The 72,089-nt window shown below is 36.4% G+C and overlaps 3 protein-coding genes and 1 pseudogene across 5 annotated transcripts; 1 reads left to right on the top strand and 3 right to left on the bottom strand.

Annotated features, from left to right (window-relative positions):
• The first annotated feature begins 25,100 nt into the window (after nucleotides 1-25,100).
• LOC126709658 (WD40 repeat-containing protein HOS15-like) lies at nucleotides 25,101-37,732 on the top strand. 2 transcript variants are annotated; one of them, XM_050409972.1, is made up of 14 exons: nucleotides 25,101-25,267; nucleotides 28,235-28,380; nucleotides 28,484-28,844; nucleotides 29,676-29,770; nucleotides 29,860-29,906; nucleotides 31,868-32,018; nucleotides 33,030-33,093; nucleotides 33,237-33,395; nucleotides 33,528-33,649; nucleotides 34,598-34,672; nucleotides 35,008-35,061; nucleotides 35,162-35,235; nucleotides 36,825-36,899; nucleotides 37,360-37,732. In XM_050409972.1, the coding sequence occupies exons 1-14, from the start codon at nucleotides 25,207-25,209 to the stop codon at nucleotides 37,577-37,579; spliced, it is 1,704 nt and encodes a 567-aa protein (XP_050265929.1). In that variant the 5' UTR covers nucleotides 25,101-25,206; the 3' UTR covers nucleotides 37,580-37,732. The 2 variants fall into 2 exon arrangements, with proteins under 2 accessions (XP_050265929.1, XP_050265937.1); XM_050409980.1 differs by lacking the exon at nucleotides 25,101-25,267 and having other exon boundaries at nucleotides 28,476-28,844.
• A 3,300-nt stretch (nucleotides 37,733-41,032) lies between these two features.
• On the bottom strand, nucleotides 41,033-43,817 carry LOC126709648 (putative cyclin-A3-1). The gene is made up of 8 exons (XM_050409960.1): nucleotides 43,328-43,817; nucleotides 42,696-42,928; nucleotides 42,499-42,574; nucleotides 42,304-42,380; nucleotides 42,159-42,192; nucleotides 41,915-42,064; nucleotides 41,695-41,829; nucleotides 41,033-41,542 (listed from the first exon to the last, which is right to left on the bottom strand). Exons 1-8 carry the CDS (start codon nucleotides 43,652-43,654, stop codon nucleotides 41,471-41,473), a joined length of 1,104 nt encoding a protein of 367 aa, XP_050265917.1. The 5' UTR covers nucleotides 43,655-43,817; the 3' UTR covers nucleotides 41,033-41,470.
• Nucleotides 43,818-48,414: 4,597 nt separating this feature from the next.
• On the bottom strand, nucleotides 48,415-51,993 carry LOC126709631 (putative cyclin-A3-1). Of its 2 annotated transcripts, none has more exons than XM_050409948.1 (9): nucleotides 51,539-51,993; nucleotides 51,064-51,296; nucleotides 50,404-50,479; nucleotides 50,218-50,294; nucleotides 50,044-50,074; nucleotides 49,805-49,954; nucleotides 49,590-49,724; nucleotides 49,144-49,489; nucleotides 48,415-48,992 (listed from the first exon to the last, which is right to left on the bottom strand). In XM_050409948.1, the coding sequence occupies exons 1-8, from the start codon at nucleotides 51,848-51,850 to the stop codon at nucleotides 49,418-49,420; spliced, it is 1,086 nt and encodes a 361-aa protein (XP_050265905.1). In that variant the 5' UTR covers nucleotides 51,851-51,993; the 3' UTR covers nucleotides 48,415-48,992; nucleotides 49,144-49,417. The 2 variants fall into 2 exon arrangements, with proteins under 2 accessions (XP_050265905.1, XP_050265899.1); XM_050409942.1 differs by having other exon boundaries at nucleotides 50,044-50,077; nucleotides 51,539-51,990.
• A 14,181-nt stretch (nucleotides 51,994-66,174) lies between these two features.
• Nucleotides 66,175-67,199, bottom strand: LOC126716186 (putative receptor protein kinase ZmPK1; annotated as a pseudogene).
• Between the last annotated feature and the right edge of the window lie 4,890 nt (nucleotides 67,200-72,089).

Genomic DNA, 72,089 nt, shown 5'->3' with positions numbered 1-72,089 from the left:
TCCACCGAAGGTTCCAATCCTCCTCGCGGTGGCATGTTGATATTGTTGGAGAACGTCGATCATACACTCCCAACCGGAGGTCTCTAATCACTGGTTCCATCGATCACAAGTCTACATTCTTCAGCCACACGTTTTTCACCATTCAAGGGTATGATTCACTCCAGGGCCGGCACCATATATTTTGGAGCTTAAAGCCCTAAATTTAAGTTGACATTTCTGTATTTAACTATCAATATAAATAAATAATTTAATAAATTAATATTAACCAAAATAATGTTAATTTTATATAGAGAATCAGAAATAATGTTAAGTAACTAAAATAAATGAAATTTTTCATTTTTATTTTAGAAATTGAAGTTTACTTTCCTTTTCTTAAATAATCAAATTGAAGTTTACTTTATCGTGGATAAGAAAATGCCTCTTTAAGTAAATCTGTAATCTAGTTTTCAATTTTAATTTTAGTGTTAACAAAGTGATAGAGATTGTTTTGTATGTGTGTTTGTGTGGAAGATTAGGTATATAATGTTGAGGATATATGTTATAAGGTATTGGAAAGTCTCAAAACATTTTTTTTTTCCTTCGACAGTTTAGATTTTGTTAGATTGAGTTTCTATTGGTCTAATATGTTTTAAACCCTTTTGGAGGTGAAACAAAAAGTAGTGCACAACCCTTTTATATTGTATATGGAACTTGTGATGTAGGAATGGGAAGTTGTTTAATTCCCTTGTGATGTTTATGGAACTTGTGATCTTGGGATGTAATGACGTTTATGGAACTTGTTTATTTTCTTTTTGATCTATATGGAACTTGTGATGTAGGAATGTGAAGTTGTTTAATTCCCTTGTGATGTTTATGGAACTTGTGATCTTGGGATGTAATGACGTTTATGGAACTTGTTTATTTTCTTTTTGATGTTTATGGAACTTGTGATGTAGGAATGGGAAGTTGTTTAATTCCCTTGTGATGTTTATGGAACTTGTGATTCTTGGGATGTAATAAGTTGTGAAAAAAGGGAGTTGTGTGAATAGCAGGAAGTTGTATGTATAGCAAGAAGTTGAGAAAGCAGGGAAAAAAAATTTAAAAAAAAACCTATAGCCGCGTTTTTAAAACGCGGCTATAGCTTGATCAATGTCGCTGGGAAAATATCTATAGCCGCGTTTGAAACGTAGCTCAAACTGGGTCTATCGCCGCATTTCTTAAAACGCAGCTATAGGTTCAGAACTATAGCCACGTTTCTTAGAAACGCCGCTATAGGTTAGGTTTTAGCTACGTTCAAAACGCAACTACAGACTCTTATTCAGCTTGTTTGAACAACCTATAGCCGCGTTTTTAAAAACGCGGCTATAGGTCCAAAGCCTTAGCCGCGTTTTTAGTAAACGCGGCTATAGGTTGGGGGTCTACTACTGTGTTTTCAAAAACGCAGCTATAGGGCCGAATCCTATAGCCGCGGTTAGAAAACGCGGCTATAGGTCAGGTTTTAGCTGCGGTTTCGAAAATCGCGGCTATAGGCTTTGAGCTGCGGACTTTAGGCCGCGTTTATAAACACGGCCATAGAAAACGCGGCTAAAAGCCTATAGCCGCGTTTTTGGGGTCTTAAGCTGCATTTGAAAAACGCAGCTTTAGACCGGTATTTTTGTAGTGTCCAGCGCATTCCTTTTGTTTTTAATTAATTTGTCTAATACCTATCTAGAACAAGGTAGAACTTGGATATAGCTCCATGTGTAGACTTTTTTTTTTCTATAAGAAAGATTTAAGTTGACTCACCCACAAATACATATATAATATATTCCTCATGTTTAGAATAGCGTGAGGGAATGCATATCTATGACTTAATGCTACTTGACAAAAGATTGTTTGTAGCCATTCCAATTGTATTTGGGGATATGCAGCAAGCAATTTCTCATATCTTTACCCGGAGAGAATATTGTAACATACATGAGAAAATTGCTTTACTGATTTTCTTATTGGGAAAAAGAAAAAAGAAAAATGCTACTTGTCACTAATCAAGTGTTATTGTTTGGGGGATATTTTGGGAATTTTTGGCATTTTAGAGGGGGGGGGGTGTTGGTTGTTTTGGACATTTAAGGAGTATTTTGGTAAACTTGGATATTTCATAGGGTATTTTGGTAATTTTTGAGGTCAAGAGAGTATTTAGGTCATTTTGGGTTAAATGGGCAAGTCACTAGCGTAAATGGATTGGATGAATAATGGATATTTAATTTATATTCAAATGAGTAGTAAAAGAATAATTATGTCCATTTATTACTTAGCTCAAAATCCGCCCAATTGCCACCCTATTATACAATATTAAATTACATAACTTCATTCAATGTTTTGATGAGGAAAAGGTTAGGAAGAAGATAGCGGAAATAAGCTCAAGTTTGGGATTTATTATGTCAAACTGTCCAAGGTTAAGAGACTTCGACATAAGCAATACATAGAATGTTTCTGTAGAAAAATCAACATCCATCATGATTTATATTATTGAGACTCAATCGTGGTGTTTGTTACAAGAACAAAACACACAACATCCACAATCTAAATATTTTGATGAAATTGATGAGAAATAAGAAGAGAGATATTATCTTTGAATTGTTCTTTACAACACCACACATAAGTAAAAAATTCTATTATTTTTCACCACCTTGTGAAAAATTCTTCACAAGGTCATTTGGAGCCCAAACCGGAGATGTTGAATTGATTGTCAGTAAAATACTCACCAACCATTGTGGCGGACAATTTGCAAATACTATGTCATTCTTAATTAAGCATTCTTCAACAGCGGAAGGAGAAGATAGAACAAGGATAGACCATGAACCAAATTTAAGATAAAGGATTGGACCGTATTGTAATGATAAGGTCTGTTCTATTTTATAGAGTGTCTGTTTAGGGAGGTGGAGGTGGCCGATTATTGGTAGGGAAAATGGACTTGGTGGTAAATTTTTGTTATGGTGGTTTAGAAGTTTGATATTAATGAAAATGGTAAGGAAGAACAAAGCAAGGTAGCAATATGATAATTTTTCCATGGCGAATCTGCAAATTGTAGTTCACAAATGAGGCTGAGGGACAGAGGGAAAGCGAGATTTAGCTAGCGTGGACTAGTCAAATGATTCATTGATGTTCATGCGATAAGTCATATCAAGCATCCGTTTGGAATGAACTGAAAAATTCAACTTATATATACTTTTAGGCTTTAACTTATTTTTTCTACCATTCATAAATCTCACTACACTTTTTGATACTGTTTATGGATCTCACTATATTATTAAACTTATATTTTAACCTATTTTTTATCAGTAAAAAGTTTTCAGTTTCAACTAAATAAACTGTTCCCAAACAAACACCAAATATCAACTATTTTTATCTAGATGTTGTGTGCTGTTAATAGTATTGCCTAATGTTCCATGCAATGAAAGGACACCACCAAAATAACTGGGGAAAAATTAACTGATGAGATTGATTTAGGAAATTATTTTAAAAAGCTTTTATAGGAAAAGAATAAATAATTGATTATTTTTATAATTAATTTATTAATAAATACCATAATTGCCCATTAACATGACCCAATCCTTATCATTACAAGAGTTAGAGAATGTTTGGTACACTGAATGAGAGTTATGATAGGAATTGTAATCTTTATTACTAGAAATAAAATGTGTTGTAATGTAATAACTAAACATATTCATAAGTTTGGTTGTGAGTTATAAAATTAAAATAAAACTGAAGATTTATTTTAGGAAATATCTCACTCATACAATTATATCTTCTTAAAAATTGTTATTTTTTAAACTTAAGAGATATATGTATTGTAAAGGTAAAATTCACAAGTCAAACAATGGGCCTTGGGCCCTATATAGAGTCCAACTACGACCAAAGGGAGAAATGGGCCGCCAAAACAAATGCTAGCCCAACCCTAATAAGTCCAAACTTATTTAAAGGAGACGTCCGAGGAGGAGTGTCTCCTCGGACGTGCCAAATACAAGCCCAACGTGCACCCTATCCATAATAAGGAGTCATTCCAAACAAATATTGGTAATAAGGATAAGTCCCAAAAAGCAGGAAGGAGGAAGAAAAGATAAGACGTCCAAGGGGCAGCCACAACTGCCGCATTAAATGCAAGAAAGCTACTTTCCTAGCCGCATTAATGTGGAGAAGACAGGCGAACAGTGTTACATTGGCCAATGCAACTCACAGAAAGATAAGGTGGATGTTCGATGGGACAGGCACTTAAGTAAGGGTCCAGATGGTTAACAAGTGTAAGGTTCTTATCAATCTAAGGAGGCTATATAAGAGAAGGAAATCCCCATGAAAAAGGGATCGGAAAATTTAGAGGGAAAAAAGAGAGAGAAAGATTAAAGAATTCTGTAGTCTTTAATCAGAGCAAGAGGTGCACTCATACGTCTCCTCGGACCAGTATCCTGTGGACATAAATGAAATATTCTTACGTTCATACTGTTGCATGGCATACAACTAATTAACATTCACTTCGTCCAGCCCTAGTTCTGTAACCTGCTCTCTACAAATTCATTGTCTAGGGTCTTTTGGGCCAGAACCACTTACTTGCTGGGTCTGGGCCCCAAAAACCGCCCCTACAATTAGCGCCATCTGTGGGAAGAACTTGTGTCACGACAAGTGAAACTGTAAGAAATGGAAGGATCAGGTTCGCGCCAAACCGGACGTGCAGATTCCCAACGGCAGGACAATTTTTTGAATCTCGAACGAGAGAAAGACCAAGATAAGCAACGAGAAGGCAGTGTGAACACCTCTCACACGAGTAGAAGTCGTTCGAAAGGGAAAGGTCATGCATCCCATAAGTAAAACGATCGAAAGGCTCTACAGCAAGAGATTGATGATTTGGAGAAGAAGCTGCGCCGAGCGCAGCGAAAACGTCCTTCACCCGACTCGGACACTAGCAGTGATGAGGATAATGAATACAGGCGGAGATCAAGAACCCTTCCAAGCGAGACTTTTTCCTACGAGGAAGAGCGGCCTCGCAAACGCGGCCACAAAAGCCCATCTTACCAAGGCCTGGCCAACGATGCCATGAGCAAGGCCCTGGATCGCATCTCCCAGTCGCCTTTCACGCGTAGCGGCGGTTCCATCAACCAACGTTTGCCATATACAATGGTCGAACTGACCCAGTAGAGCATGTAAGCCAATTTAATCAGAGGATGGCCGTCCATTCCAGGGATGAGGCATTAATGTGTAAGGTGTTTCTGTCCAGCTTGGGACCTATGGCAATGAGATGGTTTGATGCCCTCAAGCCGAATTCCATAGATTCCTTTAAACAGCTGACACAGGCTTTTGGTTCCCGCTTCATTACCAGCAGTAGAGTCCCTCGGCCCCTAGATTCCCTCCTATCCTTGTCCATGCGGGAAGGGGAGACACTGAAGGCCTACTCAGACAGGTACTGGGAAATGTATAATGAGATAGAAGAAAATTACGATGACGTCACCATTAGTACGTTCAAAAGGGGCCTGCCGACAGAGCATGGCTTAAGAAAGTCCCTCACTGGGAAGCCAGTCACCAGCGTGCGCCAACTCATGGACAGAATTGACAAGTACAAAAGGGTCGAGGAGGACCAGCAGATGGGGAAGGGTAAAGCGAAGGTTGTCCCTCAGGAGAGTAGGGACTTCAGGTCGGACCGCTTTAACAGCAGTAACAGGCCGAGAAGAGACTACGCGGAACAGTCTAGATCCACTGGGGCTCAGGCAATCCATGCTGTGTTCCGAGAACCATTACACAAGATCCTAGAGAAGGTGAAGTGCGAACCTTTCTTTCAATGGCCGAACAGGATGGCAGGTGACCCCTTGAAACGTAATCAAAATATGTATTGCGTGTACCACCAAGAGCCAGGTCACACCACCGATGATTGCAAGAATCTGAAAAACCATTTGGACCGGCTTGTCCGAGAAGGGAAGTTGAGGCATCTGTTGCATCGCCCTGAAGGATGGCAGGAACAGTCAAATATCAAAAGCATACAAAGTACATTGAGGCCACCTATTGGCACAATAAATGTCATTCTTGCCGCACCTAGAAGAACCGGTTCCAGCCCTTTCAGAGTAATGTCAGTGGGCAAGTTCCCGACTAAGCCGGACGACAGGGAATCCAAGAGAGCCAGAGTGATTTCCACGCCCTTAATCGGGTTCTCGGAGGAGGATAAACAAGGAACCCTTCAACCCCACGATGATGCCCTAGTCGTCACGCTCAGAATTTGAGGTTATGACGTGAAAAGGGTGTTAGTTGATCAATGCAGCGCCATGGAAGTAATGTACCCTGACTTGTATAAAGGGTTAAACTTGAAGCCAGAAGACCTGTCGCCATACGATTCCCCTCTGGTCAACTTTGAAGGAAAACCGTCACCCCGAAAGGCATGATTAGGCTGCCTGTGCAAACAGACTCAGACGTGGTGGAGGTGAACTTCATTGTGGTAGATGCATACTCCCCCTACACAACTATCGTGGCTCGACCGTGGCTTCATGCACTAGGGGTTGTGCCATTAACATTGCACAAAAAAGTGAAGTATCCGTCAGGAGGTCAAGTCAAAGAAATAATAGGGAACCAAGGAATGGCTAGGCAATGCATGGTGTCGGCAATCTCACTACGACCAAATAGTGAACCTTCCACCTCATCCGAGAACGGCTTATAGCAATTAATGACCCCGGTCCCAACTGCGGGTGGTGGAGGACCAGCCATGGAGGTGAGCTGTGAGGATTTGGAGAAAGTACTCGTCGGATCAAATCCTGAGAGGTTTTTTCAGATCGGCTTAGAATTACCACCCTAGGAGAAGTCAACACTAATTGATTTTCTCCGACGGAATGTGGACGTATTCGCCTGGGATCCCTATGAGGCCCCCGGGGTTGACTCAGACCTTATCTGCCATCACCTTAATGTTAACCCGACTATAACGCCTAAGAAGCAACCTCCTCGGCGACCGTCAAAAGAACATGCAGACGCTGTGAGAGAAGAGGTCGCAAAATTGAAGAAAGTAGGGGCTATCAAAGAAGTATTCTACCCCGAATGGTTAGCCAACACAGTCGTGGTAAAAAAGAAAAGCGGGAAATGGCAGGTCTGTGTAGACTTCACGGACCTAAACAAGGCTTGCCCGAAGGATCATTTCCCCATGCCACGGATAGACCGATTGGTAGATTCGACTGTCGGACACCCCCGAATGAGTTTTTTGGACGCCTTCCAGGGCTAGCATCAGATATCCCTGGCTACCGAAGACCAATAAAAAACTGCTTTTGTCACCCCAGTCGAAAACTATCATTATAAGGTGATGCCCTTCGGCTTGAAGAATGCCGGGTCGACCTATCAAAGGATGATGACTAGGATGTTTGAACAGCAGATGGGTAAGAGCGTTGAAGTGTATATAGATGACATGGTGGTAAAAAGCAAATTGGTGGCCGACCACATCAGAGACCTCGGCGACGTCTTTCAAATTCTAAGAAAGTACAAGCTACGACTGAACGCATCCAAATGTTCATTTGGGGTGGGATCAGGAAAATTCTTAGGCTATATGGTGACCGACAGAGGTATAGAAGTAAACCTTGACCAAATAAGAGCCATTCATAGCCTGCAGCCTCCTCGGAATCCCAAAGAGGTCTAGAAGCTCACCGGCATGATAGCTGCTTTAAACCGTTTCATCTCCAGCTCAGCGGACAGATGCAGGCCTTTCTTCCTCCTATTGCACAAGTAGTAGGGCTTCAAGTGGACTGAGGAGTGTGCTTTAGCTTTCCAACAGCTCAAGGAATATCTCGCCCGACCACCAATTATGTCCAGTCCCGATGCCGACGAGGTGTTGTTCGCCTACATCGCAGTAGCCTCTCATGTAGTGAGCTTAGTGCTAATCCGAGAAGACAACGGCATGCAGCGACCCGTCTATTATGTGAGCAAATCACTGCAGGAGGCAGAGACCCGGTATCTCCCCCTCGAAAAAGCTATCTTGGCCATTGTACAAGCCACGCGAAAACTCCCCCACTATTTTCAGGCACATACTGTAGTTGTACTAACTCAACTTCCGTTGAAGTCCGTCCTCCGCAGCGCCGACTACACAGGCAGAATTGCAAAATGGGGAACGATTCTGGGCGCCTTTGACATTAGATACATGCCTCGCACCGCTGTAAAAGGTCAGGTCCTCGCCGATCTAGTAGCTGAATTTGCGGAGCCCACACTAGAAGGAAAGGAAGTGTCGGGATCACTAAGTGCTGATGAGAAACTAATCAGCACAGTCTCTCAGCATGAACACAATTGGTGGAAAGCACACATCGACGGTGCAGCGAACCAAAGGGGCTCAGGGGTGGGACTCGTTCTGGTCTCTCCCGAAGGGATAACCTTAGAAAAGTCGTTAAGGCTCGGATTCTCAGCCACGAATAACGAAGCCGAGTATGAGGCGCTATTGGAGGGAATGTCAATGATCCGGAAATTGGGTGGAAAATTCGTAAACATGTTCTCGGATTCGAGACTCATCGTGAGACAAGTAAACGAGGAGTTGGAGGCAATGGATGAAAGAATGCAAGAGTATCTGGTCCGGGCTAAGCACCTGCAAACCCATTTCTATCACTTCCGTTTAATGCATGTACCCAGGAGCGGGAACACCCATGCTGATTCTCTCGCAACGCTGGCCACCTCCTCGGCTCAGCCACTTCCTCGGGTTATTTTAGTAGAAGATCTCTACCGCCCAACAACAGAGAAGGCCAACGAAATTCGGGTACACAACGTCAGGGCAGGACCTAGCTAGATGGATCCTCTGGTGCTGTTCTTAAAGCACGACACCTTGCCAGGCAATAAGGTTGAGGTCGACAAAATTAGGAGGAAAGCTTCTCGATTCTGGTTGTCCGAGGACTCCAAACTTTACAGACGCTCGTTCTTAGGGCCATACCTGCTGTGTGTGCACCCAGAGGCTACTGAACTCATCCTGGAGGAGTTACACGAAGGAATTTGCGGAAGTCATACGGGGGGTAGGTCCCTGTCCCACAGGGCCATAACGTTGGGTTACTGGTGGCCGAGCATGCATAAAGAGGCTTTGGAATATGTGAAGAAGTGCGACCAGTGCCAAAGGTTCGCCCCGAACATACACCAGCCAGGCAGAGAACTTAACCCGCTGTCCAGCCCTTGGCCATTTACACAATGGGGCTTAGACATACTAGGACCATTCCCCAAAGCGGCAGGGAACAAGAAATTTCTTCTCGTCGGCACCGATTACTTCACCAAGTGGGTCGAAGCTGAGGCACTGGCAAACATTAGGGACGTCGATGTCAAGAAGTTTGTTTGGAAAAATATTATCACTAGGTTTGGGACCCCACACACCCTGATCTCGGACAACGGCCTCCAGTTTTATAGCAAAGCCTTCAGAAGATACTGTAATGAGCTGGGAATTATCAATAGATACTCCACACCGGCTTACCCACAGGGTAATGGACAGGCGGAAGCCATCAATAAAACCATAGTGAATGGGCTGAAAAAAAGGTTGGACGACGCGAAAGGGAGGTGGGTTGAAGAGTTAGCCCATGTCTTGTGGACATACCGCACCACACCTCGCAGGTCCACGGGAGAAACCCCATTTTCAATGACCTACGGAGCCGAGGCTGTCATTCCACTAGAGATAAACTTCCCAACACAAAGGACTACTGCCTTCTGCCCCATTGCTAATAACAAACTTCTAGAAAAAATCTTGGACCTCATCAAAGAAAGAAGGGAAAGTGCAATGGTCCACCTAGCATACTATCAGCAAAAGCTCAAGCAGGGTTACGACGTCATGGTGAAGTCAAGGCCATTGGCGCCCGGGGATCTAGTACTGAGGAAGGTCCTGGGCACCGTGAGAAACCTTGCATGGGGAAAACTCGGATCAAACTGGGAAGGCCCATACCGTATCACTTCCATAGCCAGCATTGGAGCCTACTTTTTGGAAGATTTGGATGAACATGTAGTGCCACGCCCTTGGAATGTAAATAACCTGAAAAGGTACTGTTATTAATGAAAGACATAATTCTTGACGCCACATTACTGTACAGCTACTTGGGCTAAGTGTTAAACAAAACCCAAGTACTGGGGGAAATTAACCTCGAAACTATTTTCACTAAGTGTTAAACAGAACCCAAGTCCTGCCTGGCCCCTCGGACCACAGACTTGGGGGAAATTAACCTCGCAGTTATTTTCACTAAGTGTTAAACAGAACCCAAGTCCTGCCTGGCTCCTCGGACCACAGACTTGGGGGAAATTAACCTCGAAACTATTCTCACTAAGTGTTAAACAGAACCCAAGTCCTGCCTGGCCCCTCGGACCACAGACTTGGGGGAAATTAACCTCGCAATCATTTTCACTAAGTGTTAAACAGAACCCAAGTCCTGCCTAGCTCCTCAGACCACAAACTTGGGGGAAATTAACCTCGAAACTACTCTCACTAAGTGTTAAACAGAACCCAAGTCCTGCCTGGCTCCTCGGACCACAGACTTGGGGGAAATTAATCTCGCAGTCATTTTCACTAAGTGTTAAACAGAACCCAAGTCCTGTCTGGCTCCTCAGACCACAGACTTAGGGGAAATTAACCTCGAAGCTATTTTCACTAAGTGTTAAACAGAACCCAAGTCCTGTCTGGCTCCTCAGACCACAGACTTGGGGGAAATTAACCTCGAAGCTATTCTCATTAAGTGTTAAACAGAACCCAAGTCCTGCCTGGCTCCTCGGACCACAGACTTGGGGTAAATTAACCTCGCAGTCATTTTCACTAAGTGTTAAACAGAACCCAAGTCCTGCCTGGCTCCTCGGACCACAGACTTGGGGGAAATTAACCTCGAAACTATTTTCACTAAGTGTTAAACAGAACCCAAGTCCTGCCTGGCTCCTTGGACCACAGACTTGGGGGAAATTAACCTCGCAGTCATTTTCACTAAGTGTTAAACAGAACCCAAATCCTGCCTGGCTCCTCGGACCACAGACTTGGGGGAAATTAACCTCGAAACTATTTTCACTAAGTGTTAAACAGAACCCAAGTCCTGCCTAACTCCTCGGACCACAGACTTGGGGGAAATTAACCTCGCAGTCATTTTCACTAAGAGTTAAACAGAACCCAAGTCCTGCCTGACTCCTCGGACCACAGACTTGGGGGAAATTAATCTCGAAACTATTTTCACTAAGTGTTAAACAGAACCCAAGTCCTGTCTGGCCCCTCGGACCACAAACTTGGGGGAAATTAACCTCGCAGTCATTTTCACTAAGTGTTAAACAGAACCCAAGTCCTGCCTGGCTCCTCGGACCACAGACTTGGGGGAAATTAACCTCGAAGCTATTCTCACTAAGTGTTAAACAGAACCCAAGTCCTGCCTGGCTCCTCAGACCATAGACTTGGGGGAAATTAACCTCGAAACTATTCTTACTAAGTGTTAAACAGAACCCAAGTACTGTCTGGCTCCTCGGACCACAGACTTGGGGGAAATTAACCTCGTAGTCATTTTCACTAAGTGTTAAACAGAACCCAAGTCTTGCCTGGCTCCTCGGACCACAAACTTGGGGGAAATTAACCTCGCAGTCATTTTCACTAAGTGTTAAACAGAACCCAAGTCCTGTCTGGCTCCTCGGACCACAGACTTGGGGAAAATTAACCTCGAAGCTATTTTCACTAAGTGTTAAACAGAACCCAAGTCCTGCCTGACTCCTCGGACCACAGACTTGGGGGAAATTAATCTCGAAACTATTTTCACTAAGTGTTAAACAGAACCCAGGTCCTGCCTGGCTTCTCGGACCACAGACTTGGGGGAAATTAACCTCGCAGTCATTTTCACTAAGTGTTAAACAGAACGCAAGTCCTGCCTGGCTCCTCGGACCACAGACTAGGGGGAAATTAACCTCAAAGCCATCTTGTCTAATTATCGACTATCATTTTCTACATATTCATTCACTCATGCTTGGTTTTCAGCAGTTAATGGCAGAATAGACATTCATTCATGATGAAAACAGAAGAGAAAGTAAAACAACAAGATTTAAAGGAAAACGACACCTTTCATTAAAATCCAAAAGCGATCCTTTTACAAACATTAACAGAACAAAATATGAAGGGTAAAACAAATAAAATCCTACACTACTTTCCTAAGTCTGAACCCTGAGTAGGCCCGGGTTGATCATCTGTTGCCTAGGGTCCCGAAACAGCCTCCTTAGCCTGTGCAACAACCTCCCTGATTGAAAGACTGTCCTCGGGCAACTTGTCCTTCACAGTCGGCTGCGCATCCTCAGCTTCAGGCATAGGGGAGTCCGAGGCTAAGGCCTTCGTTGGGAGAGGCTCTTCAGGGGCAACCACGTCGGGAATCTCACAAATATCCTCCGGAAAAAAGATATTCTCAACTTTCTGGAGATCGAAGTCCGCTGGGACACTTGCCCGATCCAAAGCTACACCTCAAGACATGGTGATGTAATCTCTGCATACAGCGGCCACCTCCTCGGTCAGCCTGATCTCAGTGTCCCTGACTCCGCGATCATATGAGGTTGCCATTGCTTTCTCGGTCGCCTCCCTGGCCAGGCGTGCCTCCTCCTTGACCTTCGCAAGCTCGGCCTTGAGATTTGAAACCGCCTGCTTCTTTGTCACGAGTTTTTCCTCGGATTGGCGGAGCTGTTGGCGCAGATCCTCAGCCTGCTTAGTGGCGTTTTTAAGGCCGACCTCTGCGCTCGCACGACCCTTTTTTGCCTCCTTTACTTCACTGCTCAGGCGATCATTTTTCTGCCTGAGATCGCCAGCAGTCTTCTCAGCAGCACAGCAGGACTGAGCCTCACTGTGAAGGTCCTCACGAGCCTTCTTGGCCCATTCCTCAGCAACAAAAATTTGTTGAGTGACCTACGTCAGAAAAGTAAAGGCCTAATTAAAATAGGATGACGAATAAATAGATACGTAATAAGAAAACTAGATAAGAGAAGTCTTCACTTACCATAGCCATGTCCCTCTTCAGCGACATGAAAAGGTTTGGTTGCCGAGTAGCCCGGAGACCCTCCATATCGCAAGGCAAAAGAAAAGGCTGCTACAGGGCCTCAGCCAAGAATGACGCCTGACCTTGTTAGGATTCCCACAGGGTCGCATCCCAGGAAATTGAGGCGCCGTCCAATTCGAGCCGTGGCGACCATGTCCGCTGTTCCCTCCAAATAGCCGCCTTGTCTCAGCTATCAACGAACCTAGTCCTCTTCTCCTTAGGCTCTTTAGTCTCTTTGCCTTTCTTCTGGGGTTTGGCCTTTTCGCGGCCAACCTCACCCTCCTCTAATTCTTTCACAGGCCTTTTTCACCTCAAATTGGGCATAGGCTGTAGTGCCGCATCCGATGTGGGAGGAAGAGGAAGAGGAGGAGCCTTGGAGGTAGGCTGTTCCTTTGGGACATCCTTGGAGGTCTGCCCCTTGTTCCTGTTGGAAAGGAGGCCCCTGAGACCAGACCTTGGTTTCAGATCCATTCCTTCTTCCTCAATCTCTTGGCTGGTATTAACTTGTGCAATTACCAAACCAAGATCAAGGGCTGCCGAGGCGCGGTCTAAATCTGAATCAGAGTCCGAAAGCTCTACTGGCCTGGCCGACACCTCTCCCTCCTCGGCAAAATGGAACTGGTCTATCTGATCTTTCAAAGACGAGTGCGAAGAACCAGCTTCTTCCCCTGGGACAACTGCTGCGGGAAGAGCACGCTGAGCAGGCAGCTGGACGGGAGGCAAATCTCTCGAAGCGAGAAATCCTGGTATGGAGACGTCGATTCGTGCTAATCGTGGACTGCCAGCCCTGATTGCTTGACCGGCGTCCACTAGAGCACGTGAAAGGGGCTCGTAGTCCAAGATCAGAGGTGCAGCCCGCAGTTGCCCGTCTGCACTCACGTAAATTTCAAACCTTAGAAGGAAATTGATTGCTGGGACGTTGACCAAACTTAGCCGAGGAGTCGTATGCGCCTTGTCTACAAAGCCCAAAGAAAGGGTTACGTTAGTCCGAGGAGGCAAACAAGCAAAATCAAAATTGAAATGAAGAAAAAGAAAGATCAAAACTAAGATCCCTTCCAAGGGATCTAACTCTATGGTGCCCTATCTGGTTTTCCTGCCCTGACCGAGTAGTGAATACCGTCGTGCTATGGTCCGGAGACGATCAAAAGGTCGTCCTTCAAGCCTTTGTTGGACTTGGGAAGGCAGGATATCAACCTCACCTCATCGGACTTCAAGTAATATGAGTTGCCGAGGCTATGGCATTCATATAGATGAACCACGTCATGCCATGAAAGGCCAAGGTTCATCTAATCGTTCAAGACGTCTATGCACCCTAGAATCCGGAACATATTCGCGACGCATTAGTGAGGGGCCAACCAATGACCACGCAAATAATCCCTAGTTATCCTCCCCATAGGGATGGTCATTCCTCCTTCCACAAAGGCTAACACTGGAATGGCAACTTGCCCCGTCCTTCTCTTGATTAAGACTTCCTCCAAAGAACAATACTCTAGACCTACTTCCGGCAGAATATGGTACTTAGCCCTGAAGCCTTCCATACCGACCGGGGAATCTACCATTTTCTCAAGCTTACCCATCCCCCTAATCCTAGGTGACGCGAAGACGATTTACTTAAGGAAAAACGCCGGGAAAGACAACGGAAAGGAAATGGGCACTTACGGGTGAGGAAATCGCTGGGAATCTTCAAGGGAATGTCTGCGAAGGTTTGAACGCTTTGAAAGGGAAGGTGCTGAAGTGCTCTGAGTGCTCTGAGTGCTCGAGTGCTTTTCCAAAAAATGGGAGGAAGTTCCTTTGAAAATCTTATATATCCGGGAGAAACTGAACGGACTTACTCCCGCCCAGAGAAATGGAGAGGATATCAGCTGTTGATCTGGCGCCCCACCGTTGGATCGAAAGGACACGAAGCCGCTAAATGCAATAATTAGCGCCTCATGGATTGCAAAATGCCTTTAGCAGTAATGAGGCACGTGGGGAACATGCCTCCGCACGGGTGAAGCGGGAACCCACAATAAATGACCCTGTGAGTGTCAAAATCCCGCCTTTTCTCCTCGGCTAAGAGGGAAAGAACCAGAATTTTGAGGGGCTATTGTAAGGGTAAAATTCTCAAGTCAAACAATGGGCCTTAGGTCCTATACAGAGTCCAACTACGACCAAAGGGAGAAATGGGCCGCCAAAACAAATGCTAGCCCAACCCTAATAAGTCCAAACTTATTTAAAGGAGACGTCCGAGGAGGAGTGTCTCCTCGAACGCACCAAATACAAGTCCAACGTGCACCCTATCCATAATAAGGAGTCATTCCAAACAAATATTGGTAATAAGGATAAGTCCCAAAAAGCAGGAAGGAGGAAGAAAAGATAAGACGTCCAGGGGGCAGCCACAATTGCCGCATTAAATGCAAGGAAGCTACTTTTCCAGCCGCATTAATGTAGAGAAGACAGGCGAACAGTGTTACATTGGCCAATGCAACTCACAGAAAGATAAGGTGGATGTCCGATGGGACAGGCTCTCAAGTAAGGGTTCAGATGGTTAACAAGTGTAAGGTTCTTATCAATCTAAGGAGGCTATATAAGAGAAGGAAATCCCCATGAAAAAGGGATCGGAAAATTTAGAGGGAAAAAAGAGAGAGAAAGATTAAAGAATTCTGTAGTCTTTAATCAGAGCAAGAGGTGCACTCATACGTCTCCTCGGACCGGTATCCTGTGGACATAAATGAAATATTCTTACGTTCAGACTGTTGCATGGCATACAACTAATTAACGTTCATTTTGTCCAGCCCTAGTTCTGTAACCCGCTCTCTACAAATTCATTGTCTAGGGTCTTTTGGGCCAGAACCACTTACTTGCTGGGCCTGGGCCCTAAAAACCGCCCCTACATGTATTATTTTTACGATTTTTTATTTTTATAATTTTTAAATGTATATGGAAAGTTTGTTTATTTGGTAATATATTAAGTTTTGAAATTATTGCACTTACTAAAAAATAGTTAATAAAACCATTTTAAAGAGGAATAGTTATTCCTCATTTTAAAGAATAACTATTTATAAGGAATGACTATTTCTCATAATAAAAATATAACCAAACTAAAGAATAATTAAACCATAGTAATAACTAGGCAAAAATACAAAACCGATCCTCTAACTTTCACTCTTTTTCATTTCAGTCCTCTAACTTTCAATTTTGTCAATTCAGACCTCTAACTTTTAGTTTTTGTTAAAACAGGATTATGTTAAACCCCGGTTATGGCTACCGTTAAGTTTCAGTTTTTTTTTTTAATTTTGGAATTTTTTTTAAAAAAAAATTCTGTAAAAGTAATAAAGATGCTAAAAAAAATTCAAAAACATGTTCCCCTTCTGAAAACCGAGTGATTCCTTAGTTTTGATTTCAGGTAAGGGGCAAGCATCGTTTAGAGCTTCGTAAGTGAGTGTGAAGTCTTTGGAAGTGGTTTGAACCATAGTCATGCTTTTCTCTGCTTGTATTGACAGTCTGGTATATAGTGCTTTAGAGAAGTAATAGCCCACTCGCTTGGTTGGATCTCCGTGTTCTAAAACAGATTTTCTGAGTGCAATCAGTTTTTTCACGGCTCGATCGGGTTTGGATTCTGCTAAACGAGCACAATCGAGAAGCTTTCTAAGAAGTGGTGGTGCGGACTCGATTTCAGGTGAGCTAGATGAGACTCAACGACTTCGTTTTTGTGTAGGCTTAGTTGTCCTAGGTTAGCTGGCTTGGCGTCTTTAGCTATTGCCGGTAGAGACGGAGGTTGTGGTTGTGGTTGTGGTGGTGGTGGTGGGGTCCATGATGGGAGTTGAGGAAGGTTGGGACTCTTCTAAGAATCAGAGAAGATGACTCAGTTAAGATTAGACGGTGTCGACTCGGGCAAGTGGTGAACGGATCAGCATCGTAGATTCCAAAATCAGCATTGTTCTGCCACCGTAGATTCCAAACTCAAAAACGTGTTCCCCTTAAATGTGTTCCCCTTCAATGTTTTTTTTTTTTTTTCCCCAGTTTTTTTTCTTTTAATTCTGATTTTTTTTTTTTTTTTTTTTTAAATGAAAGTTAACGGCAGCCCATAACTAGGGTTTAACGGAATCCTGCGTTGACAAAAATTGAAAGTTCGAGGACTGAATTGACAAAACTGAAAGTTAAAGGACTCAAATGAACAAGAGTGAAAGTTAGAGGGTCAGTTTTGCATTTTTGCCTAATAATTATTACATTATAATGTCTATTACAGTCTACTAAACATGCCCTTAATGTTGTAAGTCTTATCTTCCCACTCCCTCCTTCCCCATCCCCTATGTCTTATGTCTATATTATCTCCAAAAAAAAAAATAATAATAATAATAATAGAAAAAAAAATGGTGTGGACTCAATGATTCAATGGTGTTTATACAATGACAATAAGTCATATCAACTATTATCATAAGTATTGTGTCTCATTCGAGTGTTATCGGATTTTCCATATATGAAAGTGATGTGTCACCAATATTCTAATAAAAAAAGTAATTGATTTTTTTTTTAATATTTTTTATGTGATAATCAATTTGTAAGTTTTTTATTTAGTAAATTGTGCAGAAGTTTTAAAAAACATTTTCATTGTCATAACATTGAGGCAAGGGAAGGAGGTGTGATCAGGAATCATGAAGGGGAGTGGATGAAAGGCTATGCCAGGCCTCTTGGCTGCACCAACAGTTGCATGGCAGAACTGTGGATCTTAAGAGATGGCTTGATTTTGGCCAAAGAGATGGGACTAAATAATCTTATTATTGAACTCGATGCCTTAAGTGTAGTGTTGCTCATGAACAATAATACTGCTAATATGTTAATGGAATCATTGTTGACTAATTGCAAGAACCTGGTGAGGGCGATACCCAACAAGCAAATAATTCATGTCTATCGAGAAGCCAATCAATGCGCTGATGTGTTGGCCAAGTTGGGAGCAAGTAGTTTATCTTCTTTTGTTGTATTTTTGAATCCACCGTCTGTGGTGGAAAGAATCATAGCTTATGATAAAACTAATTTGTACTGTAACAAATTGGTTAATTCCTAGTTTAATGTAATATCCATGGTTGACCCAAAAAAAGAAAACATTGAGACATGGTATCCATACAACCAATTATTTTTCATTGCTAGGACCCATTCACGGGCCTAACTTTCCACCTTCGGCTGTCTGAGGAAGAAAGAACTTATTCCCGATAACATTAAAAATATGCATATAGACAATAATTAGTTTTTGTCCTAGTTAAAATTTAAAATGACACACCTCCATGCCCATGCCAATGCCGCTGGTAGTCAGTAAACATGTCTGATCAGCTGGTAGCTAGCAAACATGTCTGACACACCTCCATGCCCGTGACAAAAATTTTCGTCTTTTTTTCCCTAATAAGTTATAATTGATGTTTATAAAGTGGTGAATTAACGATGTTAGGTGATATGAAAGTAATATTACTTCAAAATATATGGAAAAATTTGTGCAAAAATTGTCTTTAATTTAGCATGTTGGAAATTGGTAAGACTTCTCACACTCAAACTCACAAACACTCATATACCACTCACAAGTCACAATAGAAGAAACTCACTCTCAAAGTAAAATAGAATGGAGAGGGAAGAGGAAGATTTTTTTTTTTTTTTTTTTTTTGGTGTTATTATTTCTCTTCCACACTCTTTGATTGAAATGGACGAAAATATGAATATCTTACACCATACTATCTTAATTTCTACCGTATTAAATTGCATAACTTCATTCAATGCTTTGAATTTTTTTTATTTATAATTCAATAGATATTAGGGCATAGGGTGGGAGATTTGAACCATAAATATTTTTGTTGGAAGCACCAAGAAGTATCAGTTGAGTTACAAAATTATTGGCATTCAATACTTTGATTGGAAAAAAGTTGGGAAGAAAATAGCAGGTATGAGACCAGGCTTGGGATTTCTTATGTCAAACTGTCAAAGGTTAAGCCTTTGGAGGCAGTTTGTGCCTTGTGGTGCATGCCCTACCATTACTAACATCCTCTCTCAACTTTGATCACGATTGTGCATAATTTATGGTGATAAGGTTACTTTCTTTTGTCTAGAACTAGCCCCACCTTAATTTTCCCACATAATATTTCAATCCTTTGCTTTTATCTTCTTCTTCTTTTATTCTTTTCATTTTTCATTTTCGGCTTATTGAATTTATTGAAGTTGTAATAAAATTTTCACTTATCAATAATTTTGGATGTGTCAAAACTTGTGTGCAAAATTTTGGTTATGCTCCCCATTTAGAATAACTTGTTATATCCCTTTTTTTTTTTTCTTTGTTGATATAATTCATTAGTTGGGGGAAGAATATTTGAATCGTGGACTAGTCTATTGAAAATATTAAGAAATGTCAATTGAATTACAAAGCTCGTGGCTTGTTACATCTCTAAATTATAGTAGAATTTAAAATAAAATGTCCTCAAATACTTTTGAGTTTCTAAACTAAATTCTACTATAAAGTTCTTAATTTCTTCTTAATACAACTTATCTTTTTTCTCAATAAAATACTAACAATAATACAACTTATCCTTATTCATTAAATAAAATAAAACACTAATTGCACAAATAAAAATCATCTATCCCACTTTGAGTGGTACGCTTTATACTTCATTAATCATAACATGTTACATGCCACATTTATCTTTCATTTCTTATAAGATAACCAAAATTTAAAATGAAATAAAATATAATTAAACACTTATGTAATATTTGACTTTTCATTGTTCTTTTCTTTTTTCTTTTTTTGGCTGATTATTTAACATTTTATTGTTCCTGAAATTACATTTCTACCCATAAATTTTTATCTCTACTTTATTGGGATGTAAAACGGTAAAAGTAAAAGTGTAAAACAATATAAAATTTTCCTACATATATTTCTTTTCTTTTTACAAACCAAACAAAGGATATTATTCTCTTTTCCTCTTTATTTCCAAACATACACATGATAAGAGAAAAAAACTTCCTCCTTTTCTTTCCTTCTCTTTTCTTTTCCTTTCTCTTCCCTTAGCTGCAACCAAACACAGCTTTGGTATTGCATGCGCCATTGCTCACTTCCCAACTGGATAGGAGATAGGGAAAACAAACGTAGAACTGAAAAATGTGACCTATACATTCCTGGGTGCTTTAGCTAATCTGGCTATAATTTGAAATTTTGTTTGAGGGTAGGATAGGGCTAGGGTACATGGAAAATCACTAGGGCCTTTGGGAATCTGTCGGGTTCTGGGACTGGGTGTTAATCCGTACTGGTTTCAACGGTCAAACATATAGTATGAATTTGCTTCTCGATGCAACGGATCAGTTTGCTATTTGCTATGAAGATACACTACACTATTACTATAGCCTCGTATTAGTTCCAGTGCCCCAGTCCTACAATCATCCATGTAGCTGCTTGGTGTCGAGGGTTTACTTTACCGTAATAATTATAAACCCTGCACTATCAATATGTACAAGCCCAAGTTCAAGTGGACTTTTTTTTTTTTTTTTTCCATCAAAAATAAATAAATGAAGTCCACATGAACTTGGGCTTGTGGGAATGCAGCTCTGGCGAGCGGGCTTGCAGTGATACATAAAATAATAACTCAACTTGTAGGGTCTGCATGCTAAAGACACAATAACTTGGTGTGGTATACAGACATACAGTATACTAAGTTTCCAATTAGATTCAAACAAATTGTTGCTCCTACTGTTAAAACGTAGATCATGTTATCATTTCTAATAACAATTCAATTCAATTCAATTATGTGCTTGAATTTAATTAAAAATTTTATTCTACTGCATATAAAGTAATTTATTTACTAAAATAGCAGGGTAAGTTGCAAATTACACTCCTAAAATTTGGAGGTGATTGAATTTTATACCTTGAAGTTTCAGAATTTAGATTTTACCTCCTAAAGTTTGGTGATGTTTGGATTTTACACTCTGATGTTTCAAAATTTAGATTTTAGCCCCTATATTTTAGGAGTGTTTGGATTTTACTCCCTAAAGTTTTGGGGTGTTTGAATTTTACACCCTAAAGTTTCAGAATTTGGGGATGTAAAATCTAAACAACCTTAAACTTTATGGGATAAAATCTAAGTTCTAAAACGTCAGGATGTAAAATCCAAATACCCCAAACTTCAGGGTGTAAAATCCAATCACCCCCAAACTTTAGGGGTGTAATTTGCAATTTATCCAAAATAGGAATATTAATTTGACAACTATTTTGCAAAATAGTTTTTTTGGTATCTCATCTCTTGTAGAGACAAGTTCCAGCACTAAGAACAAATCATGATTTGAAACCCCCGACTAATATCGAGTATCGACCATCCACTGACCAATGGATTGGCTAACCATGACCTATATGGCTATATCAGCCAGTAAATAAGCAAGATCGATCATCTCATTGCCAACAAGAGTCACTAGACACCTCTCACACCCTCACCCAACGATAGCACTGGTCTGGATTGTCCACATAAGGGCCAAGATTGGACACCTCAAAGCCCACTAGACCACCCAATGGCCAACTCAACTCCACCATGCCCAACCACAGCCACCCACAATCAACTCTAACCATAACACACCCACAAAGAGCCATTACATGCCAATGGTAGCCACACCACGCCACGTTTATAGGAGAGAGAGACAACGGTATATATGAGTTTTGTTAACGCAAATTGATATGATTGCTTCAATTTCAGAAAAGATTATTATCATTCAGGATTTAGCTTGGGTTCAATGCCGATGATGACACATGTTACCAATCGTAACAGACATAGCACATTAGGCACGTACTAAACTAAACCCAATCTTAATTTGCTCATATGAACATTTCCTGAGCACATCCCCTGTCTACATTTATAACTTTAACAGCAACAAGCGAACAAAAGATGTTCCTGCAGTGACATTTTCTTTTCTTTTTCTTTTCAACTCTCAAAAACAAGCCAAAGATAATCAGTGCACAAACTCTGCTACAAAAATAGGGAGTGGGGGACCAGATTATATTGTGTGCTTGGTTTATTAATTAGCTAACTTTATTTGTTTAAAGCTATTTTCTATCTAAACCTTAAACAACTGTTTGTTTACTGTTTACATCACGTGATAATTAGCTTAAACTAAATAGATGGTCATTGAACCTTTCTTCCGTTGACTTGCTTCACCATATATATGTTACTGTTCCCTTCTCTTCATCTCAAACTCAAACTCAAAGGCTTTTTTTTTTTCTCTCAAACAAATAAATAAAAATAAAAACCTTCAAAAGCTCAAAGCATCACTGAAAGTGAGAACAAAGATAGAATTTATCATGCATATTCTACCGCAATGAAACATAGACATCATATATCACGCCCTAAAATAAGGTGTCATAAAAGTCAAACAAATGAAATTGAGGAACAAATAATGAAGCACTTAGCAGAAGAAAAAAGAACAGAGAAAAAGTAGAAAATTGAGAAAGGGATAAGATCGAAAAGGGGCATCCAAGAAATTTGAAGACAGTGTTGTGAAAAATGACCAGCTACCAAAAGACATTCACAAAAGGCCAAGCTTCTTCATCACTTAATACATATTCCAAAGTACATATACAGAAACTCAATAGGGTATAGAAAAATACAAAATATGGATATAAAAAGACCTAAAGAACCAACAAAAGTTACGTTGAAAGCTATGCTATTCACGAGGTGAAAGAAAGCGCAACACCCCCACACCCCTCAATCATCATTGACAAAATGCACAGACCAACGTGACCACCATGACAAGCACATCCACATGATGGTTCTCTCAACAAAGTCCTCTTTTCACACTTTCCAACTCTTGAGCAATAATAGTAACAAAACTAATTAATATAATCTAGCCTCACCGGTTGTGGAGAGGATCTGAAGCGTTGGGAACTTTCCTCTTGTTTGAGAAGAACACATCAAATGAATGCCTCAAACGTTGATGCTTCTGCCTTTGATGCATATTTGTTGAGTGGGTTTTTATGCCAACGTTAACCATCGCTGCTTCCTTCTCTCCACAAACTAACAATGAGAGAAAAGCCAGGACCATTAGCTTCCGCAACAACCCCACTTGCAAAGACTTCCGAGAATGCATGTTTCTTCTTCTTTTTCTTCAAAGTGAGAGTGTGAGACACAAAGTGATAGGTCCAGCTTGAAAAAAGAAGGAAGACAAAAAGAGAGGGGGGGTTGTGTTTAGATAGAAATCGTACCAAAGGGAAACTGGGAAAGCTATATCGCTTTGTTTGGCAGTGTAAGAGGAAAAAGGTGACGTGGTGGTGTCATTGAGTATACCCTGCAAACAGGGGACACGTCTCACGAGGGAACCCTTATATATTGCTTTGCTTTGCTTAGTTTATTTATTCTTTGTGCTTAACGAGAACTTTTCTTCCTTATTTTGCTTTTATTCTAGCTTTCAGTCCCCTTAATAATGGTCACTCTAAGTCCAATTTTTATGGCACATAGTATGCAGATCTTGGCTCTTGTGCTTTTATTTTGTCCTTGTAGTGATTGTCGGCTTTGGAAAGTAGTCAATTTAACTCTTTATTGCTACTTTTTTGTAGCCCAGAAAAATCCACCAGTTTATACCTGAAAAAGAGTGAAATCCATTTTTTTTTATGAACAAAAAGAGTGAAATCCTATTCTTTCAATGACTTTTCTTTTTCATACTCATGCAAAAGCTTACACTTAGCAAGAATATAGTAATTTTTTCTTTAATGATGGGTATGTAAACTATAACGATGTTTGCTTGAAATACACGGTTTGAGTGGTCAAATCATGCTTGAAACTAACCAACCAACGGTCCTTCCCGATAACTTTATTAGCTAAATGGCATCAATAAAACAAGTCTGGACTCTCCAACCCAAAAACTGAGAAAAGGGGCAGCTCATAGTTCCATGTGTTCAATCGGCTCACGACATTGAAAATGGAAAAAGAAAGCTGAGAGAAATTTAAATAAAGCATGATATCATTTACGTGAACAAATTCGAGGTTTGCCAAATTTGTCTATATCTTGTATTTACTTTTGTTCTTTCTTTCTTTTCTTTTTAATTTGAGTAGTACTTTTATTCTTTCTTAATTTCTTGTTACTAATAATGATCTGGTATTATTCAGGAGACAACAAATGTTGGAAGTGATAAATATTTTTATTATTGCCATTTTTTTAATGCGTCATGGACCTCTCGTGTTGCTAATTTCGATTGCATGCGTCTTCTTCTTCACGCTCATAAAGTTTCTATCAAAAGAAGTTGATAATCACAATGGCAAGCCTAAATTATGAGGTTAATTGCATAGATTACTCTAAGTGCTTGCACTGTGTACTCCAAATTATAAAAACTTGCTGTCAATATCCTAATTAATTGAGACAAATTTAGCGTTACAACCTACCACTCAAAAAATCTTGTTAACTTTTAATAATTACTAGTTATAAATACATGTGATATGTGGAAAAATATAATACAATTTTTTTTTTTTTTGAAGAGATATAATACAATTTTTTTATAATAATATAATGCAAAATTTGTAACAACAATAAATGTTATATATAGGTATAAATGTGCTACAAAAGTGACCTTTAAAAGATGAAATAACCAGCCCTCTCACAGTATGAAATTTGTTGACCCGTTCCAATTTCCAAACATAAAAAAAAAAAAAAAAACAGAATTTATAACTGAGTGAGAGGCCATCACAAAGGGGAGATTATTAGATACTAGCACAGAAAATAAATAAAACCAAATTGTTACAAAAAAGTAACTTCTCTAAAATGATTTTTTAAGTTTATATCCTATTATTTAATTGGATAGCTCACCACTCTCAGTCTCTGCTTTTGCAACACTTATTCAAATAAAATAAAATTCCCTCAAGACGCAGTACAGAAATATGTTCGTTTGCCCAAAAAACATTTGTTCTTTTTTCTTAAAATTTCAGCCCAATACAGACCAAATTTGACAAGACACGTGGGTATCAATGGGCCTGCCCTTAGGCCAGCACAAATCTTTCTTTTTTGGGCTCCCCATGTGCTTAGTAAATGGGCCTTATTAGTTCTGCTTGATCTGTATTTGGGCTTTTTTTCACAAATCCCAACTCTTTACTCTCTCTCTCTCTTACACCTAGGCCCAAATCCAAAGCCCAACATCTCCTTCTTTCTTTTCTGTCTGTTCTTTTGCCTTATCTCAGTTTCTTTTCTTAGCTTTCTTTTTGTTTTTCCGTTAAACTTAGAAAGTAACTAACCTCAAAACTCACTTCCCAGCTCTTCTCTTCGCTTCACCACCATGATCTCCATCACTTCCACCGAGTTGAACTACCTCGTTTTTCGTTACCTCCACGAATCAGGTTTTTTAACCGAACATCTCTCTCTTCTTTTTATGTTTTTTTTTTTTTTATTACACAAAGATCTCTTTTTTACTATGATGTTTTGTTTTTTTGTTTTTACTTTTTGAAAACTAGGGCTTATGACATATCCAATTATTATGGTATGTAATTTTTGTTTGATTTTGTACTATGTTTTGTGGTAAATAGAAACATTGATTAGTAAATACACCTACCTAGGTTGCGTTTGGTAAATCCTTAATCCAAATTCATAGATTTTAAATCTATGGATTTTGAATTTCCTTGTTTGGATAATACATGTATTCAAGTATTTGAAACTCAAAATGCACAACAGCAAACCACAGTAGCAGAGAATGTTATGAGATTCTACAACTTTGTAATCAGAAAAATAAGAAAAAACAACAACAACAACAACAACAACAACAACAACAACTTATCAAAAAAAAACAACAACAACAACAACAACAAATGCCCCATCTTAGATTATCTTTCACGATACCATGATAAATTACCGGTTGTCCCAGAAGCTTTCAGCTATTAGGAAATGGTAAGTTTAATTACTTGCCACCGTTCTAACAATCTTGAAAGGCTTTTTAATGGGGTTTGATGTTTAGGGGTTTTGGTAATGAAAAGATTGGGTTTTGAATATGTTTGACGGTTGGTATTAAAACAGTGAAAAGAACGAGAAATGGAGAAAGAAAATTACTAGGCAATCACATCTAGCTTTCTATGAGTAATCACGCACTCAAAGCTTTAAAAGAAGCTGCTAAATTTATTAATAATCTCACTATGAACGTTGTTGACAACATTAAAGCCCTTATATAGGCTATAGTTGTATAGCGAAATCATTTCCTAGAAGCACTAGTATTTTAACGAACTTATTCCTAAAAAGACTAGGATTACTAATATGAAAGAAAAAATACTTAACTCATAAACCAAATAGGAAAGAACTCAAAGAAAAAATAAACTTATGGGCCTTTGGTATAGCCAATGACAGCCCATTCCAGAAAATTTAGAGTAAATTGCCCTTATTCTTATAAACTTAATTAAAACTGAACCAGAACCTTTCTAACCTAAAAAACTTAATAATAAGACTCAATAAAAGCTAAAGTAACATATGAAAGTTGCCAAGAAGGCCATACATCAAAGTTAGACCAGAATTCTTGAATCTCTTTTGTATTTAATCTTGTTTTTCCTCGAACTCCCCTATACTATTTGCGTCATTAGATCCATAATAGAACCTGCATTAACAAAATTGATATAAAACAATTCATTGCTTCAATCTTTCAAAACCATACAGCAAATGGTATATTTTCCATCTTATACTCGTAATCAGAACTAGTGTAGCCAAAGGCAAGTCAGGTGCTCACCTAGACGTTAGGGTGAGCTGAGGCACCTTTAAAGCCTCGAGGCAACGTGCCTTTAGTGAGGCACTTGCCTTTTAGAGCCTAAGCAAGTGCCCAAGCACTTTAAATAGATTGTACAGTTTTTGAGGCAAGAGCCTAAATGAAGTTCCAAAGGAAAGAAAAAGCAAAAAAAAAAAAAGTTTTGTAATTTGGCAAAAAAAGGTAGTTCTATACTCTTTCTTCTTTTTTTTGATAAGTAGTAGTTCTATACTCTTTCTCCTGCTCCTTTCTCTATCCCACCGCTCTTTCACATAAATTTAGAATTTAAAAAAATAATAATAATTCAATCATATAATCTTTTAGCTTTGATAGTCGTTCCATTGAAATTTTTTATACAAGATTATTGTAAATTCTCTTCTTAGATTAATTAATAGAACCTCTTGCCAGTTTGGAAAATTCAAACCATGCCTAATAAGTATTAGATACATATGATTTGAATTCATTTTATGTAGAATAACTGTAATTAGAGTTCAACGGCTTGCTTCACTAGGGCAAGCGCCTTTTTGGCACTTCACGCTTCAGGCAATACACCAGGACATGGGGCCTTGAGGTTGCCTTTGCCCTTTGACTACACTGATTGTAACTCTATATGCTCTGCCAATACAAGACTAAAGCAACAAATATATATTAAAAAAGCCAATATGCACAAACCCAAATTATCACAACCAACTTCCAACTAATAAAATCAAAATCCAATTATCAATACTTATGAACTGAATCCCTTAAACCTGACCAAGAGACCCACACTTCAAAACCAACAAACCCTACAACTCACATATAAGAAACACTTTCAACAATGAAAACCCAAAATCCCAATTCTGAAACAAATATTGACAAAAAAAAAAAAAAAAAAAAGGTAATCATCACCTGTAGTGTAGATGTGTGAATTCAAGTAGCCAAAGCACTAACACATAAAATCCTTGACGAAAATGAAGACGCTTTTGGACCTAGAATTTGGCCAATGTCATTTGTAGAGCTCATAGTAGAAACCTTCATGGACCTTGATGGTCTTCAATTGGTCACCATCTTGGACTGCAATTAGATGGTATAGCTGACAAGCGTGACCTCCTCATCTTCTTTGAGTAGATATGTTGGAGTGACTATGGTTTCAGCCAGTGACAGAGAGAGGGAGAGGGAGACCTTTGTTCAAAAGGAGAGAGCTGATTGTGAAGCCATCAAAGCACTATGAAGATTTGTAATCAACACTTTGACATGACTTGAAATTGAGTTAACTGATTTTTCGTTTTATATTAGTGATGGATTTGGCCCAAATATAAATGAATAGCCAATTTAAAATATTCAAACAACAGATTTGGGTTTAAATTGGTGCTCGAGGTCTCTCTACAAATCATTGCTTGCCCAATCATCTTCCTTTATGAACGCTATATTGATATCTTATAAATTGGCAAATTCTCATCCTTGATGAGATACCATTAGGCAGAAAATAAATTTACTGCTGAACATACACTTAGAAACTTTTCCATTTAAATAAAATATATACCATTTATGATGCTTTCTTACATTCTTTTAGTTGTTTCATTAATTTCTGTATAATCTCCTCCAGGTTTTACACATTCAGCTTTTGCTTTTGGATATGAGGCAGGGATCAATAAAAGCACATTTGATGGTAACTTAGTTCCACCAGGTGCTCTTGTTACATTTGTCCAAAAAGGAATTCAATATCTTGAGCTGGATGCAAATTTGAGTAGTGTAAGCATGATTATTTATATTGTCTTCATTTCATATCCCTTTTAACTTGTAATATGTACACTCCAGAACTTTCTGCTGATTTAAGTCTCTGTTAGGTCTCCAGACAGATGTTGATATGGATGATGATTTCTCATTTCTACAACCTTTAGATCTTATTACAAAGGATCCATATGAGCTACAGAAAATTATAAAAGCTAAAAAGGAAAATCTACAAAAGGATAGGCTTGAAGAAAACGGGAAACATAATGAGTCCAATCACGAAATTGAACAAGAAAATGTGCAAGAAAGAGAGAAGGAGAAAAAAGGGAGAGAAAAAGAACAAGAACAGGATAAAGAGAAGATAGAGAAGGATAGGGAGCGAGAAAAGGGTAAAGATAAGGAAAAGCCCCATCAGGATCACATTGATAAAGAAAAGTGTGAAGATAAGGTCATAATGGAACATGAAGAAAATGGAACTGCAGGAGGTGATTGACACATTCCATTTCTCTTGCTGATTTATTTATAAAATTGTGTCTTATCCTTATATGGGCATCATTTAAAAAGCATATATGCCATTACAATTACAATAAAAATAACTTGACACGAAGTAAATCGAATCTCTTCTGTTTCTTTTCTTTCTTCTCGTTGCAACCATAAATCAATATTTCTCTCTTGAACCCTAACCCTTCTCTAAAAAAGTTCTAAACCCAGAATTCATGAAGCCTCCTAAACCTAACCCACCACAACTACATGTAGACAAATTCCCCAATTTTTCCTACGTCAAGTAGCCCCCATATTGGTGATCCTAACCAGCTTTGTCAGTGTCTGACTAGGACTTCAGTGCTGATGAAAGTGGACTTAAGTGTATGCCATGTAGCCCTAACCATTAATTGACAGCCTGCATGTGCTTCAAATATAACTGACCTTTTCTATTTTCTTACTTTCTTTATTTATTTTTAATTTTGCGTCCGATGAAGTTATGCTCTGATGGTTCTACACGGGGCTTAAATCCATGCAATGTGTCATGCAACAAAATCACTGTATGCCATATAGTAGAAGGCATGAACAACATGCAAACATAGTTGGATGATGTTTGGCTTTTGCATTATTATAGCTGTTTTATGGTCTGCAATAGGTCTTGCATCGTACCTCATTTTTCATGTGGTGGAATAGCATTACTAGAATGATTCTGAGATCACTGTCTTTCTCCAGCACACTCAAACACGCATGACCATCTTCCATTCTGTTAAGATGGCTAATTGAATACTGTTTTCTCACATGTGAGCATTTAATACGTTTTTGGATATGCTACATAGGGCCAGAACCAATGGACATCTCAACAAGCTCAACATCTTTGCCTTGTGAAATTCCTAGTTCTGATGTAAAAATTCTCGAAGGTCACACCTCTGAGGTTTGGACATATCCCTGTGTCATTCATTAGTTTCCCATTTTTAATTGGCTGCCTTTTATGTTCTGAACTTGTTCCTTAATTGCCAACAGGTTTTTGCTTGTGCATGGAGTCCATCAGGTTCGCTGCTTGCATCTGGGTGAGTCTAATGTCTTTAAAAGAGATGCTTCTGATAAGAAGTATTTCATCAGTGTGTCCAGAGTATATCTCAATTATTGTTCACAGTTGCTTTTCTCATTCTTCTTTCCTGTCTACACTTACAAATATTTCTCCTTTTCTAGTCTTTTTTTTTACACCCTACTTCTTGTATATGCGAGTTTCACATTGGAATAATTTAGGTTTTGTATATGGGCTGCTCGAATTAACCTTTGAAGGAAATTTTCATTAAAATATTTCTTAGCTATTTAAAACCTCAGTTTCCACTTATCTCTAATTATTGGGTAAAGGTTTGTCTGAAGCTTGTGAAGCACAAATGAACAAATTCTTTAGCAAGCAAGATGCATAAGCTTCCGCAGCTGATAGCTAACTATAGTAGTGTTTACGTTTTTTGTTGTATTTCTTTTTCTGATACTAGTTTGACTAAAGTTTTTATATTAGTTCAGTAGGATTCAATTTCCTTATATCAATTAAAAAGTGGGGCTATATAGTTGGCTGAATTGCACTGCACCATGTGGCTCTTCTTTGTCTTTATTCTTGAGGTCTTCACTTCCAGTTCAAAATTCTTATCTTTTAATCTGAACAATAATTTTTTATTTGCTGAAATGGTAATAATATATTATAAATCTTTTGCACCATAAATTGTGTATGGGTATAAAGGGTGGAGCCAGATACATTGAGTAGGGCAATTGGCCCCACAGAATGTTTTTTTTTTTTTTTAAAGGTTCTTTGGGGTAAGTTCAAAACTTATGAAAAAGTTTTGGGAATAAATCTGATTGCACCTACTAAATAAAGGTGTCCAGTTAAGATTTTTTTTTTTTTTTTAACCCCTTTATCTCATTAAATGATACTCATATAATTAATTGAAGAGTTCTCTAACATTCTTTTTCAAAAATTTTGAAGTAATAAAACTATGTAATCAATTAAATTCTTTGGTTAAGATATGTGCTTCAATTGAGTCAACTACTTGGCTTTTATATACAATAGGGGTTGTTTTGTGGTTTAGGATTTACATCACATAATTTTTAATAGATTAAAATTATGTGTTTTTGATAGGACAAGGTGGAATCAATTTCTTCAAATATGGATTATGTGGTAATTTTATAGTTAAATTAATTGCTTGGCTGAAAATATTAATTAGATCATAAATGTCCTATTTGAGTTAAACTAACTTTGTGACATTTCACTTATCCTAACAAAAAAAAAAAAAGACTTTTCAACACACTCTATTAGGCTTCCAAATATTTAAACTCATTATTAAAATTATAAAGCATTGTTTATTTATTTTGAAAATGATATTTGAGAAAAAATTATTGTGTTATTAACTTATTATATTTTTAAAAAAATTCATATCTTTTAAAAATTTTTTTATATCCTCCACCCTAAATAATTTTTGGCTTTGCTCCTATTTTTGTTTGCGCACACACGTTTGTTTGCATGGCAAAGTTTTTAGCTCACATCAAAAGCTGCTTGTCAATGCTTTTTGATTAAGCTAATTAACTAAACTGATACAGATGACAAGAATGTAAGTTGTGAACTTGTGATATGTCCTAGTAGTGAGATGAGGCTTCCACTTCATTGATATGGTGAAAGATTTGTAATTGGATAGGGTCTTACCAAGCTTGTTATTGTCTCTGGTAATTTTTAATATTTAGAGATGAGGCCTTCATTATCTTTTCTCTGATCTGTTTTAGAAAACATGGAGCTATAACATGCACATGAGCAGCATCTGAATTATATGACTATAATGGAACCATGCTGTTCCACATCATCATTATTATTTAATCAAGTGGTTGGAACAATTATTTTGCCTCTAGAAGTATATAAAATAAAATAAAAAGTTCCAACAACTTAGGAGCTCTCACTCTCTCTCTCTCTCTCTCTCTCTCTCTTCACACCTAACCATTATGTGCTCAAATTATTTTATAATTTTCCAATATATAGGTCTGGAGATTCAACTGCCAGAATTTGGACCATTGTGGATGGACCTAGTATCTCTAGTGTGCAAGATGGACCTTTAAATGTTGCAGTGTTGAAGCATTTCAAAGGTAGAACCAATGAGAAAAGCAAAGATGTCACAACACTTGATTGGAATGTGAGTGTCTGTGTTATGATTATGGTTGACGTGCTTCCTTCATGTTATTCAAGTTTACATTCAAGATAAATTTTTAATTGGTAAGTTATATGCATATCTAGAGGATTTTGAATCCATGACTCACCCCCTCCCCCGAATCTATTTTTTAAGAAAGAAGTCCCATTTCAGTTAGAGCTTATTGGATATATCCAAGTTAGATAGCATTTTTCAACAGCAATGCAGCCTTAGTACCAAAATTTAGAGTCACTATGGAACCTCACTAGACTCGTAATGTAAAACAACACGGATGCAACACAAAACTAACGCGGACTAGTTATGGTCGGCCACATGTAATGTAAGACAACATGTTCCGATACCAAAACCAACACAGGACATAACCAAAAAACAAATGCAACACGAAAATTGAAGAACAAAAAAATAATAATAACCTAGGAATCAGCACCAAGCCATTAGAAAAAGTTCCAACTGAAATTTTATCCATTGTAAACTTGTCTCCATAGGAGTTAAGCATTAGACTACTAAAACTAAATCCTAATTATAATTGACTTGAGAAATCAATGGGGTCGGCCCATGGATTTTCCTTCCTTTTGCCGCATTTCGCTGAAAGGGTTGAAGGGAGATAGTGCATCAAGCTGTTCGCAAGGGCCAACTTAATCCTCTTCCCCAGGGATCCCTATCTCAATTATTGAATTACAAAAATACCCCTAACTCTAGGAGAATAAATAAAATACTAATAATATGTTGTCGACCTTGACTAATCTGTTGAGGATCCATTGCCGATCTCAAAATTTTGGAATAAAGGCTTGGTTATTATTGTTGTGACCTAATTAACCAATAAAATCTAAAATAAAATTCATTTGACCAATGAAATTTCAATCGAGTTCTAAGACAGCACTAAACTAAACTAAAATAAAATCATCCTCACGCTTTTCACATCAGCATGCCTTTTTAGCTCCAAGACGTGTTCATCTGTGTGTATTTATTCTCACTAGCGCCCTTTCCATTATATAGGGAGATGGGACATTACTTGCAACAGGTTCTTATGATGGTCAAGCAAGAATATGGAGTAAAGATGGTGAGTTGGTTCAGTTTGAAATATTGTTGCATGTTTTCTTTGAACTCTGTCAGTGCTTAAATCAAGCCAGAAAAGTACATGGGTACTTTCTTATTTTGCAATATCATCAGCTTTTGTATTAACAAATTGTGGGTCCTTGCTAGGGGAGTTGAGGAGTACATTAAACAAACATAAAGGTCCAATATTTTCATTGAAATGGAACAAGAAGGGTGATTTCCTTCTTAGTGGCAGTGTGGATAAAAGTGCAATTGTGTGGGACATAAAGACTGGGGAATGGAGACAACAATTTGAATTTCATTCAGGTACCACTTTACCCTTTTGTTTTGATAATTTCTGATGGCATATGGAATATCAATGTAGGATGTTCTTCTCTTCTTTCTTTTTGTTTTTTGGCTGGTTCTTAAAATGATAATGAAACTAAATTATTTTTTCAGCTCCAACTCTTGATGTTGATTGGCGAAACAACGTTTCATTTGCAACATGCTCAACTGACAGTATGATACATGTTTGCAAGGTTGGAGAGAATCGACCAATGAAAACTTTCTCAGGGCATCAGGTTTTTCCTAGCCATCTGTCAACTCATGATAAATCGTGAAAGTTCTTGTGTCTGTTTGTTTAGTTACCATATTAACTCTTAAACTAAACTCACGATAAACTATTTAGCATTTATATTTGCATTCATCCAACATATCTGTTACTTAAGGAAAATTAATGAGCAATGCTCAATCAAATTTGTGCTCGTATGGTATCTGCTTGTCACTAGTTTGATGAGCAGGAAATCGATTTGTGAGCACTGTTTAACTGTCAGCAGCATGTGCTCATATGAGCTTGTCACTAGCTTTTAAAATTGCTCAGGAGATGACAGAATTAGAAACTTATTTGGTTCTTGTGACCACCTAAATTTCAGGCTATGTTCATTTTAGGAATTAGTATATAAGAATGCTTCTCTATTGTTCCATTTTGTAAAAGGTTCTTGATAGGTCATCTATTGCTACAACTGGATGCCATCAATCAGTAAAAATACTATCAAATTGCATAGGTGATGATCACCAATTAGGTGGCACAGGTTGGATGCCATGGTGGAAGTTGGGAAAAAGCGCTGACCTCCATTTCTTGCCTTCTTTGATATCTTCTCCTTCCTTGTTACTACCTTTTGGATGCCAATGGCAGTTGGCTCAGGTGGTGAAGGTGTGGGGTAGGGCAGTTGCTGAGTTTGAAGCCTGCCTAGCTAAAAATATGAATAAAGAAAACTTTGCAAGGTGTCTTCTTTTCTGGATTATATTATCATTTTGTTCAGGGTTTTTGTCTCACAATTACCTTCTAATCAACTTCCTGCTCTTGTAAGTATAATCCCTAGAAAATGTTTAAAGAAAAATAGACTTAGTGATAGTGGCTATAAAAAATAATTAAATAAAATAAAATAAAAAGCTTAGTGACAGTGAAACTGTTAAGAAATTGAACACAATGATTTTAAATCGACTGTTTTGTTGTTTGGCCATTTCAGGGTGAAGTTAATGCTATCAAATGGGATCCAACCGGTACGCTGTTGGCTTCATGCTCTGATGATTACACTGCAAAGGTGATCCCTATGATTATTAACCATGTCCTTTAGGTGTTACATATAGGCATTTACACCTGTTAGGATTCTTCTTTGCATTTCATGCCTTGCAACAGATAGAAGGTATTGTTTGCTCATGTCATAACCTTTATTAAATGTTTTCACTCATATCATATCCCTCCATTCCATGTATTCCCCAACTCTTCTTAAAATTTCAATTTAGTTCTGGCCCGGCATACTTTTATACTCTTCCAGTGCCCTTTATAGTATTGAAAAATTCTGTTTAATGGGGTTTCTTAAATTGTCTTTTAATCTTTTTCTTGACTATATTGACAACTACTACAAGCTTTTGACAGATATGGAGTATGAAGCAGGACAAGTATCTGCACGATTTGAAGGAACATGTTAAGGTACAGATTTTCCTCCATTTTATTTCCCTTTCTTCCTTTACACTCTTTTCTGACATTTGAATCCTAGACTTCTGTTTGTGATGAATTTATTTTTTTGTAGGAGATATATACCATCCGATGGAGTCCCACTGGACCGGGTACAAACAATCCAAATCAGCAGTTATTGCTGGCAAGGTACATGTGCTCTTATCTCACATCTAAGTAAGGCAATGTGTTGGATTTAAGTAGGTACTTGTCCTATCTATACGTTCAAACAGTACCTAAGTTACATAAATTTGGGGCAGTATGCATCCCTGTTGGCCCACCATCCCATCCCATTAATTAATAAAATGCATGTACTCTTTAGGACGTATAATGAACCCCCCCAAATAATCCCTCCAGTTTTCTCAAACCAAAAGAAACCTCTCTCACACCAGAGAAAAGAATAAATACATGTCATTACTAAGCATCGCAAGAATATTATTGCCTTATTTTCCTCCATTGTGTTGCTTTTTGTAGCATTTTGTTTTCTATTTCCTTTTTTGCAAATGGTCAAGCAAAATTAGCAAATACATGCAGGCTGACACAAGAATAACAGACACATGAATGTAACTATATATTATTTTTTTTCAAGTGCACTAGGCCTATAGATATAGGCCATCTTGAACTGACTATAACATCCAGTAAAAGAATGTAGGCCCTTGCATTGTTCTGGCCCTCCTTGATCTGCCATGGTGGTGGATCTCTGATATTGTCACCAGGCAGGGTGATGTTGGACAAGTTATCTCTTCAATCAGACAGTAACTGGCTGACTGCGGACGTACCAAAGTGTCCTAATGTCCATAGTCATTCTCAGGTTGATTGTTTGCCTGGTTGTGAGTTTTTGTTATTTTTGTTCCTGGAAAGTAATTTGTCTATGGACTTCATAACTCAATAAACCACTAAACATGTGTCACTTTAAACCCAGATATTTGGGGTAAGGCTGCCTACCAATCACCTCTCATAGACCCCGCAAAAGTGGGAGTTCTGTGCACTTCTATGCCTATCTGGCAGGTGAGTAGTAGACAATAGAGGTCATAGTGTATGAAGTGGAAAAATGCACACTACATGCAAAATACAATATCAGATCACAATTAAATTATGACGTGAACTAGTACTCAGCTATTGGTGTCATATCTTTATAGGTTTCTACATCTTTATTGTGTTTCTGAATTTTGCTTAAAAGATTCATATATATCGTATGCTTCCTGAATTTATCTTAGATTTGATATATAGAACTTTCCTTTCCCTTTTTAATGAGCATTAGGTGTTCAAAGTTCAAAAACCATTTTCTCTTCCACCCTAATTAAGTCAATTATTGCCTCATCAGAAAAGGGTCATGTTAAGAGGCATATTATCTCTAAAGTGCATTATAGTTATAGTTTTATACTATGTGTAAGCCGTGTCACGTTCCAATGCTAAGAAGATACTTCTTGCTTTTCTTGTCTGAAGATCATTTGGCAAATACACTATATGGATATTCCCTTTAGAATAGATTGCATTTTATAGTTACCCCAGTTTCTTTTTGTTGAGTTCTTTGAGAATACTCTCATGTTCCAACCTTGGGTTTGTATAGATAAATGATATTGTTACTTTTAAACAATATTCTTTGGTTGTTTATGCAATGAAAGAGCCTCCTAACCACTCATGTTATGAGTGCAGGCTCTGTGCCCGGGGGGCAACAAGTAATTTTCTCTCTACGTCTTCTTTTTATACCTGTAACCTCTTTTCTCCTTATTGATCAGCGCTTCCTTTGACTCAACAATAAAGCTTTGGGATGTGGAACTGGGAAGACTTATTTCCAGCTTCGATGGTCACAGGTATCAAACTTAAATCTGTAGCATATCATATAACATCGCATTTCATGCATTAGTCAAGTACTTCAAGCAGCAAGATCACATCACATCATTTTAGAAGAAATTCTGTAGGAACCTCATGATGTCCCCATTAATTAGATAGAACTGGAGATATGATGCAGCTTCTATTACTTAAAACATGGACAGAATAATTGCAGCATCAAATGCTATAGCTATCCATTTCATTATTGGCCCAGATGCACATGCATGTATTGTGGTGCTTTTTCATCTTTCAGCATAGCATGGATGGTTATGGTTATCCGAATTCCTTTCTTTTCTCCTCTGAAATCTGAATTCTTCCAATAGAGCATTTGAAGAGTATACCAAGAGGAGCTTTTGATTTCCTCAGTTTCTTGAAATTGACAATATAATGGCAGTAGTTTTATTCAAATTTGTATTGAAAAATGGTTTTCTGTTGCAACAGGGACCCTGTGTACTCTGTTGCATTCAGCCCTAATGGTGAGTATTTGGCCAGTGGATCTATGGATAAATGCCTGCACATATGGTCTGTGAAGGAAGGAAAGATTGTGAAAACATTAACTGGAAATGGTGGGATTTTTGAAGTTTGTTGGAACAAAGAAGGTGATAAGGTTGCTGCTTGTTTTGCTAACAACATAGTTTGTGTTTTGGATTTCCGAATGTAAAACTTGCATATTTCTTATTAATTTTTTAGGCTAAATTAGTCTGCCCATCCATCTATAAACACTGTGATAGATGACCTTAAAATGGAGGAAATTTTCTTTTTATATTCTGTACAGGGTCATTTGTGATATATACAATGGATCACATTTGTTCCAGATTTCTGATGTAGATGGAGGCTTTAGTTCACATAGTATGTTGTGAATTGCATGAAGTAGGGGTATATAATCCACTCTAAACGTTAGATCTTAACAGAATGCTCGTGTAACTTACTAGTAATTTGGAGAGAAAAAAAGGTGGAACCATAAACTACTTGTATTCCTACTATTTACAATATGGTATATCCCCAAAACAGTATATGACTTCATTATATACATTGGAAAGCTGAAATCATAGCAAAAGAGTTTACCCTCTGCATGGGGGGAATATGATAGCGGGACCTTGTATTGGTGACAATGCCAAGGGCTCTTGGACCAAATAGTTGACTTGTGTCTAAGATCTTTACTTTCAGTTCCTGGAAGCTAGGGCGTCTCTTCTTTACTCTTTTTTGGAATTTGGAGATCAGAGCATGGCTTGCTACTTGATTGTGTTTTTGTTATCATCGCTTCTTCTCTAGATATCTCATGCCCCATTTTCCCTTTGCTTAAGAGCCCGATCTACCAGAAACTACCTATTGCAACAATGAAAGGAGTTTTTTTTTTTTTGAGAAAATGATTTTGTATCATACTTGATGGATCCATTATTCCAATCACTAGTCGCAATTCCACACAATGCACTAAAATGCTATGCTAATGTGGTTAACATGCATATTTTATTTGTATTTTTTAGTCCAAAATTAAAGAGTTTGACCTAAATAGAATAAAATTTCATACTTTCGAACCCAAAAATTAAAAAAAATTAAAAAAATAAAAATAAAAATAAAAAGGAAGACTTGACTCTTATTACAAATTCTTTTCTATTTCTATAGATTTGGGGGAAAAAATGTGAATTTTTAGCACAAAATTAAAGAGCAACCTACAAGAAGAATCAAAATAAGGCTCCCAAAATGGACTTAATGGGTCCAAGTGGAACAAATGAACCAAAATGAACTAATTGGATCGCATGGACCGAAAGTATACTGAATGGATCGAAATGGACTAAATAGACCAAATTAACCAAAGTGGACCAAATGGACCAAAATAGACCAAATGGATCAAAGTAGACCATAATGGCATAAAATACTATACTAATGTAACTTAACAAAAACGTAGTAATAATAAAAACTACACTTTGACTTTTAGATATAACTAGTCGCATTGGAATAAATAATTATTTTTTATTGTAATATAATGTATAATTTTTTTGAAGATAATTTGTTTTCCCTAAAAATTAAACAATTTCTATTCAGTCCAATTAGGTCTACGTTGGTCCAATCGGTCAATTTTGGTCCCCCTTCAGTCCATTTTAGACTAATTGGACCTTAAATTGATTCTTTTTATAGGTTTTCTTTACAAGTTTAGCTCAAAAATTCTTTTTTTTTTTCCTTCATTTTTGGGTTGAAAAGTATGAAATTTTATTATATTTGGGCTAAACTCCATGGTTTTAAAAATCGGACCAGCCGGTTCAATTGAGAACCGGACCTTAATTCTATCGGTTATTAGTTAAAACTGGAAATGAAAGAAAAATTGGACAAACAGTACAAACTGCCGATTCAATCAGCATGACCGGAAACTGGTTCAGTTAAACCGGTTTTAACACTTCTTCATAAATACTTCAGCTGTTGTGTTTTTTAACCCCAAAAAAAAAAAAAAAATTAAAAGAGAGATCTTGTTTCAGATTTAAGAAGAGAGGTTTTGATTTTAAAAATACTCTCTCAAGTATAAAGTGGTGAAGCCTAAGACACCCACAATGACCCAAAACCATCAGATTTACTTTACTTACATTTTGCTCAAAAGAAAGAAAAAAAAAATCAGATTTACTATATTTGTGTTGAGAAAGAACCAAAGATAAGCAGATTTGTAATGATCTGTCTGCTTCATTGAGGCTTTTTTTTGCTGCTCTTGCCTCTTGCACATGCACATACTCACGAGAGAGAGAGAGAGAGATATGAAAAGCAAAAAGTGAGATGCGAAAATATAAAGAAGTATTGTTGAAACTTGAACCAAACGTGTAATTGTAAAGATTTCAAAATGTGTGGTAGTTGGGATACTAATGTGTAGAATGTGTGGAGGGAAAAAAAAAAATTCAAGTGGGCAATGATATTACTACCCATTGGTGCACTTACTTTTTGTTATTTGAAAGGTTAAAAAATAACTAAAATATTTTATAGTGGGCTTGTGAGTTTTGGGTGCTTGTATATGTTTTTTTGTTTTTGTTTTGGTTGAATTGTGTTGAGTGGTGTCTAAAAGTTGGTAAGCTAAAGTTTAATGTTTTACTATTATTTAATTTTTTAGTTAAAATGACCAGGTATAAAATTATTTATTTATTTATTTATTTTTATAATTATTAATTAAATTATTTATGATGTTAGTCGAACCTCAGTCTGACTAAAAAACTGATAATCAATCCCTTTTTTGATTCTTTCACTATATCAGTTTTTAAAACCATGCTAGACTCTTTAGTTTTGAGTTAAAAAATACAAAAAAAAAAAAAAAAAAAAATATTTATATATATATATATATATTAAAAAATAGACATTAGAAATTAAAAAAATGAGCCCTAAAAATGATAAATATTCAAAAGTCTTATTTAGTTCATTTTGTCCTCTTCAATCCAATATGGTCCTATTTAGTCCATTCTATCCACTAAAGTTATATTCGGTCCAATTCAGCCCATTTGGTCTTATTCAGTCCAATTCGTTCTAATTCAGTCCACGTTGGTCTTATTCAGTCCACTTCGGTCTAATTCGGTCCATTCAGCAACCTTGGCACTATTCACACCACATAGGTCCTATTCTGTCCACTTCGGTCTTATTTGGTCCATTCTGTCCACTTTGATCCACTTTCCTATTCGGTCCATTTTGGTTCTATTTGGTCCATTATGTCTCCTTCCGTCCTATTCAATCCACATTGCTTCTATTTGGTCCAGTCAGTTCACTTCAATCCACTTCCATCTTATTCAATCCAATTTGGTCCCTTTCAATCCATTCGATCCTGTTTGTTCTTATTCTCTATAATTATTGAAGCTTTGATTAGAAAACAATAATCAAACAACTACAATACATAAAAGAAATAATTAATTTTACAATAAATTCTATTACAATTAGATTGCAATCAAATCATTATTGCCTTATTGGATTGCCAAACTCAAATAAAGCTAGTGCAACAATTGTAAAAAAGTAAATAATTAAGAGTACAGAAAACACCCTGAAATTTTGCTTGGATATCGGTAATAGTAAACGTTAAATTCAATGCACATGAAGTATCAAACTGATAAATCTGATAAATATATATTAAAGAGATTGGAGGCACTGCAGTCACTGATAATTATAGAGATTGGCTGTTCATAATTCAAACAAAATATTATCATTGTCTTGTGTACAGGAAGATCACATATGCATCCAATGCTTTTTCAATAAGATATTGATTCAAAAACGTAGGAAAAATCATTTGTCAAAATGATCAACGCTAGTAAATTTACAATCTGCCCCAAAAAGAGAAGGAAAACCAACAAGTGTTGTAGGACTGTGTTACGAATGAATTCTTACACCAAATGGAAATCACCAAGAACAAGACCACTACAGTACACAAAAGTGATATCACTGCAGTTCTTAACCATTCACTTCTCAGAGCCTTCTGTCAATCATGACTAGCCTAGGCAACAAAAATCCAATCATTTTCAGTTACAAGTTAGAACACTCATTTCCTTCTCACTGTCCAGGTCTTCTCAACCAGCCGTGTCCTAATTGACAATGTCTGTCATTCTCTAACATCTTCAAAATAAGAAGCTGGTATTTCTGGAGGTGAAGGCATGGTTGCCACACATTTGAACTGTTAAGAGAAAAACAATGACTCCAATCAGATTTTACATTTTCAGTAATGTTAATATACAAGTCAAACTTATTATAGCATCTTCTATTTTTATTTTTTTTCCCCTTTTGGGGGTGACCAATTATAACTTATAAGTACATTACAACACATACCTTGTGCTGCTTGTATTTCCCTCTTACAGCTTGAAAAGTGCCACCTCTTCTACTCAGATACAAGTCATGTATAATAAGAACACATTCCTTTAAGTCAGCGGGCTTATATCCAGAGTACATTTGCAGGGCTGAACACTGTAAAATGTATTTACTTAATAAGTACCATCCATACAATAAATTTAACACCATAAATGAGCCTGCCTCTGACATCAACTCTTACCCAAGGGTGCATCTTTGGCCGGATCATAAATCTTGCCAAAAACATAACAGATGCAGCAACCATAGAAGGCAAAAATTTTACACAATGGTAATCTAACAAACTTAGCTCCGCAAGGTAGTAACCAAGGAACTCCAACTGAAGATTGGGAGTCTGCAGAAGACACCAGAATATAGTTAGTCAACAACATAAATTACCATTTTTGCTCATCAGTTTAAAAGACTGATACAGAGAGGATTCAGCTTACTTTGTAACTCTCTTGAGCAACTTTATTGAATCGTCTGCAAACCAAAATGGAAAAAAGTAACAACAATTAGTCCAATGTCCTGTTCTTTTCTGTACATCATCAATGATAAAGAAAAAACAATATAGCATGTTGATAATATCCTTGCCTTAGAAATGTCTTTATCGTAGGATTGCCCACTTCAAAACTCAGTGACTTAAGTATGTCAGCCTCCATTTTCACCACCTTTATAATCACCACAAAACTAATCTCAACAAAGAGCACAACAATAACCTAGGCCTCATTTGGAGAAGATGCAAAAACATAAAACCATTAGGGAAAAAAAAAAAAAAAAACAAAGTACCTCTTCCTTAGTATAAGTATTATCTGTTATGTAACAGAACTCTTCCACATGCGGAGGACTAATCTCTTCATACTTTCTACATGTCACAACAAATAACCATGCTTAGTAAGTGGGAAAAGGCCATCATTTTTTAACAAACAATCTCATATCTCATATCTCAAATCACAAAGAGTAGCAGCAATTTCAAGGAAGCTTACGAGGCAACAAGCATTGCTGAAACACCCAATAGCTGAAGCTTATGCCTATTGAGAGAATTCAAAGAAAGGTATCTATCAACATAAGAAATGGTGAGGTACAAAGTATCTGAAACCAGCTTGTACTCTTCTGCAACCTCAACCAACCAATCCACTAGTATACCCCTCATGTTAGAATTGACATCCTTCTGAACCCTCTCGATGTAATCAGGCAAAGGTCTTCTTTTTGGATCCACCTGAACATTCAATTAACCACCACAACATTTAGCCCCCCATTTCTCAAAATCCCAAACCCACCAAAACCCCAATCAACATAACCAATTTGAGTAGCTTATTACCAAATTAGATTGCCCAATATTCATACAATAACAACCAAATCTTAGTATCAATCCTTAATAGATTAATCATGGTCACTCGCAAAAATCCTTAATAGATAATGGCATTTTAATCTCAAAATTCTAAAATATTCTCTAAGCGGAGACTAATAGATCTATGTATAACACAGATTGCAAACATTTGTTTCTCTTAAAATCGACGAACACCCAATTGATAAAAGAACCAAATGAGTACAAAACAACATGGCCCAACTGAAAAAAACAAAACCAATCGAAAAAGCAATGGTGGACCTTCTTTACCTCCATGTTGTGAAGGTAGTCATAAATCTCAGAAACATAAGGCCCGCACATCTGGGGATCATCGGACTTGTCCTCATTGTCTTTGTCCTTTGTCTCCTCGAGCTTTGTAGCGGTTGTCGATGCCTTCTTGACACCCTTGGCCTTGGTTTTACTCTTGGGCTGTTTCTGTGGCGGCTCTTCAGAACCACCGGCATTTACGACGACGTTTGACGAGTTTGTAATCTCGCCCAACGCCACTCTCTTCTTGGCAGGCCTTTCCTCTTCAGCCATGGCGGCCCTCTTCTTCGCCAAGCGCGTCATGCGCACGCTCTTCCCTTGCTCCGCCATGGCAGTGGTTATATACGGTAGCTCTCACAAACCCACTTAGCCTTTTGGGTTTTGAAAGAGAGAGAGAGAGAGGACAGAGAGGGATTTGGAGAGTGAGAGGAGAGGAGGGTTTTGTAGTTTGAGCTTTGTAGAGAGAGAGAGAGAATCTGAAAGCGCCATTTGAGTTTATTTTAAAAGAAAAGAGTTGGCGCTTCTCTCTCTGTCAGTGTAAGTTTTTCTTTTCTCGGTTTGAGTTTTTTTTTTTTTTTTTTTTTTTTTTTACGTTTAAGAGGGTTTTGGGTTTTGGATTTCATTTGGGTGGGCTTTTTTTTCATTTTGGACAAGTTTTGGTGTTTTAAATTTTGAAATTTTGAGGGGCTGATTGCTTGCTCATTGCTGAGCTGATTTTTTAAGATTTAAGTTTTGCTTTGTGTTTGTGGTTAGGCGGGTCATTTTCCGCCAATGTGGTTCAGGTATTGACATTTATTTGGAAATTGAAAAACTTTATTTTATATATATTTATGGACTACACGTGTTAGTGGTACTTATGGTAATTGAAAAACTTTTTTTTTTCTTATATAAAAAAAAAATTATTCAGGGATTGTTTGGTATGTGTGTTTAAACACATGTTTTCAATTTTTAAACAATATCACACGTATTTTCAGACACTTTTTCACCCACATTAATTTTCAAAAAAACTAAAAACTGTTGTTTAAACACACGTACCGAATAGACCTTCACTATTTTACTTTTTTCCTCATTGCCTGTTTGATTTAAGTTTATTTCATGAAAGTCTTAAACAGAATGGCCAAACTCTTACTCAAAAATCAAAATATATTCTCCAAAAAATAAATAATATAAATATAAATTCTTAGTCATTACTATATTTTTGTTCAACTTATTTTCAAAACGGAATACATCAATAGAATAAGTTATTTTTAATTTTTTATACAAAACTAACACTTTTTAATATCAATCACCAATTTTACACATATTAGTGGAAAATATGGAGGAAACCCAACGGAACCAATCTATTTCTACCACATTCAAATATTTTTCTCTTCTTTTTTTTCCCCAACTTTTGGACTGCCAAAAGATTTTTGTTACTTTAATATATATATATATATATATATATAATTAGAAATGAGGAATTTGAATATCGAAAGTTAAATGTTTTCATTAAAAATACTAGAAAGTGACAACCAATTGAGTTTACATTGTTAATATATACTCCCAAACTTACATAAGTTACAATTCAATTGCTAACAGTTTTATGGTTCATTTCAATCTCAACCTCACTAATTGTAAGGAAAATTTTTTTATAACATGACAATCAAAAATACTCCATCTATATCTTTCTCTAAAAAATAAAAATAAAATACTCCATCTATATTCATTAAAAACTACTAATGAAGCAGCCTATCTAGTGGTAGTAAAATTGTGAAGGTTATCTATTACATTCAAATGACACCATTTTGTTGTGGGTGATAGTTTTCTTCTCCACTTTAGAGAAAGAGACTCTGCAATTGGGAAATACTACATAACCCAAAATTTATTAAAAAAAAAAAGAAAAAAAAAAAAGAAGGACAAAACCGGTAAAAAGATAAAAGTTTTAAACATTTTTAAAAAGAGTGAAATGATTATTAAGATAATGAATTTGAAGCATTGAACACCAAACATAGGGTTTTCACTAGTGGTTTTTGACATATATAAAGCATTTAAACTTTTGTAAGGTTGAATTTATTCAATTATGTATTGACTTTATTCCGTGCCAAATTTACTTGTAATTTAGTAATTAGATACCCTGTATTTAGGTGGAAATTATGTAAGGATAATGTGTGAGAGAATATGAAGAAATCTCAAGAAGTGTGCAATTCAAGGGAGTCTCGCGACTGGTAAGTCACCAGAATGGCACACTTGTAAAGCATGTAGAAGGAGCTAAAGGGTTGTGCAAGTTGTAGCACAACAAAACAAAACTCAGTTTGGTCAGACAGTTAGCTCGCGACTCGTTCTAGTCGCGAGGTCGAGTCACCAGAATGTCCTATTTGATGAAAACTGACTTTTTGCATTCCTCATACACCTTACTATAAATACACTTATACCCACAAAATGTAGAGAGCTTCTAGAGAAAATTTCAAAAGAAAAACCGTAAAGAAAAACAAAATTGACTCATCCACAATCTTCATATTTTGATTCTCTAAATTCCTCTACTCTCACCCTCTCTATTGACATATCCTTGAGAGGTACATTAGTCAAATCCTTATTTCACCATACCCATATCAGTGAGGAGGTATTTTGGTGCTTGGGAAGCAGTTCAAAAGGAACGAATTCATTTTGGTTGATGCAATGGGTTATTGCGGATCCGGTAAGCTAGAGAAGACAAGGTTTGGCGTAACCCTTTTGGAGCAAGAAACTTGGAGAGCTTAGGTGCATTGGGTAGATTAGGCTTAAGAGGTCTTTTACTATTCATGTATCTCAACTTTATTCTTTAGTGAATTATTGACCGCTTGGAGGGGAGAGGAAAGGTTTTTCGCCAAGTACTTTGATTTCCTCTCTGATAACACATCGCCGTGTTATTTTTGTGTATACACCTTTCTTCCCTTTCTCTTTACCTTTTAATTACTGCTGTGATTGTAATTAGTTATGGTTTAGAGTGTGTTACCTATTTGTTATAGTTTATATTTCATATTCCGCACATATATTGTTTAATTATAAGATTGTGTTGGTAGTTTTGTATTTGAAGGTCTAAACGTTCATAGTTGTTTTACATATTATTTGAACTTTCAACTTTAAATTGTAATAATTTATAAAGTCTATGAATTAAAAAGATAAATTTAAAAAATCTAGGTTTTATTTGTCACAACTCACAGGTGACAAATTTTGAGTATGTTTTTTTTTGTAATTTAAAAAAAAAAAAAATCCCAAAAGTATATGACGAGATACGAGTTTTCTACATGCGGTAGAAAGTTCCACCGACAATCACCACCAATAATTCTTAACTCTGTTGACGATAGGGACATTTTTGTTTACTGCTAACATCTTAAAAAAAAAAAAAAAATTAAAAAATGTAAAATTGGTGCACATGTAAATATGAGGTTAGTCTGTTTAGTATACTTAAAATTATAAATAATGGAATTCATTTATTCCAAAATTTTTAATACCTTCTTAAAAAAAAAAAAAAAAAAAAAAAAACTTAATAACATCAACCTGTTTCACAGCATAAGACATATGGTGGGCATGCGTGACCAATATAAATTGATTGACCATCAATAGCATCTCCTTCTGTTATCTGCATGATAAAAGTTTATGGTAATTTACTTAGGCAATAATTTTGAGCTTTAATTTTCCATCATGGTGTGTCGCCTACTCGCCTGTCCCCTATAATTATTACATATCAAAATACCAGTAATGCAATATAAATTATTCTACCATGATAACCATTCATGTGCATGATAAAAAATAATTTAAGGTTGATGAATGGTAAAGTTATAGTTTAATATTAACAGCAACCATAAATATAAAATAAAATAAAATAAAAAATCAGCCGGTGGGATTGGGTTAGTAATTTTCCAACCTCACTTGATATGTGTGGGATAGGATAGGAACTACACACACTCCTAAAGTATTTATTATTGAAAAAATATATTTTCACATCGGAATACATCTACTACTTCGCATGTCTACAATTACATGAGAATGTCCACATTTTAAAAAATAAAAGTAGATGTGAAATAACCACATCAAAAAAGCAATGTGATAGAATAAAGCTTTTACTATTTAGGTTGTAAATGAGTAAAGAAGTGCTTAGGAAAAACTTATTTATACTTGTTTATTCATGAAACAATCAAGTTCAATCCTAGTTTTAAGCTTGATTATCAAATCAATTAAACTCTACATAAAAGTGTATTCACGAATTAGTTTGTGAAATTATGAAGTCTGACTTTAAGCATATGGGTCTGTTTGAATAGAATTTATTTTACTGAAACTGAAAATTAAAAACTGAAAACACTGTAGCAAAATAATTTTTAAATGTGTGAATAGTGTTGTGGGACCCATTTTTAATGAAAAAGTTGATAAAAAGTGGAGTTTATGAGACCTGTGAACAATACACAAGTACACTGTTCACAGAAGAACAGGTCAACCATTGCGGCTGAAAAGGAAAAAAAAACTGAGGAAACACAGACACAGCACTAATAAGTGCTATCCAAACTACCACTACATCTAGAGTATAATTTTAGCTCCAAGCCGATTTGGAGCTATCACATCTAATCCCCTGAATAGCAATTGAAAAGGTCATCTCCACTTTTTCCTAATTTTATTCTTTTGGTTATATAACTAATTTAGCAACTCCATTTTGTTTTCTTTCCTAAATTCAAAAATATCGAACAAGTGAGAAGCAAGTAGTCCATAAGATTTTTAGAAGTAAAATTTGGTCATTTAATTTCCCATGCACATGCTAATGTTGCTTTTATTACAAAATCCGGTTAGTAGCGCTAGTTACCTCTTATGGTCTAATGAACTTTTCATCTTTTCTTTGCACATGAGCATATATATACACAACAGGTTCATACGGCCAAAAACACAAAAGGCTCTCTCTTTTGCTTCACGCAAAATCTTGAATGTGTTTTCCTTCGTAGACAACAGATGGAAATGTGATGGAGGACTGTAAAATAGGCCATCATGACCCTACTGGAGATCAATATATTGGGTTGATTGATGGGCAAATTCACAATTGCTAGATTAGCCTGGTAGATATTAATGGAGAATTAGAACCAAATCCATTGTTGAAAGATGGATATATTTCCCATAAAATCCAATAAATATGACATCACATAGAGATAATGCTGCTAGTCTGCTACTACGACAATGGAGAGAAAATAAAGTCAACTTATAAATATTGTTCTACAATTACACCCTATGGAGGAGGTTAAAAAGAATCAGTCTGTCAGATATTGGAAAATTTATTCTATGTTCTTTTAGCAATTGATTGCAGGATCCCAAAATTTTGAATCAGTGCCCAAGCTTGAAGTTTACTCATCAACAGTCACACTGACTATCTGCCCAACTAGATATTTACACAACCTACCATCCTTAACTGATGGAAACATACAGAAATCACGTTTCCAGGGATGTCTTCGTGTTCACAATCAATACTTGGCTTCCTCGATCAGAGTTTTGGTAGGTGAAGGGAACATTTTCCAGTTTGAGGTGGCAACTCTAATGCACCAACAAGGCAATCACTGTAACATTCTGGGTTTACTGGCTGGCCATTTTGGAGCAGACTATAAAAAACTATAGTAGCTCTAGTAACATTCCTCCATAGCATACATCTCTAGCTTCCTTTTAATCTCAAAGTACTCTGCATCACAAAATCACATTCCATAAATATAATTCAAAGAAATAGCTAAATTACCATGGACTCATAAAAGCAGATCATGGACAAGCTCAATTAATCAGTGTTGAACAAAATGCAAGCCAGTTACAACAAGCCAAAAGTAAGACTAACTAACCTAGAGGTGCATAACCATTTACAAGTGGAATTGATGTTAAGTTATTTGCCCCTCTTCACCAGAAATTTGTCCATCCTAAAACCTCCTGCCACAGCAATTATCCAAAAGAATTTTGCCAACCTTCACAGCACATAATGTAGTTTGCAGAACCTCCCATCACTCAACATTAGCCAGTGCAACTGAAAGCAAGTCGTCTACTGAATGAAACATCCATTTCCATCCCACATTCAACTTTTCCACTTGGTTATCCATAAATAACCCAAATACCAATCTGTCATTCTTTTAGATCTTCAAAGTAAGAAGCAGGTATTTCTGGAGGAGAAGGCATACTTGCCACATATTTGAACTGTTTCCAAGAAAACGATGTTTATGAAATTAGATCACTACTCTTTGAATTATGTGAAAATTTACATCAACTTCAGTTATAAATGTTTAACCATAAATACCTTATGCTGCTTGTATTTCTCTCTTATGGCTTGTAAAGAGCCTCCTTTTCTACTAACATACAAGTCATGTATGATAAGAACACAATCCTTTAAATCAGCTGGTTTGTATCCAGAATATTGTTGCAGTGTTGCGCACTGTGAAAAGCATACAACTTGTAAGTGCTTTCAAATCAAAAAGTCATACTAATAGCAGGTCTCAAAAGTCAAGCTCTTACCCAAGGATGTATCATTGGCTGAATGATAAATTTTGCAAGAAAGATAACTGATGCAGCCACCAAGGAAGGTAAGAATTTCACACAGTTATAGTCTAACAAACTTAACTCCCCAAGATAATAGCCAAGGAACTCTAACTGCAAATTGGGACTCTGTAGAAGGCACAAGTCAATGAGTCAATAACAAAAATGTTTCAAAATCAGGAACATTTACAAGAGGGCCAAGAAGACATTTAACTTACTTTGTTGTTCGTTTGAGCAACGCTAGTGAATCTTCTGCAAACCAAAACGGGGAAAAAAATAACTATAATCAGTTGAATGTATCATTTAAATGTTTAACTGTAACACTGGTTCATTTATGGATAATTAGTGACGAACAAAGAGGAAAATACACAGCGTCTTGACAGTGTCCTTACCTTAAAAATGTCTTTACTGTAGGATTGCCCATTTCAAACTTTAGTGACTTGAGTATATCAGCCTCCATCTTCACCACCTTTACAACCACAATGAAACCAATATTAATGAAATCACAACAATAAAACTTAGACCCACATGGGAAAGAAAAATGACAATTAAGTAAAAAAAGAAAAAAAGACAATCACCTCCTCCTTAGGATATGTATTATCCGTAATGTAACAAAAATCACCCACATCTGGAGCAGTAATTTCCTCATACTTCCTATTCATCACAATAGGAAAACCAATAATTGTGAGTACAAAGAAAACCCATATTTATAAAACTATTTTATGGTTAGTAATTTTTAACCAAGTAGATTGCACCATCCCTTAGGTTTAAACCATAATATTAAAATTATTATCAATTTTACCATAAAATATTTACAAACCAACATAATCAAGATTATGATTGATGGCACATAAACAATACAACAAATAAATTTCAAAGAATTATTTTTATTTATAAAGGGAATAAGAGACTCAAACTAATAACTTATGCTTCACTTCACAAGACATGATCCCAATTGATTGTACAATACCTTGGAATTAAAACTCATCTTAAAAAAATACTATCAATTCACTACACAATATCTACAAATTGATATGATTAATATTATAATTAACGACACAAACTACGTAATAAAAAAATAACTTTTTTGATTTGTTTAACAGTAAACACATCAATTTATAACATTAAACAAGTAAAATTTATAACATCACTAGCATTGCTCATATACCCATTTTTATAAAACAACAATTGCTTATCTTAAGCCCAAAACAAAAGGTTTGAAAGACTTGGAGGCTTACGAGGCAATTAGCATTGAAGAAACACCCAACAATTGAAGCTTCTGCTTATGGACAACGTTCAAAGATAGGAATCTATCAATATATGAAATAGCGAGATACAAAGTGTCTGGAAGAAGCTTATACTCCTCTGCAACCTCAACCAACCAATCCACCAAAACCCCTCTCATGTTAGCAGTAACTTCCTTCTGAACCTTCTCAAGGTAATTCGGCACTGGCCTTCTCTTTGTCTCCATCTATAAAAAAACCAACCCATCTTCAAAATTAGCCCCAAATCCAAACCCCCACATCAAAAAAATCCAAATTTCAAACACCCATTAGTTCAAAATGGCTAAAAATTGAATCTTTAGCTCTATCTATATGATAAAAATAAAAAATCCCATCTTCAAAATTAGCCCCAAATTCAAATACCCATTAATCCAAAATGGCTAAAACAAAATCCCAAGCAATTTATGAACCAAAAAGATTGTGTCTTTACCTCCATTTTGTGAAGATAGTCATCAATGTCGGAGGCATAAGCTCCGCAAAGTTGGGGATCATCACAACTATCATCGATTTCCACCTTTGTGGGACTACCCTTTGTTGTCCTTATTAACGTTGTCGTTAATGCCTTCTTTGCCTTTGGCTTTGTCTTCGTTACAGGCTTGTTGTTCACCGGAACAACAACGTTTGACAAGTTCGGAAGCTCCCCCAACACCACTCGCTTCTTGTTAGGTGAGCCTGAAGCTGCAGACAAGGCTCTCTTTTTGGCTGCGCGAGTGATGCGCACACAGTTCTCTTGCTCTGCCATTTGGGAAACCTTGGAAGCTCTCCTTTGCTCTTAGGTGCTTAGACAAAGAGAGAGAAAGAGAGTGTGTGTGTGCAGAGAGAGTTGGGGTGAGTTTGTGAGAGAGAAGAGAAGGGTTTTGTAATGAGAAAGAAAATGAGAATGAGCGCGATTGTTTGTTTTTCAAAAACGCGCTTTTGGGATAGAGGCGTGTGTGGGAAAAAAATTTTATTTTTGTTTTGAGTTTTGAAAGTTTTTGTGTTTTTTTAACTATCAATGGTTGGTTCAAAATTTTGTGTGGGAATTTTGGAATTTGAGCAAAATGACAAAACGTTAAAGGCAAACTTTTTATGTTCCCGGGTTTCTGTAATGTAATTTTGTGACTCGGCGGGCTTTTGATTATATTTACCATGTTTTTAATTGAACCGCTCCCTATGGTTTTAATGACCATTGACCAATGGTGTACAATTGTGCATAGTGCATTTCTATTATATTGTTGTAGTGGAAAATGGCACCATAAATAGGCACCATCTATTTCACCTTTTGCTTCTCCAAACAAATAAATAAAAATCTATTTCACCTTTTGTATTTGAAAATTTCTAATATTACAACCAATTTTATACTTAGGGTCTGTTTGAATAGAACTTATTTTGCTAAAACTGAAAACTGAAAACACTGTAGCAAAATAATTTTTAAATGTGTGAATAGTATCGTGGGATCCATTTTTAATGAAAAAGTTACTGAAAAGTGAAGTTTGTGGATCCGTGAACAGTAAATGGGACCCACCGGTGTGCATTCCACCGCTTATTTTGTTTTGAACAGTACATGAGTTGATGAAAAGTGTACAATGAACAGGTTGAAAAGTCAAAAACAACGGCAGGCAAAAAAAAAAAGAGACACAAAAACGCAAACGCAGAATAAGTTGAATCCAAACTCTGCCTTATTTAATTATTTTTACAATTATTTGATGTAATTAATCGTGAGTGGTCAAAAAAAAATTATATATTCCTGTAAAAACAACAAATAACCAATCACAATTTGCTACATAAAATGGTTGTGAAATGAGTGTAATTGTTTGCATTTTTTGTTTTCTTCCCCCGATTGAAAAACATTTTTGGGATTCATATTTTTTTTATGTATGGTACTATGAAAATTACAAGTTAACCATTGTATGTGTTTGATTATACCATTTTTTCTTTTGTTTTACCATTGATCTAACCAAAATTTGCATCACTTGGTCTTGATGTGCCTTCAGGGCTTTATTTGACTTTGTTTATAAATGGTTGTTTGTACTATTTTTAGGATTTAGTGTCAATCTAACAAAACATCATATCAATTGGTATACTATCGTTTGAATCCATTTATAAAGGTTTATGGGTTTGTATTAACCTTAATGGAAGGACTTTATCTATATTCTATATAATATTTAAAAGCTGAAATGAATTATTTATTGTTGCTATACTCCTATTAAATCACATTAACATAGCATTTTGGTTTATTCGGTCCACTCTCTCTCTCTCTCACAAAAAGTTCTAACTATAAGATCAAATTTGTAAACCTAAAATTCCATGCTCTTAAAGTCCTTAACAAAATGATGCTATAAAGTAATTTACATATTTTCTTTCCTTTTATTTTGTATTTAATTTTTTACCATAAGTTGATGACTTTTTTTTTTCCTTGAATTCCATTTTCAATAGGAATTATAAGATATAAAAACAAATTTTTAGCATAAGTTATGTGATACTTTAAGGCAGCAAATGTTTTGCATGTGACCTTGCTATCTAGTTGTTACTCTCTCTCTCAAAGGGATAAATCATTTATTTTGTTCAATTATTTGGATAATTGATTTTTCTAGATAAGCTTTGGTTTTGAGAATTGTATCAACTATCAACAATACTTTGTTAAAAATAATCACATTATTTTAAATGGTGTGGGACTAACACTTATAAGTTTCATATACTACTTTTATTTTTCACTTAACAAACAAACAAAACATACGATAATAATTTCATTCTTATATGATACATGCTTCGAGGAGAAATGTAATACTAAATTAAGTAATTGACTATGTCAATGTTCAATGCAATAAAGATAACCAGTAAAATTAAATACATTACAATTTAGGCTACAAATAGAGGCTAGAACTACTAGAAAACAAGTAACATCGATACATTAAAGTACAACAACCGAAATCAAACTACTTATTTGCTAATATGCACCAAATCGGCTACAAAGCAACCTATTATAAATTTATAATAATAAGAGTAATGAGTAGTGGATTCTAGTTAGTTTAATTGGTAAAGTTTCTGATGATTGAATAAGAGATTTAGGGTTGAATTTCCGCCTAAACCAAAAACCAACTAGTGTCATGGTCTAATGATAAAGAACTATTATCAGGAGCGAATGTCATAGATTGAAACTAAAAGCTTGAATTTGTGTGAAAACACAAGAGCTATTTAGACCCCTAAATTAAAATTACGGCTCAGTTGATTTTATTCTAACTTAAACTAAGTGCCGAATAGAGTAAATGCGAGCGTATACACAATATAACTACTCTAAGCCATATTCATCAAATCACAGTAGTAAAATGAAAGTTAAAAGAGTAGGGAAGAAGAATGCGAACACAAGATAATATGCCGATGTGTTATCGAAGAAGAAACCGAAAAACTCGGCAAAAACCCTCTTCGCCGCCCTCTAAGCAGTAAATCGATCCACTAGAGAATAAGTTGGAGTACACGAATAACAAAAGACCCTCCAAGCCTAATCTAAACTATGTACTTGAGCCCTCCAAGCTCCTACTACCAACTGATTTGATGAAGCCTTGTCTTCTCTAGCTCTCCGGATCACGCAATTCAACCCGATTACATCCACCAAACAAATGGCTTCTTCCAATGCTTCTCAACAGCACCAAAACCTCAGTTTATATTCAGGATATGTGTGGTAAGTGTTTGGGCTATCAGCCTTTCAAGGATTTGGAAATGGAGAGGTTAGAGTTGAGGAAAACCACAATGAATTGTGTACAGGATTATGGGTATGACAATCTCTCACTCTCAAGGGTAATGGCAAGGGTTTTCTCTATGAAAAACACTCCTTTCAATATGTGGGTATATATAGTATGGGTAGAGATAAGATGTATCAGATATGACAAAATAGCAAAATAGAATGTTTCGCGGGTATTTCACGGGAAGGCCTTACCCACGAGACACTCGCGAAAACCAACTGTCACCATCTGTCATAACTCTTCACATTCCAGTCATGTGCTGAGCACACGCTTCACTTTGCAGGAAGGCTTCTCGCGAGCTACTCGCGAAAACTCCTTTGATCTTCAATTTGCCTTGAGTCTTCACACTTTCTGTCACACATAACCCTTACAATGAAATCTCACATATAATGCAGGGTACATAAGATTGAACATAATTACAATCAAATTTGGTACGAAATTAAAGCTAACACAAAATAGTTGTAAATCACAACTTTTACAGAAACTATCTAAAAAAAAAAGTAATGAGTATATTATGTGAATAATTGTGTCCCTTGCTTGGAATGTGATCCTCTCCATTTATACTTAAGCCTTTAACATTTATTTTTAATTATTTACGCCATGTGGTGTGTATTCCTTGATATTGTAAGACACATTTCCTTTGTTCTAAGGTGATAACTTATGCATTTGAATTATGTAATCTCTTATGATAAAAAAATTGGGGCATATTCTACCATTGTCCTTCATTTAAAAAAATAAAAAAATCATGTTGTTTTTGTTATTGTTATATTTTTCTTACAATACATAGTCTATTTTAAGACATATCAAACTGACATTAGGCTCATAGCTTACCCCCTAGATTTATTTTCTGCCCAATTGCTAGATATAGTGATCATGTGAATGTGGTTTTCTATTATGTCTCTTTTATTCTTTCGGGGATGGGCTAATTCTTTTTAAATATATGAGGAAGCCCATATTCTCACCCTAACTAAATAACAATGGCCCATTTAAATTGTTATTTTCTTTCACTTAGTGTTATGAGTAGTTTTCTCCTCCCCCTCCCACACAAACACTCTTATCTTGCAGCTACCATCAATTAGAAATCATGGTTCTCTTCCAAGATTTCTACGGAGGGCTCATCATCAAACCATGGAGTTATGTGATTTTCTTTCTTTTTATTAAGAAAATTAGAGGTATGCGGTTTATTCACAAAAGATTAACATACATGTTGTGGATAGATAAAGTATATTTTGATGATTTCTAACCATGAAAATCCTGCAAAAGATAAAGAACATTATAGAGTAAAAATGATCTAGAATTTTGCATATAGTGTACGCAAGAACGTGTCACAAATACTCATTAACTGACCTATTTCTAACAAATATAATTTGATTTGGTATTCTAAATGGGAACTGGTTTAAAAAGGGTGTCTATTGCGGGCTTCAATTTGTAAAGAGCACTCATAATGCTAATGCGGGCATCAGAAGATTCAACGGTGCAAGATAACCCACCGCCGGGGATTGAACATCAGGGCTTATGGGTTGGTCACTCCAAACAAACAATTACTACCTAACAACCACCCTCCAAAAGAGAACACACACATAAATACATAAAATAAATAAATAAACAACAACAACAATGATGACTGCGAGGAGAAAAACTCACAATTTTTATCACCCCAGATCCCAAAATTCATAAATCCTCAGTAAAAATAAAAATCAAATCCGTTCCACCATTTTTGTCTCCAACCCCTCACAGCTCCTCACATTGCCTTCACCAATTTTTGGTCACCGTTTTCGGCCACATCCAATCAGATTTGTCCCAGTTGCAAATCTAAATACCAAGAAACTTTGTTGTTGTTGTTGTTGTTGTGAGGGTGAGAGAAAGACATTGTGGAGAGGACACAAATAGAACTGTTTTTTTTTGGGGGAGGGGCGGGTTGTAAGTTTAGGTTGTGAAAAGAGATTATGTGTTTGGGAAATCAAGGCTTTTCTTTCAAGATTAGGTTGTGATTAGGTTGTGAACAATTCATCATCAAACGATGGAGATACATGATTTTTTTATATATAGAAAATGTAGGTATGCGATTTCTTCACAAAAGATTCACACAAAAGATAAAGTATATTTCGAATATCTAACAATGAGAACACTGCTAATGTTAGGTTCTAAGGAATTAGGAACTAATATATTAGAACTTCATTTTGTAATGTTGGCAAACCATGATTAAAACGTTTTTAGTCTTGTTTAGACTTGCTCAAAGTATGTGTTTTTATATAAAGTTGGAATCGAGTTACTGTAAGATTTACTATGTAAATCTGTTTGGCTCGATCGATCGAGAATTAGACTCGATTGATCGAAAGTCGTGCAGATTTTTTTTTTTTTTTTTTTTTTTTTTTTTTTTTTTTTTTTTTTTTTTTCTGCAGAATTTCCAACTCATCCCAAGCCCGTTTGACGTGTAGGGTTTTATGTTTTGTCTTAAGTATAAAAAGAAAAACCCTAGCCACGTTTTCTGGTTGCTCTTTATGTTGTGTGTGTGAATCTTCTATGAGATCTAAAGGTGTTTGCCTTCACATACACTTAGGGTTTTCAATTTCAAGATTGATGTCAAGAGTTTGGTGATCAATTTAGTTGCTGATTCAAGAGCTTAAAGATACACAAGTGGGAGTGCTTGTACTTGCTGGGAATCCAAGAAAGAAGTAGTCCGTGGACTCGGAGCTGTCACGTGGTCGTGGTAGTAAGTTTCTTACTCGAGGTAGTAATAGGATGTTAGCGGTCTAAGTCGCTATTGTATAAACTTCAATTCTTTTATAGTGGATTCGTTTTACCTTGAGGATAGCTAGGTTAAATCACCCTCCAAGTTTTTTACCGGTTTGGTTTTCTTAAGTTATCATATTGTTGTGTTCTTTATTTTCCGCACTTTACAATAATATGAAATATGTGTGTTAACGTAGATTTGATAATTTTTCTAAGTAATCATTTGGCTAATTAACTAGGTTAATCTGGTTGTGTTTTAAGGGGTCTAAAAACAAACAAGTGGTATCAGAGCAAGTAGCTCTTTTGTCATGGATTCTTGGAAGATCTTATTGCTAATATGCCATCTTGTCTACTTGTTGTTCTTGTCTCTTGTTGCTTTTGTTAAATCTTTCCTTGAGCATCTTGGTATAATTACATGTGATGATAATTATGTGTGTTATATTGCTTTAACCGCCTTAAAGGCACATGATTCTTGTCTTTGGTATTTGGATAGTGGTTGTTCCAGGTATATGATAGGTAGTAAAGCTTTGTTCAAGACACTCTTTGAAGGAAAGATTGGGACAGTCACGTTTGGAGATGGAAGCAAATCTGTGATTAGAGGCATCGGAACTGTGGAAATTTCATGGTTGCCAGTTTTTGAAGATGTCTAGTATGTAGATGGGTTGAAGGCTAACTTACTCAGCATTGGTCAGTTAGATTTGTGATAATGGACTGAATGTTCTCTTCACTAAGTATGAATGTGAGATACTTGATGGAGGAGGTGACTGTATGTGTATTGGTGTGAAGACTGCTAACAACTATTATGGTATAACACCAAGTATAAGTAATAAGTGTTTTAGTGCAAAAATCAATCAAGTTGGCTTATGGCATTAACGGTTGGAACATGCAAGTCACAAGCAATTAGAGAAGATTTCCAAGTGTGATACAGTTATTGGTTTGCCCAAGTTTGATAAGATAAAAAAGTGTATATGTGGACCGTATCAGATGGGTAAACAAGTGAAATCCAAGCATTCGTCTGTAACTGAAGTTCAAACTTCCAAACCTCTTGAGTTGTTGCACATTGATCTCATGGGTCTTCCCAGAGTTCAGAGTATAGGTGAAAAAATGTATATTCTAGTTGTTGTAGATGATTTTACTAGATATACATGGGTTGTGCTTTTGAGAGATAAAGCTGAGGCTCCTGAGAAGATGATTCATTTGTGCAAGAAATTGCAAGTTGAGAAAGATACTGTGATAGTTAGAATCAGAAGCGATTATGGAAGAGAATTTGAAAACACAAAGCTGGCTACTTTTTGCAATGATCAAGGCACGCATCAAGAGTTCTCATCACCTAAGACACCATAATAGAATGGAATAATGGAATGGAAGAATAGGGTTGTTCAAGAGATGACATGTGTCATGCTACACAATAAAAAGATGCCCAAATCCTTCTGGGGAGAAGCAGTTAACACTGCTTGCCATACACTCAACCGAGTGTATTTCAGACCTGACTCCAAGCAAACTCCCTATGAACTCTAGAGAGGAAAGAAGCTTGTTGTCAAATATTTTCGGATATTTAACAGTGACTGTTGCATTTTACGTGATAGAGAGAACCTAGAAAAGTTTGATGCAAAGAGTGACAATGGATACTTTCTAAGACACTCCTCCACTAGTAGAGCATATAGAGTGTATAATCTGAGAACCAAAACAGTCATGGAATCTTCTAATGTTGTGATCAACGATGAATTAAGTTCTGAAAGTCATTCATAAAATAGTTCTCCAGTTCAAGAAAAGATCATGGAAGTTGATGATTCACTTCTTGTTGATTATGTGGGGAAGCATAGTGAGGAAGAGCTGCTGTTGTTGAATGATACAGTTTCAGTACCATCAAGTTCAGAACCATCCACATTGGTTCATGAAACTCAACAAGAACAAAGTAAGCTTAGTCCTCCATCAGAACAGAAAGGTACCTCCACATCTCTGGTCAAAGGTCCATCTTCTAGAGTTAAGTTGAATCACCATGCCACAAATATATTGGGTAGTCTAAATGATAACATGAGATTGAGATCAAAAGCCTTGAATGTAATTACTCACTCATGCTATCTATCCCAATTTGAACCGAAAAAGGTGGATGAAGCACTTCAAGATGCTGATTGGGTTAATTCCATGCATGAATAACTTCACCAGTTTGTTCGGAACGATGTGTGGGAATTAGTTCCTAGACCAAAGGGAGTAAATGTGATTGGAACTAAGTGGATTTTTAAGAACAAGTTAGATGAACATGATACAGTTATTAGAAATAAATCAAGACTTGTTACTCAAGGGTACACATAAGTGGAAGGGATTGATTTTGATGAGACCTTGGCATTGGTAGCAAGACTGGAATCCATTAGGATATTTTTGGCCATAGCAAGTCATCTGAATTTCAAGTTGTATCAAATGGATGTCAAAAGTGCTTTCTTGAATGGAATGTTGCAAGAAGAGATATATGTTGAACAACCAAAGGGTTTTGTTGATCCTCACAGACTGGATGATGTCTACAAGTTGAAGAAAGCCCTCTATGGTTTGAAATAAGCTCCCAGGGCTTGATATGATAGATTGACTGCATATCTCACTAAGCATGAATTCAAAAGGGGATTTGCAGATACTACTCTCTTCATAAGAAAAGATAAGAATTATTTTGTTGTAGCTCAAATTTATGTTGATGATATTGTATTTGGTGCTACTAATGATTCTCTTGCTCAATCTTTTGCAGATGAAATGAAGGCAATGTTTGAAATGAGTATAGTTGGTGAACTAATTTATTTCTTGGGATTGCAGGTGAAGCAAACGGACTTTGGAATCTACATCAACTAAGTAAAGTATGCTAGAAATCTAGTCAAGAGATTCAGACTTGACAAGGCTGCACATGTTAGAACACCAATGGCTGCAAATGCAAAATTAACCAATGATCCATCAGGTGAGTCTGTTGATGTTACATTATATAGAAGTATGATTTGATGTCTTTTGTATTTGACTGCAAGTCGGCCTGATATTGCTTTTAGTGCTGGTGTATGTTTTAGATTTCAATCTAATCCTAAAGTTTCACATTTGAAAATTGTTAAAAGAATCATAAAATATGTTGGTGGAACTTGTGATTATGAATTGTTTTATAGCAAAGAGTCTAGTCTGTCTCTTGTTGGATTTTCTGATTCTGATTGGGCCAACAATGTCGATGATAGAAAAAGCACCACTAGTGGGTCTTTTTATGTAGGAGCCAATCTTGTTGCTTGGATGAGTAAAAAGCAAAATTCTATGTCTTTGTCTACTGCAAAGACACAATATATTGCTGCTGGAAGTTGTTGTTCACAGCTTCTTTGGGTGAAAAAGCTTTTGAGTGATTATAGGATATCACAAGACACCATGGTTATTTATTGTGATAATTCTAGTGCTATTGATATCTCTAAGAACTCTGTTCAACACTCTAAGACTAAGCACATAGAGATTAGATATCACTTTATTAGGAATCTTGTTGAAATAAAGATTGTGTCTCTTGAGTATATCCCTACTGAACGTCAGAATGCTGACTTCTTCACCAAACCGCTTGATAGAAGTAAGTTTGAGATACTTCTTCAAGTAATTGGTGTGATTTTATGTCCCTGATCTTCTTTGGCTTTCATGGTCTTTGTGCTTCATCGCTCTACTTTTTGTGACCATTCTTCTTTGTTGCTTTTGTTTTCTTTGCTTTTCTAGGATTTGCATTGTATAACATTCATGTATTTCATTCTAGGTTGTTTTTATTATTTATTTTCAAAAAAAAAAAAAAAAAAAAGGAAGGAAAAGGGAAGCAAAATGTGTTTTGCATTATTTGTCTTGAATTTGAAATCAAGGTTGGCCAATTTATTTTTACATAACATGTGTATGTACCTTGTTTAGCTTTGATGAGCTTATTTATTACACTTTACTAGTCTGAGCTTTGTAGTGCATGTTGTGTGAGAAGATGTTTATATTTTTTGATCACATGATCTTGATCTTGAAGTCACATGCCTTTGATTATCAGACTTGAACTTATTGAGAAAGGCATAAATAACTATCTCACCACTGTTTACTAGCCAATCATGAACATCTTAGTGCATATCGTAAGATTTTGTACTCGAGAAAGTGTAGCACATGCACAAAAAGAACATAAGATGTAGCATTGGTTTAAATGCTAAAATTGGTGTGTACATTATTGGACCTTAATAACTTCACAATCAAATAAAATTGGTGTGTACATTATCCTGACTATTTTAATAAGTTTCTAATCAAATAAAATTGGTGTGTATATTATGAGGCAAATCAAGAAACTTACATAATTGCAAGTTTTTATTCTAGGAGATATGAGAGTTATATGATGTAATTCTTTAGGTAATAGTCTCTTTCAATGTTATGTGATGAATTTTGTAGAAATTGTGATTGATTTCTATTTACATATCAACTTACATGTATTTCAAGTTTTTGCTAGTTGCACACACTACACAATTTACTCTTTGCTAAACTTTGTACATGTTATTGTGTGTGATTTTGGTTTAGCTAACCAAGTTTGAAAATTCCTTGAGTTTTATGCAAAACATGTTTGCTGTTTGAGAATTTAAGGATAATTGATTGAAAATCTTATTTTTGAGAAATCTGGGTTCAAAACAAGTGTTTTTAAAGAGCATTTCATCTCATACTCATGCATTTTATTCATAAAATACTATGCTTTGAGGAGCTTCTGCATAAAATTGCTCTGTTTTTCAAAATATTGTGTTTTCCAGATTTTCGATCGATCGAATCTGTTTTTCGACCGATCAAAAATGTGATTTAAATTTTGTTTTGAATCTGACCTACTCGATCACTGTTGGATCAATCGAAAGTGATTTTCGATCGATCGAATTTAATTTTCAATCAATTGAAAATTGTATAGAGAGTTTTTTAAAACCTTTGTTTCTCATGTGTTCAAACACTATTTCAAAACTTTCAAAAGCTTTTCTCTCTCTATTAGATTGGTCTAAGATTCCAAGCAAGATTTTTGTCGTTTTCGCCCAAATTTCTTCAAGGGTTTTTGTCATCTAAGGCCGGTAAGACCTTTATACCCCTTCTTTTTCATTTATTTTCATGTTTTCATGCATTTTTGCCATGCATTAAAGGGAAATTTCGAACCTAAGAGAAATTGAGATTTTTGTTGATTTAAGCCTTTTTTTTTTTAGAAATTGATCAATGGGTTTTTATTGTGGGATGATATCCAATTGTTCTATGTGGATTAATTTGATCAATTTAATAATTTGTGAAAAATTGGAATTTCTAGGGCTTGAAACTACCGGATTTGAGGATTTTGTTCAATTATGCTTAATTTAATGAAATTGGCTTGTTAGATTGATTCATTTGATCATTATAATGTGTTATCTCTCTTGTGTAATGGTTAATTGATCAATTTGTTGGGTTTTGTGAAAATGGGTTTTTCAAATTTTGGGGTTTTTGATGTAAACTCTATGTTCAAACCAATTTTATGATCTTGGAGTAAAATTGAACTTATTCTCACTGCATTAGAGCATGCATCATGTGTTAATATTGTTCATGCATCATATAGAATTGTTATTTCTATATTGTTTTGTGCTAACTTGCAGTCTGCCCTTGGTTTTTCTGTTTTTTTCCTTCTCTTCTGTGTTTGTCCTTTTGCTCTTTAGCATCATGTCTAGGAAGACTAGAGCTAATAGGAAATCCACCTCTACTTCTTTTCCCACCTTTGATAATGAGAGGTTCTTAAGTGAGAAAAACCAGGAAGTTTATGAGAAGCTGAACCTTCGTAGGAACATTTGGGCTGAGAGAAAGGTTTTGTTAGACGAGCTAGATGGTGAGACTAGGAGAAACTTTGCCCGTAGGGGTTGGTTAGCTTTGCTGGATGTTGATCATCCTCCTCTGGCTACCTTAATCAGAAAGTTCTATTCGAACCTCTCTGTCCACTCTTATGATTCCAACACTCTTGTGAGAAGTTGGATACAAGGTGATGAGTACACCATTACTCCTTCAGTAGTGGCTACTGCTCTTGGGGTGCCATTGGTCCAGCAACCTGTTTATCCGTATAATGAGTCTCTGCCCCTTGATGACATTATGTCATTTATTATTGGTACTTCTATCCAGTGGAGTTCTGATCCTCGGATCACCTCTCATGAGTTGATCGAGATTCACTATCTTTTCTTTCGGATTTCTTGCCATTCAATTTGGCCTATCTCTTATTTGCACGCCATTTCTTTGGAGAGATGTGCGTTTTTGTATGCCTTTGTCTCTGATGCTCCTATGAGCTTTCCTCATCTTTTTATTCGTTTTTTGATTGAGGTTCATAGGAGTAGTTCTACTGCTCATGCTCTTTTTTTCCCTGTTTTTATTCATTGGATTTTGTTACATCTAGGTTTAGATGAGTTTCCAATGTCTGAGCCTGTTCATATTATCGCTCCTATCGATGCCACCTTTCTTAGGTAGAGGGCTGCTCAGATGAGAGCAAGCTCTAAACGCCTTAGGGTTGGGTCTTCTGGTGTTGCACCTCCTCCTCCTTCTTCTGTAGGTGATACTATGGCTGAAGAGTTTGTTGATCCTACTGCTGCTGTCCCTCCACCTTCTACCTCGGATGATTCAGACATTCGACGTATGTTGGAGATTGTCATGACCGTTCAGGCGGCTCATGGTCAACTTTTGGTGGACATGCTTGATGAGCTTCGTGCCTTGCGAGCAGATTTGGAGTATTTTAGATGGTTGCCTCCGCCACCTCCTTTTGATGATGAGTGAGTGCCCTTTGGCGATTCGTCACAAAAAGGGAGAGTACATATGTAGGGGAGATTTTGTTGTTAAGGGGAGATTTTTGATGTTTTGGAGCTATGGAGCCTTTAGATTGTATCTAGGTGCTTCATTCTATATTTACATTTTTTTGGCTTATGATGTATTTTTTGTTTTTGATTGGATTGTTCATGATAGGGGGAGATACATTGATGATATATTTTTCTTGTTTCACATTGTTTATTGATTTATATTTATGAGGTTATTCTTTATTTTTTATGTTATGTGAAATCAAGAAGTTACTTTATTTTACTTTTATTTTCCACACATGCGTTTATGTGTTTGTTAAGTGTTACAGGAATATACAGGTTGATTCAGTCGTGCTGTTGTTTACACTTGCAACTGATAAATGGTAGTTAGGTTGAATTTGTTGTGTTGGGCAATATTTTTGTAATGGGCTGTTTTTATGTAACTTTGAGCAAATTGTTTAGTTTGTGTTTTGTCACGGATTGTCAAAGGGGGAGTTTGTTAGGTTCTAAGGAATTAGGAACTAATGTTTTAGAACCTCATTTTGTAATGTTGGCAAACCATGATCAAAACGTTTTTAGTCTTGTTTAGACTTGCCCAAAGTATGTGTTTTTATGTAAAATTGGAATCGAGTTACTGCAGGATTTATTGTGTAAATCTGCCTGGCTTGATCGATCGAAAATTAGACTCGATCGACTGAAAGTCGTGTAGATTTTTTTTTTTTTTTGCAGAATTTCCAACTCAGTCTAAGCCTGTTTGACGTATAGGGTTTTATGTTTTGTCTTAAGTATAAAAAGAAAAACCCTAGCCACGTTTTCTGGTTGCTCTTTATGCTGTGTGTGTGAATCTTCTGTGAGATCTAGAGGTGTTTGCCTTCACATATACTTAGGGTTTCCAATCTCAAGATTGATGTCAAGAGTTTGGTGATCAATTTAGTTGCTGATTCAAGAGCTTAAAGATACACAAGCGGGAGTACTTGTACTTGTTGGGAATCCAAGAAAGAAGTAGTCCGTGAACTCGGAGTTGTCATGTGATTATGGTAGTAAGTTTCCTACTTGAGGTAGCAATAGGATGTTAGTGGTCTAAGTCACTATTGTGTAAACTTCAATTCTTTTATCGTGGATTCGTTTTACCTTAAGGATAGCTAGGTTAAATCCTCTCCAGGTTTTTTACTGATTTGATTTTCCTAGGTTATCATATTGTTGTGTTCTTTATTTTCCGCACTTTACAATAATATGATATATGTGTGTTAACCTAGATTTGATAATTTGTCTAAGTAATCACTTGGCTAATTAACTAGGTTAATTTGGTTGTGTCTTAAGGGGTCTAAAAACAAACAGCTAAAGATAAAGAAAATTATAGAGAGCAACAAGGATCTAAAATTCTGCATATTGTAGTCCAGAATGAGATCTTATTACATAGATACTCATTAACAGATATATTTCTAATAAAGGACAAGACACAAGAAAATATATATTACAAGACAAAAGAGTTGCATAATACTTAAGCTTTCACAAAAGATACATGATGCAATACAGAAGTCAACTCCATGAAAATGAAACAGAGAAAAAGATTCTCTTTATTTGAAATAGATCAATTTCATAGTTAAGATTAAATTTTACAAAATTAAAGAAATACAAACTACCATGTTATTTAAAACGTTTAAATGATGTGGTAGTCTCTATATATTGTTAAATCCATAAAATAAAATTTAAAACACTTAAAATGGAAAGGATATTGTTCAATAAACTGAGATGTCCAGGACCAAATAGTAGGAGAACATACAAATGAGAAAATCAAACTAAGCATAATATGAAAAGACCACATTTGTCATACCATGTTAGTGATGATCATTTTCATGGTGAAGAAGCATCTCAACCACTTGGCTCATGGTGGGTCTTGCATCTTTGTCTTCCTTTACACACTGCAGAGCCATTTGAACCAAAATTTCCATCTTACCCATATCACATTTGGCTACCATTGTGGGGTCTATGATATCTTCAATCCAGTTTGCAACCTCTCCATTCTTTTTCTCCCTGACCCATGTAACCAGTCTTTCGTGTTCCATCTCCACAACTTCATCTATATTATGAACACTTCTAGTTGGACCTTTCTGGTCACCATCTCCAATACAACAATTCCATAATTGTAAACATCTACTTTGGAGGTAATAGGAAGATTAAAAACCCACTCTGGAGTCATATAACCTCGAGTTCCTCTTATCTTTGAGAATGTTGAATTAGGAAGAACACCTCTATTTTGCAGTTTAGACAAGCTAAAATCTGCCACCTTTGGATGATAATTAGAATCTAGAAGTATGTTTTGAGGTTTTACATCGCAATGTAAAACCCATTCCAAGCAATCCTTGTGCAAATAAGCTAGGCCTTTTGCAGTGCCTTGAGCAATTTCAAACCTTTTCTTCCAGTAAAGTGTGCCGGCCGAGAGGTTTTCAGCTAAAGAACCATGCTCTATGTACTCGTACACCAGAAGCTTATGCTTTCCGTCAGCACAATAACCCCACATCTCTATTAAGTTCTTGTGGTTAATCCTTCCAATGATGCTTACTTCGGCTAAAAATTCACCTTCTCCTTGGTTGGCTTCATTGAGACGCTTGATTGCTGCAACTCGCTTATCAGACAATACTCCTTTGTATACAACTCCCCACGCACCTCTTCCAATCTCTTCAGTAAAACCCTTTGTGGCCCTTTTTAGCTTAGCATAAGTAAATTTTTTGAATCCTGTGGCAGCAATAACATAGCCTTGCTTGTCTGCAACTAAACTTTTCTGGGTTCTGATCAAAAGACACCACACCACAAAGATACATATAACTTCAAGTCCTCCCACTCCATAGGCAAACCAGAGCATGAATTTCACTGTCCCATTTACACGACTTTTTACATACGTTCTAGCCAACTCTATCGTACTTCATTTGAGCAAACTAAACTGAAATGTTTTGCATGATTGACGTACGAATCGTATTTGCTTTTTGGCAGTTTCAAATAGATGTCTCCTTTGAAATATGAAGAACGATATCCATTCAACAATAATGTTTTAGGGTAACAATTCCAAGAGCTAGTATCCTCGAAAAAGGTGTATTGGAATGCTTTGCAATTGCATGCTTGCAAGCATAAATTAATACATTGATCAAACGTGTAATTGGGAAAGAGCCCAAAATCATACCCATAGAAGTCAGCGTGGGATAGCAGCAAAAAGCTAGGTTGCACGGACACGCCATTTTTGGCGTCGTGTCGGTGTCGGACATCAGAACGGGTACGACTCGCTGGATTCCGGTGTCCGGCGAGTGTCCTTTTTTTTTTTTTTTTTTTTGACACGCGCCGACGCGGCTCCGACGCATCCAACACGCCAGCAGTGAAGAAAAAAGAAGAAGAAGAAAATCATAGATTTTGAGTCTGAGAAGTCATTTTGAGAAACCCACCTCTCAAGTTCTCAACCCACCCTCCCTCTGACCTCTGTCCCTAAGACAATTAATAAAAACCATCAAACACGTATCCAAAAAAAAAAAAAAAAAAAAAACTACTGTAAAAAGAAACCATGGGTTAAATAAATAGTACTTTCTTACCCATATAACCTATTCGTTTTGGTTAGTTCAACCTCTCATTTACCTTTTATTTTAGGATAAATAGTACTTTTTTTATATCTTTTATGCTTGCAAAATTTCTAAAAAATTAAAGATCAACAAATATATCATCAATAAATTGTTTAAATTGCAAGTTTTTGTATTTTAAAATTATGTATAAAATATAATCTTATAGATTATATAGTAAATAATATCTGATTGTCGTAAAATTTGACATATGTATTAAGAGCGTAAAGAACATGCAATTTAATGGTTAGATTTTCAAAATATGTAGTAATGTTAATGATATTGAGTAAGACTGTAGTTTTAGGCTACAACAAATTTTGTAGCTAAATTTTGTTCTTTATTTTATCTAAGATAGAATTCCACATTAACCTAATATAAGTGTATGTGTGTAAAGTTCCTTCTGGAGACTTATTGAATGATCATTACCTTAATAGTGCACAATGGTGCCTTCTCATTACCTTTTTTTCTTTTTCTTTTTGAAAGATAATTACATGTTACTAACCCCGCAGCTCAAACCTTTTCCCCCCTGGACTTATTGAATGATCATTACCTAAGTACACATTTACATGCATAATTACAAATACTTGAAACCTTCAAAATGACAATTAGAAATTATTTTTGTATGACTGTTAAAACTTTAGGGCAATTCATAAAGGTTTAGACATATCATGGTTATTTTAGAGGTTACATGGGAGGTGGATTTAATAATTTTTTGATGATTTGTTGTTTTTTTGGGGGGAGAGGGGTGGATATTTTTGTCATTTTGGTGGATTTAGGGATTAAGTATTACAATCACACCAGGCATTTTAAAGGCATTATGATCTTTTAAGAGACTTTAAAATTATTTTAGTTATTTTGTAAGTTTGGATGTATTTAATTTGGTCATTTTTAGGTTTAGAATGTATTTTGGTCATTCTAGACAATTTAGGTTTATTTTTGTTATTTTGAGGTTTTCAAGATATTTTTATTATCATTTATTATAGATTATTTTTTGTTGTGTTTTGGTATTGTTAGAGGATTCAAGGATATTTCAATCATTTCAAAGGGTTTTTTTTTTTGGGGGGGAGGGGCAGGGGGTCATTTGGGAGGTTTGGAGTTTTAAATGTTTAAAGATATTTTAGTCATTTTGAAAGTGTAGAAGGTATTTTGGGTTATTTTAAATGTTTAAAGATATTTTAGTCATTTTGAAAGTGTAGAACACATTTTGATATTTTAGAGGCATTTATATTATTTTGGAGAGAGAAAAATAGAGAGTTCAGTTCTGTGTATAATTTACAGAGCAAAACAACTAAATTTTAAATATTTTGTAGATGAGATAACTATTGATTTGTAATAATATATTTTGCAAATACAAAGAGTTCTGTTTTGTGTATAATTTTATGGAGCAAAACAACTAAATTTTAAATATTTTGTAGATGAAATAACTCTTGATCTATAATAGCATATTTTGCAAATTTGAATGTTATAAAGAGACTATCAAGTGATTTGTTAAAAGAAATGAATAAAAATTATTAAGATAATATTAACAAAATTTATGCCATATAATTTGAACCTAACATTTAATATATCTTGCACTCACAGCACAAAAAAAAAAAAAAAAAAAATATATATATATATATATATATATATATCTATCTTGCACTCAATGTTATTGTATCCAAATTAAGTACCTACCGGGTAAAACTCTGCCCATGGGGACAAGTTGACATCAATAACTTGTCCAAAACAATACGCTGTAAATTATTATTGTTTACCATTCCACTTCAGAGCATTTGTAGCAGTGGAGCTAAATAGCTATAATGCTATTTTAGCTCCACCAAAATACCAAAAACGGCCATGCAGCAGTGGAGGCATAGGTAAAATTTTTAGCTGAACTGCTACAGTGTACATCTATCTATAGATGTGCACTGTAGCAGACATCTAATTTTTTTTTTTTTATTCATCCCCGGATTAAAATAATATTGTTTTGTTTATTTTTTTCATTTCCTTTTCCCTCTCTCTCTCTCTCTCTCTCTCTCTCTCTCTCTCTCCGGCTTCTCCTTTCTTCTTTCTTCCTCAATTTTTTTTTCTCTCTAGCTCGCCGGCCAGCTCCTTCATCGCTGATCTGTTCCGCTGACCCAGCTTGCCGACCCACCTCAAGTCCCATCGCCGATCTCCCCAAGCCCCATCGCCCAGCTCGCCTAGTCCGTCCCCAAGCCCCAAGCTGTCGCTGGGTTTCATCGTTGATTATTGATCCAAGCTCTGGGTTTCATTGTCGAAGCCGCCGCTGCTTTCCTCGTCGTGGGTTTCGTGGGTTTTTCGATCGATCAAGCTTTGGGTTTGTTTGTTTGTTTTTTTTTTCCCCTGCTATGGACTGGTGGTGGTGGTGGTGGTTGTGGCTGTGGCTGTGGCTGAGGAAAAAGATTCGAGATTTGGGTTTTTTTCTTTTTTTTTTTCCTTGCTGTGGACTGGTGGTGGTGGTGGTGGTGGTTGTGGTTGGTGCTGTGGGTTTTTTTTGGTATTGGTATATATTATTTTATTGTAGTGGTTATAATATTTTATTGTGATGTTTATATTATTTTATTGTGTTGAAAGTTAAAATAAATCCATTGCTGCAATATGTGTATAGGTAAAATAGATAAAGTAACTTTTATTGATGCTAAATAGCGAAAATTATAGATCCACCACTGTGGATGCTCTTAGGCTCGTTTGATCATGAAGATTCATATTTTGTCCATGAAGAGTTGTTGGTGGCGGAAAGATTTCAGTCACACTTTGTGGCTGGTCTCTAGGAGAAAAGGGAGAAAATCAAAAGGGTTATAAGGCATATTTTGTCAATCGCATTTTGTCCCCCTCACTTTTCTAATGTTAAATTAAACCCTTTAATTTTGAACTAAATTGCCGCTATTGTTGTAAGGCGTATCAACAGCTTTACATACGAGTATTAAATAAAATTTCACCTAGAAAACTCGCCCCATATGAATATTAAAAACTATTTGGTTGGTTTTGCATGCGATGTAGCTAGGTTAATTCGATGTTTATTTATTTTTCAATAGCTATTTGATTATGTACAATTGCGATGCTGAATATGGAGATTTTGGAGTTCAAACGCGAGATTGGGAAAAAGGTTAATTAAAGTTGGGCGATTAATGGGAAATAATTGTGAATTTGGGAGTTTCTTATATTGTACATGGCATCTATCGTAGTTGGTAGTGGTGCAATTGGATTTTGAATGTGGGTGAAAGTTGATGGTGTTTGATATGGACTTGGTTTAGGTCCAATGCATCCAGTGCACTGGACCTGGTCAAATGGTGACACGTGTCCAAAAATGGACACATGTCATCATCTCAGTATAGGTCCAATATTACTGGATACTAAACTTAAGCCTGACCTGTTTGATATATGGTTGTGATGGGTGATGAATTTTTGAGCATTGGTAATGATGGAATAATGGAGTTTTATACATGGTCAGTCCCCTCTCTCTTACTCACGCGTATGTCTCTTTTTTTTTTTCTTCATAATCTTAGACTCTTAGTTTCCCTCTTTTTTTTTTTTTTTTTTTTTTTTCTTCTCTCATCTCGCCCACACACCTATCTCTCTCTCTCTCTCTCTCTCTCTCTCTCTCTCTCTCTTTTCATCTCACTTTCCTTCTTTCTCTCACTCACTTCTATCTCCCTTTTTTTTTTTCCATCTCTCTCTCTCTCTCTCTTTCTCTCACTCACATCTATCTCCCTATTTTTTCTCATCTCAATTTCTCTTACTCACCCACGCCTCTCTCTCTCTCTCTTCCTCAGTTTCCCTCTTTCTCTCACTTACATCTATCTCCCTATTTTTTCTCATCTCAATTTCTCTCTCACCCACAACTATCTCTTTTTTTGTGTTTCCCTCTTTCTCATACCCACACTTATTTTAAAATTCAAATATATCTATTAATTACAAATTTACTCCTCTCTCATATCTATTGACTCCAAAATTTCTCTCTCAAATTTTAGTCTCTCTTTCATGGTCTCCTTGGATAGACTCTTTTCTCTATTTCCCTGTTTTCTTTGTAGCTTTGATAATTGGTTTAATGATTTTCTCCTTGATTTTCAAGTAATCTTTTGGCTTTCTTTAATTTTTAATTTGATTCTTTGTTTGTACAGTCTTCAAGTAGTAATGTTTTTTTTTTTTTT

This window comes from Quercus robur, chromosome 2, assembly GCF_932294415.1.
Source record: "Quercus robur chromosome 2, dhQueRobu3.1, whole genome shotgun sequence".
Classification (NCBI taxonomy): Eukaryota; Viridiplantae; Streptophyta; class Magnoliopsida; order Fagales; family Fagaceae; genus Quercus; species Quercus robur.
This window is presented reverse-complemented; position numbering and strand designations above follow the sequence as displayed.

What these genes read in the sequence shown, in the direction of transcription:
- LOC126709658 (XM_050409972.1), top strand. Translation starts at nt 25,207, where the DNA reads ATGATCTCCATCACTTCCACCGAGTTGAACTACCTCGTTTTTCGTTAC. An exon ending in ACAATTTGAATTTCATTCAG is followed by an intron (nt 33,396 to 33,527) that starts GTACCACTTTAC and finishes TTATTTTTTCAG; the next exon opens with CTCCAACTCTTGATGTTGAT. An exon ending in CTGATGATTACACTGCAAAG is followed by an intron (nt 34,673 to 35,007) that starts GTGATCCCTATG and finishes AGCTTTTGACAG; the next exon opens with ATATGGAGTATGAAGCAGGA.
- LOC126709648 (XM_050409960.1), bottom strand. Translation starts at nt 43,654, where the DNA reads ATGGCGGAGCAAGGGAAGAGCGTGCGCATGACGCGCTTGGCGAAGAAG. An exon ending in ATACTTATACTAAGGAAGAG is followed by an intron (nt 42,381 to 42,498) that starts GTACTTTGTTTT and finishes GTGATTATAAAG; the next exon opens with GTGGTGAAAATGGAGGCTGA. An exon ending in TTGCTCAAGAGAGTTACAAA is followed by an intron (nt 42,065 to 42,158) that starts GTAAGCTGAATC and finishes TGTCTTCTGCAG; the next exon opens with ACTCCCAATCTTCAGTTGGA.
- LOC126709631 (XM_050409942.1), bottom strand. Translation starts at nt 51,850, where the DNA reads ATGGCAGAGCAAGAGAACTGTGTGCGCATCACTCGCGCAGCCAAAAAG. An exon ending in ACTATCTTCACAAAATGGAG is followed by an intron (nt 51,297 to 51,538) that starts GTAAAGACACAA and finishes GTTTTTTTATAG; the next exon opens with ATGGAGACAAAGAGAAGGCC. An exon ending in ACAGTAAAGACATTTTTAAG is followed by an intron (nt 50,078 to 50,217) that starts GTAAGGACACTG and finishes TTTGGTTTGCAG; the next exon opens with AAGATTCACTAGCGTTGCTC.